Source organism: Lepisosteus oculatus, chromosome 11 (assembly GCF_040954835.1).
Source record: "Lepisosteus oculatus isolate fLepOcu1 chromosome 11, fLepOcu1.hap2, whole genome shotgun sequence".
Taxonomy (NCBI): Eukaryota; Metazoa; Chordata; class Actinopteri; order Semionotiformes; family Lepisosteidae; genus Lepisosteus; species Lepisosteus oculatus.
In genome coordinates this window covers 37,226,128-37,287,290 of record NC_090706.1, presented here as the reverse complement: position 1 = coordinate 37,287,290, position 61,163 = coordinate 37,226,128, and the positions used below count along the sequence as shown (strand labels likewise).

At 37.4% G+C, this 61,163-nt stretch overlaps 2 protein-coding genes and 1 long non-coding RNA gene across 4 annotated transcripts; all 3 read right to left on the bottom strand.

Moving 5' to 3' along the window:
• Positions 1-14,818: 14,818 nt before the first annotated feature.
• adirf (adipogenesis regulatory factor) lies at positions 14,819-19,596 on the bottom strand. Its single transcript, XM_069196168.1, has 3 exons — positions 19,167-19,596; positions 16,836-16,898; positions 14,819-15,829 (listed from the first exon to the last, which is right to left on the bottom strand). Exons 1-3 carry the CDS (start codon positions 19,243-19,245, stop codon positions 15,726-15,728), a joined length of 246 nt encoding a protein of 81 aa, XP_069052269.1. The 5' UTR covers positions 19,246-19,596; the 3' UTR covers positions 14,819-15,725.
• An 82-nt stretch (positions 19,597-19,678) lies between these two features.
• Positions 19,679-49,804, bottom strand: sncb (synuclein, beta). 2 transcript variants are annotated; one of them, XM_006631925.3, is made up of 6 exons: positions 49,549-49,804; positions 48,512-48,642; positions 32,269-32,310; positions 29,221-29,339; positions 23,745-23,834; positions 19,679-20,466 (listed from the first exon to the last, which is right to left on the bottom strand). In XM_006631925.3, the coding sequence occupies exons 2-6, from the start codon at positions 48,630-48,632 to the stop codon at positions 20,434-20,436; spliced, it is 405 nt and encodes a 134-aa protein (XP_006631988.1). In that variant the 5' UTR covers positions 48,633-48,642; positions 49,549-49,804; the 3' UTR covers positions 19,679-20,433. The 2 variants fall into 2 exon arrangements, with proteins under 2 accessions (XP_006631988.1, XP_015205533.1); XM_015350047.2 differs by having other exon boundaries at positions 48,512-48,645; positions 49,549-49,803.
• Positions 49,805-51,207: 1,403 nt separating this feature from the next.
• LOC138241702 (uncharacterized) lies at positions 51,208-52,168 on the bottom strand. The gene is made up of 3 exons (XR_011190966.1): positions 51,889-52,168; positions 51,701-51,790; positions 51,208-51,402 (listed from the first exon to the last, which is right to left on the bottom strand). It is a non-coding gene; the product is annotated as an uncharacterized lncRNA (long non-coding RNA).
• Between the last annotated feature and the right edge of the window lie 8,995 nt (positions 52,169-61,163).

Genomic DNA, 61,163 nt, shown 5'->3' with positions numbered 1-61,163 from the left:
CAACAGATGATGTAGCTGTGCCTGAGATGGATATAGCAGAGAACTAGCTTCTTGCAGCCAGAATTTTGATTTCTCTTTTGGTGGGTTTTTGTACAGTATCTTAGAATCACTGTCTTTTAACCCTTGAGGCCGTCTGAACTGGCACATAATCCAGGTTTGCATAATCCAGGTTTAATGATGCACTATACCCCTGGGCACTAACAATTATGTCTTTGGTGAGACCACTTACATTTGACCTCTTTCCCATTGGAAAGCACATTGGTTAAAAGATATGATCTGATGTTACTTTATAGTTCTTGATAATTATGGGAAGTACTGTGTGCTGGATGTTTCTTACTATTTTAGACAAGATTTGTCACTCCTAAGGAACATTCGTTTTTCTAATATTGCAGTAAAGTAGTAAACATCTGTTCAGTGAATGAATTGCATTGCATTGCTTGTTTTAAGACGCTGTATTACTCTGGCTCTGAAATTAGCATCCTTGATCCTCTGACAACCAGCTTCAAAGGCACTTTGAGCTCAATGATGAAACTCTCGTATTACATGTTCTTCCTCCACGATCGAAGAAGTTGAGTGCAAGTATTTACCGAGACCCCTTTTTAGGGGCCTGTCTGAGTTGTGGACACTTTGTATCTTATATGCTGAATGAGATCACTTGTGTTTTCCTTGGCTTATGTAGGCAGTGTAGAATAACACATTTTTGTGACGGGTACTGGAAAAGATCGGATAAATCAAACATTTTAGGTGATTTTTTTCCTTTTTAACATAGAAAGGGACTTGAGCCTGCATTCTTGTTTTAGATCCAGGGAAATAAAACTTAGTAGACATAGAGCATTAACAACTAGTATTTCACTAGTACTGACCACTGCTTGGTCATATAGTTATATTGAATTATTTGCCTGGGAATCACATTACAAGTGTTTGCACATTGTTTCTCTTGGCTTTATTTCAGAAACATCCCAAGTGATTTTATCGCAGCATGATACTTTTTTTTTGTATTTGGCAAAAAATATAAAACCCTACTTACATTAAAGTAGAAGAAATCATGGGTTTATTTCGACCAACATAATCCTTGTTCATCTGTCCGGAACAGAAAAACTCGATGACTTTCAGGAATAAGAAACACAATATTTCAGGAGGTCTGGCAGTATCTGGTGCTGTTTTTGTTCACATAACTACATCCTTTTGCGCTCTCCAGAGGGTCAACAGTAAGGTTTAGAAAGGAATAAGGTCATTTAGTGTATTTGAACTCACTGACATGTCTAGTTGACTCAAAGAGAGCACTTGGGCCTGTGTCAAAAAGATCAAAAACAAATGTCCTAAAATGGCTTACATAAAAGATTTCACTTATTGGAAAAGTTACTGCATTTCATGCCTCAGTTTTTATGCCGGAAAACTTTATTTTGAACCATCATCACCTTCATACTGGTGAAATGGTAGATCCGGACATGTGGTGTGTTTTTTATATTTTGATTTTCTCACAGTCTAAAGGGGAAATCTGCACAATCTTTGGGACTACAACAATGATCTATTGTCAAACTGAAATGTGTGAGATACTGTATTGTCTATTTTCTGTTTATATGCTGCTTTTCAGTTATTTGTCAAAAACAGTTGTCTTACTCCAGTCAGCTCTGTGTTTTTAATTATCTAATTATTAATTGGTTTATTAATTGTTACATAATGCAATTAAAGGTGGTAGAAGTTATATTCCCCAACCTTTAGATAGATTGAATTGCTAATTTGTTTGACTAATGCTATTTTACAACGCAAATTACTATGAGCCCATCTATACAGCTGGGCACTTTACTAGAGTAATTGAGCAGAAGGAGGACCTTGCTCAGAATTACAACAGCAGTGTCTCTCCTGATATTTTAACCTACATCTTTCCTGTGACACTTTAGCCCAGACCTGTGTTGTCTTAACTGCTTTTTTCCAACTCGATCTCCTCTTGTTTAATTGAATAATATTAAGCATTCTTGGAATGGTTTAAGGAGCAGGTCACTTAAAGGTAAACTACCTCAGTCCTGAAGTTTCATGTCCCTGAAAACCAGATTTACAAAACTAAGCAAGAGACAGCCCTCACAATTAATTTTTGTTTGAATACATACTCATGTGTTCTTCAAGTAAGTTCTGTAAAATATGTGTGCCATATTGATTTACTTTCGCAAGGAACGACATTCAAGAATCAGATGCTCTGTGAATGTTTGTGTATTTTAGTATAATATGTTTTGGCTTAACTCGCTTGGGTTAAGGGGTGAGGATGAGGAGGCTCACAACCCCAAAAAGAAACAAGTGAACCTTAAAACTCCAATGCAGAAATAGTGATGAAAAGACCACTAGATTCAAGCACTAGAACGCAATGATTCAAATGATTTTATGCTTATTTCAGAATTAGTTCAGATGCATGCTTCTGAAAGCCAGTCACATTTTCTTAATTAAGTGTAATTAATACATTGATATCCTGCTAAGAAGGCTGTGCCAGTTAGAAACAAGTGATGAGAAATCACTACGTGAAGAATCCAGAAATTTGTTGAATTTGAGAATGGAATTTTGTTTCCATTTGAGAACCCAAAGAAAGGCAGCGACGATGGTTGGGAATAATTCAAAAAGGGAGGTGTTGGTACTGTAGTTGGATGCCTGCTGACTGAGCCAGATGTTAGGTGCCAGACAGTCCAAGAGGGAGGAACTCAGGGCCAAATGCAGCAATTTGGCCATGTTGGACGCCAGGGACAGAGACATAAGGGAAGACAGACATTAAAAGTTGTAGGACGCCTGCTGACTGAGCCGGAGGCAGGACACCGGACAGATCTGGGGCTAAGAAGATGGCATCAAGAACAGCAGGAGCCAAGAGGGAGGAACCAAGAGACACTAAACATATTTAGTTAATTGGACACTAGGGATGTGGCAGAAGGAAAGGCAGGCATAAAAACTGTAGGACGCCTGCTGACTGAGCCTACCAGAGACCAGGGGCTGAGGAGATGGCATCAGGAGCAGCAGGAACAATTTAATCATTTTCTTTTTTCTTTTGTGTTTTTGTTATGTGGAGTCCAAGTGTTGATGAATCAATACATGCAACAAAATGTGAGAAAAAGTGTTTGCAAGACACACAGAAGAAGGTCAGAAATCATTGTGTTTTAAAACAGCTGTGTGAAATTGACTTTGTCGTCATCCTCCTGAACTCCAGTTAAGAACTTCCATTTGTTAAAACACCATGGAAATAATGAATCTACCTGTGTGTTCTATTTATTTGTAGAGATCATTGTAAAATGTTGAATATCACTCCATGTCAATGCACTTTGAATTGACAGAAACTGGTCAGGGTTGAGAAGCTCCATTTGCTTCAGTTCAGTTCAATTTTTGTTTTGTCAGTCCCATTACAAAGTCACAGCTGATTTTGACATGCCCACCACCAGAAGCACACTTGAAACTAGAAATGCAAGATTAATAAATGATGGTGACAAGATTCAAGGAAGCACTGCTGGATAAAATCCTGCACACATCATGCTTAGTGTGTAAATTATTAATCTTATTTGTAGTGAAAAGAGATGGTAATGGAATGCATTTCCATCTTTGGGTTTTGGTTGAAGAAGTTATGCACAAATGAATAACTGTCCATTGCTTCTACAAGGCCCTTAAGTGCAATTTTGTCTCATAGTTCCTTAATGTTATGTAGGAAGAAGTTCAATAGAACTACAAATACTGCCATTAAGAGTATAATTTATTTTAGCAGATACACTAGTCATCTGACATGCCATGTAATCCATTAGGAATGCTACACATATGCTGTAACATCATGTGGTTTGCCCTCTGACCATGTGCCTGTTTGACCAATACACTGCATTCAGCGAGATACAAGGTTTGTACAAGAAAAGGGATTGAAGAAAGAGCAAGCATAGCTCTGGTATCACGCAGGTTCATGTTTTGTGGAGTCAAACTTTCCTTTGAATTGACACCATGTAGTCAGTCACAGCTTACAAAAGCTTTCATTGTTATCATTCACTTCGAGGCTGTCCTCAAGGACTGACACTGTCTTAAAGCAACATGCAGGTCTGGAACCCCAGTGTTCAAAAAATGTCAGTGGACAAGTGCACCTTTTGCAGATTGTTTAGATGATGCAGTGTGCTTGCCACCACCAGCATGACGCACCCTTTAGGTGTTCAACTGCAACATTTGAACATAATTTCAGAGTGTCAGGATGTGAACCTGCACATTGTTGTACTTGGTTCTGTACACCAATTAAGGGAATCCAACTGTGCGGTGTCCTGAGTTTCCTTCTCAGTCTTGTGTTAATAAAATTAATTTGAAAAGGAATATGTTATTTTTGCATTTCAGATTATTACTCCATTAACTGAATTAATAAAATAATTTCTTCCTGTGAGGAGCTTGAATTCACTTTTACTTCATCATATTACTTTGGGGGATTAAATGAGACTTTCTAACAATTCCTAAATTAGTCTGTAATAAGCACCAAACTGTAACAAGTAAGAGAATTGTCATTATATACTTATTGTACAGCGGGTTTTACAATCTTCTTAAAAGCACTTGCTTTTTGTAGATGGTATGTTTTGCTTGGGGTATCCCTTCCTGCATGTTGTGATGAATAACTTGGTAACAAACAGTTTCTCATACATTTAAATTACTTTTTCTACCAAGTCAAAAAAGAATCTTTCACCAGAATGTCATGGATTATCCAGGAATGCCAGAAAAGCTGTTTGATCATGTGTTCTCTGCATGCTAGAATGATCTATTTGTAAATATTCATCTATTTGTTCTATAATCACCCAATGGCTGTTAATAAGCAGGAAGCAGCCAAAGAAAAATGACTAACATGGGTTTAATTCTCTTTTTATACTGAGAAAAGGGTGAAAGAAAAGCATTGTATACACATGAGGATGAGTTGTATCAGCACTGGCAAATATAAATGCTTTTTCTACGTGATATTATACTTTAACATGGTTATTAAGTGATATCTTTTCTTCTTTCCTTGGTGATAAAGATGGCTGAATAAGACACTGCTTTTCTGTGACTCAGATCAATTTTCATGAGCCACAAGTCTGACCTGAACATTCTGTTTTTGTCAGCTGTATTTTCATCATCAACACGAAGGGCCTCATCCAATCACAACTTGCTCAGAACCTGGTCTCTTAGCAACCAGGCGTATGGACTGGAGGATGTTTCCTTGTAAGAGCCTCGTGAGTAAACAGCAGTGATAAAAGTATCTAAAAATAAAGGAAAGAGAGATGTTATTCATCCTGAAAATCTCCAGCAGATGGGATTTTGTTTTCAGTTATAGTGCAGCTTTTATGAAGCTTACATGCACTGACAATTATGCAGAGAGTGGCAGAGTGGCAGCTCATAGATAATTTCCCCATGACAGGTCAATTATTTGCTATTTGTAAAATAGAAAGAAAATAAGGCTAACAGATCAAGAATGCAAAAAGTTATATTTTGGTCTGCTGTAACCATATAGACGTAAACCACACAGAAGTGTATCAATAAAATAGAGGGCACAGCAGGTGAGTACCTATTACACTAGTAGGTTAAACTTGCTATTTAAGGTCATATATGGTTAACACTGTATGAGCAAACCATGTGAGAAATCAAAACTGTGAAGATAGGGCCACTTGAAATGCATTAGCACACTATTTGTATTTATCTTGATATGCTGCTCCCATTTTTATCGCATTCTCTGAAAGCATGCAACGTATTTTGCTTCTTTTATGTCCGTGAGACTGCTTTTTGATTATGCTGGCTGGAGAGGGAGCTTGCATATTGTGCCGTGTAAAATCAAACCTTCTAAAACAACTCGTGATATAGTTTCTGCATCGGTTTTATGTTTTAATATGCCACCACTTACAAAAAATATTTTATTTGTAAACTACAATAATACTAGAATACTACAGTGTCCCACAATTTTTCCACTACAACAAGCATTAATATTGCATTTTATCACTGGCAGGAATTCCTACTGTGATGCCACCATCACACCTCCGAAAAAAAGCACACTTATGCAGCAGGGTGTTATTTAGCAGGCAGATACTAGCCAGCATGCCTCGACTTTGTTCTTACTCCCCACACTGCAAAAATGACATCACGTGGTTTCATGTCAACTGCACATTCATTTAGACATCTCTCCTGCTGGAGAGCACCATCGACACACTTCAGCGCCATTTTTACCAGCCCTTCTCATTTGAATTAAACAAAATAGGACAGTGTTAACAATTGCCTTCTAGTTTATAAAGTTTATAATGTAAGCTACCTCACAAGAAGGCTAATTCTCAGTGTAACTGGTACATCACTGAGGGCAAAAGCAGACCTGGCTAATGTGTCATTTCAGACAGCCTTAAAAATTTACAGATAGTGGTTAACAGATATAAAAACAATAACAGCAATTCAGGTTCAAGAATATACAATTTATTTCAGAAGGCCATAGTGGAGGCCCATATAGCCTAGTTTGGGCACAGTGACGTCATCGCCTTCCCTGCGCCTAGCATGGACCTCCACCGCCTAGGCTGGGGAAGGTCTCCTTTAGCTCACTCGGCTGGTTCCCTGTTGCGTTACACCGGAGACCCGGGTTCCCGCCCAGGTGTTGCGGGATGAACCGGTGGGGTGGAGCAGCGAGGGCACGAGGAAAAGAAAAACGACGGCTTTACGCTGGAGTAACAGTCCTCTCCGGGACTGTCGCTGGAAGGTTCTCCCCTTGCGGGGGTCTGCTCCTCCCTCCGGGGAGGTGCTCAGTGTGTCTTAAAGGTCCCCCATAGCTGCAGCTCGTCCTTCCTTACGCGGGACAGCTGTGGTTGCTAAGGCAACGCGTCGCCCTTAATCCAGGGCCCCGCCTCCACACTGAACACGCCCCTGCATTCTGCCACGCGTGGGAGATGCTACATTGCAGCATTTTGTTCCAATGTGCCCCTTAATTGTTATGTTTATCCTGCTGATTGTCAAATCAATATTTACACATCCGATTGAAGCAAACTCCTGCGATGGACTGGATTGGAAAGTTGGTTGGTTGAGTATCCCTCTCTCAAAACAGGGTAGGCACACAGAAGCTAGTTTCAGGGTTCATTTTGTTCATTCATTAACATGTTAGTTAAGTTTTTGTAATTCCTTTGATTTCTTTCGGTATTATATAATTTTTTCATTATGTAACTGAGATCATTATTGCTTTAGTTGGACCAATTTCTCAATTTATCTCACCTCTTCAGGTGCTTCTGCTTAAACTGACCTAAAAAACCTTAAGACACTGGCCCTTCTGGACTAAAGCTGGTCTGCTGTGCAGTTAATGCTCTCTTTTGGAATTACTGTTGGCGACAGGGTCTCATGAAGGGTTTGGAATCTATAAGTAGCTATTAATGTAATGCACACTCTGAAACAAAGTCATTAACAGTAATTACACAGGATTTTCTCAGTCGATACAATAAAGGGATAATTATCATGATTACATCGTTTCATCAGCCACCCACCCCACCTTTCTGTAGAAAAGGATTGGAACTTCATTCTGCCATGTGATGTGAGCTTTGAGTTCATTCTGATGGTTTGTGAACTCAAAATGGAGCAGCAAGCTAGAAGCAGTCCTGGAAAGGTATTCATGGAATTTAAATGGGTTTTAATTGAGTCGTCACTTTGTGAAAAAAATCGTTCTCCCCAGATGCACTCATATACTGCTGTGGGGAGTATGGTTTCAAATACTACAAATATTACTTGATTTAAGGTTGGCAAAAAACAGAAATTGCTCATCCCTCAGGACAATGTGAATGTGATGGGAATTAAACTTTCTGTTCTGATCTATAGTCACATTTCTCTATTCCTTCAGATAAGTAACTTATAACATGCACACTGCTTTATTTAAATTAGTATGGTTTATTCGGCTAAATATACAGGATTACATTATCTCAGTCACTTTTACACCTTGTTCTTTATCTCTCATGCTCCATCATGAGGTCCCTGTAGCCAATCAGAAATTATCTTTATGTTTAAACACAGTACAGAAGCATTGTTTTATTGTTTTGATTGCCCTATTTTTCTATAGTTAGATATCGCTGATTTTGACTTTTGCCTGGTAAGTCCTTGCTTGCTTGCTAAATTCTCTACAGATTTTAATTTCTGTGAAACTACCTTTTTACAGACTGAATTAATTAAACTCACTTCACGGTGTTCGAGGCCTTGTAAGGCCATTCATTTTCCAAAAATAGGAAGACAGCATCAGTTGAAGAACAGATCTACAAAGCACATTAAAAATGTATTGAAGCATAACATACCGTAAAGCTGTACTTTATTTTTTCCTTCTATCCTTTGCTATTCATTTTTGTCTCTTGTGTGTATTTGTTATGCATTATTAATCGGAAATAACAATCAGGCAGATATCATGTCCAACTTTCCTTTTCAGCTTTATTGGTCTGGCTGTCTATTAATAGTTGCCAAGCTCAGGTAGCTGAAGAGATTAAATTCTTCTTTTGTTTATTAACACAAGATTAGTCAGACTGAGACAATGCTCAGACAACACATACTGTAGAAGTAATAAAAATAATAAACTTTCTATTGTAGATTGCAGCTTAGAAAAAGCTTGTATTAAATCTACACAGCTCACTGAACCATGATGTCTAATACAGTGTTAAAAACTACTTGATTTTTGTATGCCCACATAATTGTGCACATATTAAAAAATCCTTTATATTGAATATACATCAAAGAGTTTATATAACCAGGCTAAATGGAATATGCTAAGCATTTAGCATAGGTAAAATTAAATTTGTACAGCACAGCAGATTTTGTACCCACAGACCCTGACAATTGTTAGGAGAGTGTATATTCCACAGGATCAGAGAAGATCCTAGACAGACGTCTGTGTCGTATAACTTGACCTTGAGAAACAGTGTATTGTCACATTGTTCGGGGTACAGTGACGTGTGTGAAACAACGGCCATCTTTTCCATCTTTGGTCTCATGATCAAGCAATACTTCGAACATACCACAGCCTTCCTTTACTCAGAGTGTTAAGCTATGTCTTGTTTTGAATTTTGTCATTACCAGGCGAGGCAGACAACGTCTTGGACAAATAAATATTTTTGGAAGGACTGGAATATATTTTGTACCGAACCAGTGGTAGTCAGTCACTTTTTTCCTCAGGCCTCTTCTGTACAAGACAAGGTGACCAGACGTCTCTATAGTTGGTCCTTGGATGCCTCCTGTCCATTAGAACTAATTCCTTTCTAATTTTTGCTCTTCCAAGCTACATTGAGGGGTGTAAAGATTAGACCTAGCAAAGGGAAGGTTCTTCTTTGGCTCTGTCTGCCTACCGTTTTGATTTCTTGCAACCCCTGTATGTACAGGGGTCTTACTCAGTTATCATGTGCTCTTTAATTATTCAGTAGTGGTTCTGGCAGATTAACATAAAACATGTTCATAGTTGTTCGCTATTTATTTTTTAAAGAAAATTATAACAGGCTTTGTGTTTATATTTCTGTCTTTAAGTGAAAGAGAATTACTGTTAATTACCAAGGACCACAAGGCAATTTATTTTAGAGCTTTTATCATGACATTTTAATTTCCACATGTTAATACAGAATGCAAGTAAATAAAAGTCAGTAACCTTGCAGTGACTGATTATGAAAAATAACTGAATGTTGAAAAGATCCCTGATTAGACCATCATGTCTTAAATATGCATCCTCTTTTAGCTGGTCTTTTTAAATCTAACATTTCAGACATGCCCATTGGGAACAGGACATTGTATCCTAGAAAATGCTCAATTGCAGCCAGTATAAGAGATTGGGGATTTGCTTTTTAATATGAATGGTTTTTCATTGGTCTTTGTATGAGTGATACCAGAAATTATAGTAGCAGTTCCACATATCACAAGGGCCCCTAAAGAACATTATCTTTATAATTAATATTAACCTTCCCCCACAGAAAAGCATTTAACAAAGGTAAAAGGTGTTGAATAATGAGATATTGCTGAAGTTCCATAGTATCACTGTTATAGATATTGAAACTTGTAACTAAGCCCCAAGTGGGTTATGCATCACACTGTATATTCAATTATGTATTTAGTATTTTTTTGAGAACTGAAGATACTTGTGTAACGATCAGTTCTTTCCGGACCCTATGCGGACGACACAATCCGAAGAAGCGGGGAAACACTAGGAAAACGTCATGCAGGAATACGGGGCTGAAAACAGGGGGGCGTGTCCAAACTGCGCTGGTGCACGGATGAGGTGTGGCCGAGGCAAACAATCCAAAAGAGTAATCCATAGAGGGAATTCAAAAACACAAGAGTAAGTCCATAGCCAGGAGATCCATCCAAACAGGGAATTAAAACCATGAACCGGGTCGGAACCGGCGGACTAGGAACAGGAACAGGAACAGGAACAGGAACAAGAACAGGAACAAGAACAGAGGTTAAAACCTTAACGGGACCAGGCGCTTCCAGGTCCCGGACTCGCATGGTGCGGAAACCAGATGCAGAGCCAGGATGAGTGTCAGCGCCTGGCTTTTAAGGTGGGCTGGGAATAGGGATCAGGTGCACAGACTTAAGTCTAAAGTGAAAGGGCTGGAGCACCCTTAAGGAGGGGGGGGACTATAATCGTGACAACTTGCCTGCAAGCGAGTTTATCCTTGATGAGGATAAAATAATAGTAATAAGCAATAGGCATTCCTATTTAATAGATCATGCTCAACAGCCAAAGCATGGTTCCTCCTTGCTGACGTAGTTTACTGGATGTTTGAACCCCTACAGATACCTCATTTTAAATTAATGTCCCAGTTAAAGGCAAGGTGACTTTGCTGAAAAATGTTTAGGTTATATTGAATATAACCTGTAAAATATACAGAGAAATACATTTTGGTATTTATTATTATCCTAATAATAATTCCTTGCATTTATAAAGCACCTTTTATACTGAAGGATGGACCAACAGGACTCGATCCATCACTGAAGTGCAGCTTCCTCCTGGGTGACCCCATTATACCATTACGCAGCAGCAGACCCACTACAAAGCAGATCAGCTGGAGACGTGAGAAACTGTTTCACCAGCTGAATTACAGGGAGAACTTTAAAAGGGGCCAGATAATGCAGATCCAGAGTGGAATTTCGCCTCGATTCTGAAGTTAACACTCAAAATCTTACAAATAGTGCTACGACCTTGAGTCCGGACCTTCGTTAAACTGCTCATCTGCAAGATGGCACCTCCTTCTTCACAGTGTCACAAAGCTGTGTGTCCAGTGTATCAGTGCTCCAATACTGGAGCATTGGTATGAAAATCCTGGCCCAGATGGGAGAGGACCAGCTGCTGCTTCACTAAAATATGCAACGAATTTACAGTACTTTAATTAAAAGTTTGTGAACCCCAGAGATAAATATGGAAATTTCATGACATATCCAAGATAGCTGCCTTCAATCCAAAAACAGTCTTGTAAATGCAGATGTACAGTTCGTGGTATCCATTTCCACGTCTCTTGATGTATGAGTTATACAAACAATGAGTATTTAACGTACAGGGGTTGTGAAAAAATAAGTGAACCTCTAGTTTCATGAGCTCAGTGAAGGGAATATTTAGAATCAGGGGTTTAAATAATTAGGTGGATCTTGGGGGCAGAGTTTGTAAGGCCCCACCTCCCTGTATAAAGATCAGAAACATTGTGATTTTGGTCTTCGCCATACAGGTCGGTGGAAACAATTTATGCCGTAATTTAAGGAAATCTCTGAGGACGTCCGAAAAAGAGTTGTTGATGCTCAACAGTCTGGAAAGGGTTACAAAATCATTTCAAGGGACTTGGGGCTCCATCCCTCCACTGTCAGATAGATATGAATGAAAGTTCAAGCCCACCCTCGCACGAACCCAGGAGTCATCCTACCTAGGCAGTAACACCTGTTACAAAATCTAAAGGTTCACAATCTTTGTCACACACATAAATGAATATTGAATGTTGCATCATTTGAGAAAAGTATGCACAAGCCTGCATTTGTACAGTGTCATACAACACATCACCGGAAGTTTTGTTGGCTTGTTCTGAATCGCAGAACATGGCGCTGCGCATACTTGGAAATTTTGCCTATTTTGTGATGTAAATTGGCAGTTTTGCACGTTTGCAATGTACTTTGTACATTTTACTTTCTTTGTGGTTTGAAATGCACTCATCAATGCTTTCTAACCCCGAAATATAAAAAAAGCGTTGCAGTTCCCCTTTGAATAGAGCTCTCTTCCTAAAGAGTTAACTAGCGTTTCTTTTATCTAAGATTAATAATGTGCCAAATGGGAAATACGTTTTATAAAAATATTTAAACAACGGATGATAAAACAGTAGTGGGTTATTAAAAGTTGCTCATTAACTGGAATATCAGGTCCGAAGTGAAGAGATCAGTACACATAAATAAAACAGGCGACTGGTGGCTGTTTATTAGGGTAGAATTTAATTAAATAATCAAAAGCAGTATAAATAAAACCAGATACATTGCACTTCAGCTAACGTTGTGATATATGAATTGTAATGTTAATGGCACAGGAGAATCAACAATATACAAGCGTTGGCTTACAGAATATTTAGTAACATTTACTGTTATACTGAATGTTTCCAATTCAGTAGACTGTTTTAGTAAACTGCAGGAATTATTGCATAACTATTTTACGGACTGATATGATATTAAATATATAGTTACTTGAAAGTTTTACTTAGGGAAATGCAATAATTCACCTTTCTGGCAATTATCATAGTGTTTTATTTTTAAATGTTTCTGATAAGCTTTCAGTGTGCACAAGCTGTACCTGTGAAAATATAGTGGGATGTTTTGTCATTTCGTCTCATTTGTGTGTAAGAATAAATATCTTTTTTTAGCTTTGAACCTAGAATTAATTCTGTCTATAATAAGTGTCAAAAAATTAATTGTCAGTGTATCGTTTGGTTATATGTGTGTGTTTAATAGAAATATTTACAGATTTGTCTTTTATTTCACTCTAGAATATAAAGTATAAATCTAAAAGATGACAGGCATTAAATATAAATTAGATTTTGGTTGTACTGACTTAACATGTTAGTAAAAATGTTTATCATTTTATTTTTTATATAACTCCAGCAGAGATACAATCAAGAACAATACAATATTCAAACAGTATATCAACAATTATTTGTATTGCTGCATGGTTACACAAGAGTGATAAATAAGAAATATGCACCCAACTTTGAGAGTGCATTCTCTAACTATGTATGTAGTGCATATTATATCATACGGTATACATTGTATTACATAAATATTAATGCAATGACAACCTACACAGAAAGAAGTGAAGGTTAAATAGACTCTATATGTGACCTGTTTTTTTTTTCATACAGGCCCTTTCCCTCTATCCATGACTTTATCCCTCATCAAGTGCATTTAATGGTACTGGAGTGATCAAATGATCCCATAGTCCCTGAAATACTGTGGAGATGGATACATTTTCTTGTATACTGTACCTACCAACCACAGTATTCTCCTGACTTTAAAGATGGCAGTATTTGGCAGGCATATCTGGAACAAATGTAGAAAAAAAAGTCTGTGAGAACAGGCAGATATCCGAAATTTGCCTCCCTCCAAAACAGATTTTCCTATCGCCATATACTGTATTGTGTGAAAAACGCACACTTTCACACATACTCCCACAAACAAACTCCTATGGGGAGATTTTGGGGGTTCTTTTAAAAAGCCTTCTTGTTTTTACCTGCTAATACTGTTCTGCATTGTTCTGTAGTGACGTGCACTGCTATTCATCTTCCAGGGCTTGTGTGCGTGGGGGTATGTGTGGGAGTTTCAGTTGTGTTTGTTCTCGAGTGAGTTTTACACATGAACCAAGCCATTCATGAGGGAGAAGGAGGTCTGAAAGAGTTCTTATGGAGGTACCTTTATGTCATCTCCTATATTGCTACTTTCATTCTTTTTTCACCTCCTACTTCATTCTATCCTTTGTATTAGGTATCCACTAGGATTTTCACTAGTTGTTTCTGCTTGGGAACACTGTCGGAAATTAAAACAAAACTTAGAATTCCTATCTAAAAAGACATTTTTGAGGGTTGTTTTTTTATAGAAAATCACAAGGGATTTTATTAGATTTTTTTGCTAGAGGCTTAAATGTGCAGCGCAGCAATATTGGACTCCAGTGCAATCTGCCTTCAGTTTGCTTCTCGACTGTATATGCCACAGAATCATTTTGAGAATAATTGTTAAAAAGCTTTTTTTTCAGAACAGTTTACATCCTAAATCAGAATGTAAGCTTAAGAAATAAAACAGAAGCGGGAAACATACATAAACGGACATGCAGACGAAATATCGTAAAAAGAAAACCTATTTCTGAAGTTAAAGACTTCAAATATTTTAGGTCTAACAAACAAAACAACAACATAAAACTGTGGCATTAAAACTGGGTCTCCAAACTCCAATGTTCGATTGTCCAGTTAGTTCATGATGTGAAACCAGTTTTTCTGAAATCAGTTATCCTACCTGGGCTCAGAGAGTTTTCAGTACCATTGCATTTACAAATTTGATGCCTAAAAGAGTCAGGAGTGAATGGGCAAATTTTAACCGCTCAACCCCTTTCACTGAGCGTAAAAACCTATTTTTCCCAGATTACTATTTAGGTAAATGGTTTTATTCCAAGAGGTGCAGTAAACACCACCTGTTTGTACTCAGGAAATACGAAGATTGTTTGTTGTGATCTTCTACAGTAGCATCGTGTTGGTTTTGTTTGTTAATAAAGTTTGATCTCTTGCTTGGGTACTTTAAACAAGGACTGATGTAAGTAGAATGCTCCAATGTGACGTTTGTTAACCACAAATAAAGGAAGAAACCATTACTGTTTCTTGGAACATTTTATTCTTCGAGCTTAAAGGCCACTCAATCCTAGTAGTTACAATAATTTCATAAATGTATCACCAACCAAGGTTTTTAAATTGTTTACTGTGAAACTACAAGTACAAAAACTGTTAGTCTTTATGGAGACATTTTTGAATACAGATTCTTTGTGTTCGACTGTTCCTTTTTCAAAAAGACATCGCAGCATTCGAATTTCTTCAGGTACATACAGTATATAGACTAAAGCAACATTTCCAAAATAAATAAAATGTGTAAGATTGCTTGCTTTTATGAAAAGATCCCAAGGACAGCACTATACTGTATGTCTACATTGGTATATTTGGTTTGTCTTCCTAAAGACACTAGCTTATCACAGCAGTGCCTTATCTCTAAAGAATGAGGTAAGGTGAAAATGAAAAATCACAGGCTGGGGAGATCAAGCAAACATAAAAATGTGTGAAAAAATACAAAAAAGCTCAAATTAACTGTCACAGCTTTTTTGTTGGGTGATAGACTGCTTCTAGAAATTACAGAAGGTAAAGTAACCTTTCTCATTTTAGGATTGCAGGCCTGTTTGGATTTTCATCAAGAAATGTACTAGAATTGTGAAAACGAATTTTTTTCCCCTTGCATTTCCATCCCCTAATTATGGTTACGTACTGCATAAAAAGAAAACAGATCTGTCAAGGACAAAGTGTAAGTGTTATCTAAATGCATAATCTCAATTTTACTTCTGCAGCGGAATTAGTCCCATGTCAGTATTACAAAGTCTTACTTCTTCAGCTTGTTTGCTTATTAATTAGCAAAAATATAAAATAATTTTATATATTTTTTCTAATACCAAGTCCATTTCAGTCTGTCAAGACTGCGGCATTTACATGAGATCATAGGGAATTTGTCTCTCCTCATTTTGGACCAAGTTGTTGTCCAAATTCCTTGATGGCATCTGTTGCTTTGCCTGCAGCTGTGCCTATGGCACTCTGAGTCTGCTTGGAGGCCTCATCTGCAGCTGAAAATATAAACAGAGAAGCCTTGTTTGAAGTTTGATGATATTTCAATGGGGACCCTTTTTAAAAAAAATAATGCAGAAGCAAATCTGAATTAAGCATAAGAAATATTTATTATTGCAGCTACTGATCACAAGCATACAAACCCAAAACCCGATTATTTTCTATTGTTGTGGTGATGTCATTGCAATTGTGACTCCCCTGCACTGTTACATAACCATAAGCTCCACCACTCTTTACTAAGTATACCACCTGAGTTTATGACATTGTGAGCCCCGTCAATTGCACAGGGACTTTGATTTGAAACACCACTTTGAAGAGCAGCAGCAACATAAAACTGAACGTGTGTCTGATTCCAGCTGTCCTATACTGCACATGTCTGCTGTGCAAGGCACATTGGAGAAGGCACATGAGTGAGCGTCCCTGTTAGGCCCTCTGTTCAACTAGTGAATTGGATCAGTTCATGCCTGGATGACTAAGCCATCTCGGTTTTGGTTTGGATGCCTTCCCATAACCGGGCTACACGATGTGCTGAAGCAAACCCATGGAGGTTTTCCCTCTCTAACTCAAGGGTACGACGGGGGATGGTCTATGGGATCCCTGTGGGTTCCTGGTCGAGAACCGGTCCTGTATCACGCTGCTTTGAAGGACGGATAACCTGAAAGCTCAGCTGCTGATTGCTCAGTCACTGCCCTACCACTCTGCCATGGCCTTGCACATTCAATAATAACTTAAATGTATTTAGGTAGGGTGACTTGCCCTTGACAGACCAAATGAAAAGGTAACTAGTGTAGGAAGTTTAAAAATGAAATGTACCGTATGAAACTCTCCCTACTTTCTTTAAACATCCACAAAGTGTATTTGTTAAAGGATTTAGAAATCCCTAGGGTTTGAAAAATCGGTTTGGCCATGCAGGTCAGCTATGAAGCTCGGTAAACATAACAACAGATGAATGCTGGCAGTGGCTGAGCTGGTATAATGGCAGAGCTGGTACTAGAAGAGATATACCCATTTTTGTTGTTTCTTTGGATGACTCTGCCACCTGCTGCACAGCCTCTTGTGCTGCTTGGACTGAAATGCAAACAGAGAGAAATACATTTAATTTCTTATGAAAATGCATTGATTCTATCAGTTGACCTTTTGCTTTGTGCAGTTAATTATGTCTGAATGCATTATGTCATTCCTTTTACAGCCTCTTTAAGTAGTACATTATGATTTATTCTATTCTAATTTGCAAAATTCTTCACATGTCTAATCTAGGTAAAGTCCTAGATATGCTCAGTCTAAAGGACGTGTTTTTTTCTGAAATATGAACATAATTCATTTAATTTGTATTGCACTTTATTACAAAAAGTGCCTTCATAATTTTAGTAAATGGATTTGGAGCAGTTGGACTGGCTTCAAAACACTTTAGAGCAGATAGCTGTGTTAGCATGCGAGCAACAGAGGAGCAAGTAAAGGTTAATTCCACTGTGAACAGTAAAAAGAAGACTTTTTTATGGGGAAACCATTTTTTGTGTTTTTTTTTTCAGCATAGAATTAAACTCTGAATGTTCCTTCATAAAAAACCTTTTAACAGCCAAAGTTTCTCCCAGTTTGATGAATGACATTAGACAGTTTGAAGCAAGACTACAAATGTAAATGACGAGACATGGTTGAAAAACAGTACAGCAACATTAAGCAACGCCTGAATGATTTAAAGAGTTAAAATGAATAGAACAGGCATTGAGAGCTGTCATTTGAATAAATATGTTCTTCAATTAAAAAAGCGACAATGAATGCTGTTTGTTTTTTTGTCCATCAAGGTGTGCTCCCTAGTTCCTGTCGAAGTTATTGCAATGATAAGTGAGCTGTTTGTTTCATTTTGTAGCTCAAGATCATGTATGGTGTTCCACATTACGAGGCAAGTTTTAGGTCTCTAAAAGAAGAAGGAAAGCTTTAATTCTCTTTCATTCTTTTCTCCATAGCAAACAGTAGTCTCTGTCAATTATGGTATCTTCATTTGCTTTGTACAGTATTATGTTTTGGCTATTCTTCAGATTTTGATGTTTATTTAATATGTGTATTTCTGCAGAAAGTTAAGTTTAGACTAAAGCTACATAAATTCCTTAATTCAATATCTAATGATGAAAATAAGTTATTGTTGGCTGCAGTGTAAAGTATGAATTTCAGACTGACCTTTTCCTACAAGAGGAATGTGTTACTTAATCCACTAACCTTTATTGTCATCAGTAATCTAGACAGATGCTTATATTGATTTTAAATGTGATAAAGATTATTTTAAATTGTGCCTTAGAATATTTTTTGAAGACAGGAGACTGAAAAAACAACAATATAAAAAAACTCCACTAGATTTTAAGATAACTGAGCTGTTTTAACAATGGCATGTGACTAAATATTTCCTAGTCTTGGTACTGGAGAACAAATGTGTCTTTGTTTTCATTCCATTTAGTATTTAGACTTGCTGAATCTTTAAACTATTTTTAAATATTTCCAACTCTTAAATAATTTTAGAATAGGTTAGATTAAACCCTGTGTAAAATGCTTGTTTTCAGGACCCCTCCCGATAACAAGGGTTATTGTTTAAATGACCATCTGGATTTTAACTAGTGAGTTAATAAAACTATAAATACCTGAAATGATAGTTATTGCACTTACTTTATATATATCTTTAACTGATAACTGGTCAAAGTTTGTTCAGAAAGCTAAGAGAAAGAAACAATCTCTTTGAAAATGAGATCTGAGTGCACAATATGGATAAAATCAAGCAATTGGTTACATTAACAATTCAATCATTTTTAATTAAGAGCTCTGCTGAAAAACAAAAGAGACAGTAGTATTCTAGGATCCAGAGTGGGAACAACTAACATAGGAAAGGTATACTCAAATTCCAGTTACATTTTTGAAAACATATCAATATGTGGACATATGCTGTTGTATGTTCTAGGGTTGGACAACCCCAGAGATGAACTTTTCAGAGGGTTTAATGGGTCACCCTTAAGACAGCAATTTCTACACCCCAAGAACAAATCTTAACCACTTACACTGGTGACTTATTCAATTAAGAAGCTTGGAGAACTTTTGTCATAAAAATCTAAAACGCGCACAGAGCCGACAAGAAGTCTTCAGTCTTCTTTTTTTTCCCCTGTGATCTAACGTTTTGCAGGTGACAACAGCTTAACGGTGTGATGCAACAACGAGAAGGGAACTCTTAAAAAAGGGTTCTGTGCCATGAAGTGGCCTTAACGCAGCATTTCCACATGGACGGATGTCAACATTAGACCTTAGACTGGAGTTAAGTTGAGAGATAGTGGGATTCAGCGTTAGACGTTTTCTTACCAGCAGAATCGGTGACTCCCTTAGCAGCTGCCTGCGTTGTCCCTTTGAGTCCTTCGAGAGACTTCTTCACAGAGGCCATGGCTGATAGCTGTTTGGCTGCAGGACTGCCCTGGCATCAGGAATGCCACTCACAAAATGCCCATTTAATACCCTCCCCACTGAAGCCCCTGGGGGCAGCCAGCCTGAGCCAGTACACACCGACGTGATTACGGATGAAAAACTGTGAAAAGGAAGAGATTACTGTGGCATTTCAAAAATGAGCTTATCTGGTGATGTGCTCTATTCTGTGTGCTAATGCAAGCATGTTTTTCTAAAGCTGGTACAGTGCTGGCAGAGGAGACATCCTGGAGATATTTAATCTTTGCTGATATCATTCATTTGGCACTTCATTGCACAACTAGTGACAGGCATTGGCTGTGTTCTCTTTTTTTTGTTGTTTACCTCATTACCAATCTGTTTTAATACCTTGGGAACGTCTATCAATGCAAAAATCAAACAAACACAAGCAAGAGTAAAACGCAACTTTTTTTCTTTATTCTTTTTATTTACAGAGAATGTATCTGGTTTGACACATAGGTATTTAGTGTTGATCATTCCTGCATTGTCTCTCTTTTTTTTTTTTAAAGCACATGTTGAACTGACAGGCATTTCACTCAATATTCTTTTTTAAGACACACGTACACTAACTTTGAATATTTTTGATCATCAATACATACACGCACAAATATATATATATAGATTTGTCAGTTTCTAATGAATGCCTCACTGGAATGATATCACAAGCAACTGTAAAGATACAATGTAAAAAAATCCTAATGTGAAACACCAAATAATCAAGTCATTAAATAAAAAAAGATAACTCACATACAAGCATTGTACAGCTATATAGGATTATTGTTCTTGTATATGCATCTTTGAGTTTTATTGGAAGATACAAAACATCTATACCACACGCACATACACACAAGTACACAAGTACAAAGATTCACGTACTGAGCTCAGACCTCACTTCGTTGGGAGGGAAACAAGGAAGTGAGGCCTGGCTGACAAATTATTCAATAAATATCTGAAACAAACACGTTACAGAAAACATGACGATTCAAATCAGTTATTAAAAGTTTTTTTTTTCCATTTTCTTTAAGGAAGATCCTTGGGATTTGTTTTGCACCAGGGGTGACTGTGAGGGTTAGGGAGTTGTCCTTTTATTGATAACTATTTTAACTATTGTGCTGCTGCTGGTCAGACAGGGGCAGGGAATTGGTGATGTTTACGCTTCTGGTTCATAATCCTGGTATTCCTCCTGCAAACATGAAAGACATTGAATAACTGAGATGATAAAACATCAAGTTTTCATTGTGTTTAATGTACATTTTCACTCTGGACATTGTCAGAGAACAGAAATTAGTGCCATAGTCATTTCATTCAAGCTTTTTAAGTGTCCTCGTGAGATATCCATAAATGTCACGTGAGTCTTGTACTCAAAAATGTTGAGCAAAGCAAAAGCACTATTTGAGAAAGCAGGATCTTGTTGTCTAAAGGGCAGATCAGTACAATACTTGTACAGTTAACGATTCTTAGGAGATTCTTGAATGAAATACAATTGCAAGCACATCAGTCATGTCCAAAATCTGCAATGAAACCCACAGGGTGCATGTCTTGTACCACACCTTGTCAGAAAACTAAAAAGCTATCTGATTTTGCAGCTTTACTGTCATTGACAGGTACATTTACCCAACAAAGTATCAGCACCTTGATATATGAAATAAGGTTTTTACTATTTTATTAAGACTGTTAAGGGACACATATTTCTGCTTCTAAATATATAGCTTTATACAGAAAATTCACATATGTTGCTAGGAGTTTATAATTGAACCATATTTTTTCTCTTTATTTCAATCCTTATTAGGAAGATTGAACACCTATAAATAGCTGGTGGAACAAAACTACACTACAAAAGCACTTAATTGTGACTATTGATATTATTTGGAATGACTGTGAAACAAGCCCCTGTTGATCCAGTAACTGAGGCCCTCTATAACCTTTGTATGGATATCAGTATCGTGGTGAAGATAAGGCCTTCTGGGACAGAAATTAAAAGAAAATTCACAGATATTTATAAACTCTTAACAAGACTCACAGAAGCCATGATAATTGTGCCTACAATTACACTTTCAGGACAATGATACCTACAATTATTGAACGCTCCTTCACTTTAACAGACATTAGAATTTCTTGTACGCTAATTTAAAATGTTATGATACTTACATCTACAGCTACATACTGTACATGTTTAAGAGGTAAACATTACTTCCCTGTATCTTAAATGTCTTCTAATATTTATAAGACTTTACAAATGACTGAATATAGGGTGGTACAACATAGGTCTCACGTTGTGTAATATTTTAGAAATCTATTTCTTTTATGTTTCAGCAATAACCAAGCTGTCCATTTTCTGATCTTCTCTCATTTCTGAACACAGGTGAATACTGAAGAAATAAACTTTCTTGCATTACAAACAATTATTTTGCAGATGTGTTCCTTAAGTCGATATTAACTGCTCTCTTTCTGAAATAGATTCTACTGCTTTGTGCTGCAGTGGCTTCCACCAGCCACAAGAGGACAGCCTCACCTCTACTTGGCCACAGCGAAAGCAGACTGATGCAGGAGTATTGCAAGGTTAGGGCATATTAACACTGCCTTTGAAATTATCTTGTTTATTTCTCATTTGCATACTCAGGCCACTATTGGTGGGGCAGAGATACACAAGAGGCCATTTGTTCTTGATTGTGTTCAGAAGTGCTGTGTGGATCTTGCCACAGCGTGGCATCGTTATCATGAGAGATGCTGTGCTGCTCTTAGTTTTCCTAAGGATCCTTGTTTAAAGCAATGAGGGCAGCATCCCTGGTGCTTCCCACAATGCACTACATATCTTTACATCACCACTACGCCCACGTGCTCAGTAACAGCTGGCTTGGAGAGGAAAAGGGATGGGGGAGGGAGGAGGAAGATGGAGATGAAGGGGGAGGGGAGGGAGAGATACTGGGCAATTTTCTAAGCCTTTTCAGAATTAGCACGCTCCAAGCACACTGAAGACTTTACAAGTATGGTTAAGGCTTGAGAACTTGTGCAGGCTTTGTGAAGTAAAAATAATAATGCTCTTGCATTTAACAGGAGCAATGTGAGCATTCATACTTTGTGTAAGGCACAGTAAACGCATACAACAAGAAAGCATCTACTGCAGCAGTAGAAAATAAATTCTAATTTATACTTAGGAATCAAAATATTTTTACAGATTTTCTTTTTGATTTTGTCACTAATGGTTTCCAGTTAAATTCAATGTACTGGCATCATGAATTTAAAGTTGCATTTCAACATTTTAGCATGTCTGCATTTCTGAAATGATTTTAAATAGCTGAACGCTCAAACATACACATGTAGGCAACTAGAAACCTCTGTCTCTTCTATCAAAAACATAATTTGTTTTCTGATTTTTGTCTAAAACTAGTCATAACTACACAGGAATTAATAGCATGCAATCTTGATTCATGAATAAATGGAATGTCTTTTGGACTGTGCATTTCTCTTATTGCTAGAAGCACTTCATATGAATATATTATGGCTAGGAGTGCCTCTTCCATCTTCACTGATGTGCAGCGAATGAGCTCCTTGTAGTCTTCCTTCCTCCAATTTAGAGAACAACAGCTCTACAGCAGCATTCACACTCTTATTCTAAACAAAGAGGTGTAATTCCTTCTAGGGTTTGGGTATTCACAGCAATGTGCTAGAATATATACAGCCAGGCTTATAACAATAGACTTGGCTACAGAAGATTGTGTCACAATTTAAAAAGAACAAATACAGTACATGTATAAATTCTGACGAGCCTCAACCCCCTGATTTATTTAAAGCCAGCAGCCATTTCACCTTGCAACTCATAACTGGCATCCCACTGATGCTCAGCAGGTGTGAGTCTGGTGGAAGAGGTGTTAGTGGGGCCAGTAGGGGGCGCTCACCCTGCAGTCTGTGTGGGTCCAAATGCTCTAGTACAGTGACGGGGACACTAAGCTATCAAAAAGACGCTCTCCTTTAGATGAGATGTAAAACTGAGGTCCTGTTTCTCCATGATCATTAAGAATCCCAGGCTCTTTCTCGAAAAGAGTAGGAGCATTTCCCTGGTGTCCTGGCCCAAATTCCCCCTGGCCATAAACAGCCTCCTAATAATCCCCATCTAAGAAATGGTTTGATTACTATTCTCCTCTCCATTGATAACTGGAGTGTCGGAGCATAAGCGTGCACTATGGCTGCTGTCACATCATCCAGGTGGGGCTGCACACTGGTGGTGGTGGAGGGGAGTCCCCATTACCTGTGCAGTGCTCTGAGAGGAGTGTCCAGAAAAGAGCAATATACTCTTAAGTGTAAGTATAATAATAAAAAATTGGGACAGGTAGCTACTTCTCTAACAAACTAATACTTTTTCTGTGAAATGCTGGTCTAATCCTCTGGCTAGCGCAGTAGTCCCCGAGGCCTGAGCGAGCCGGTCGGGGAGGGCTCACTCTCGGCCCCCGACAGCACACTCACCTGTGGAGCTTCTTCGTAAGTCTCCCCCTCGGGCTCGATGAGAGGCTCCCCCATCGGCTCCTCTGTGGCCTCCTGGCCCAGTTCCTCAGGCTGCGGAGACACAAGCACAGAGGGCTGATGTGAACCCGCAACGCAAACAGAGTTCCCTTTTCACATTGGAGGACAGTTTTAATCTTGGAGACCACACGAGCTGCTGTCATCCCCGTTATCAGTGGCTGACCTCTGGAGAATTTTCCTGAAATGTTTTTTTTTTTCAACTAAATTGACTATCAATACCTCTGATACAGAAAGTAGAAATATAAAACGTTGCGCTTCTCTTAATTTAATTCAACTTTAATTAAAAGATGTTCTAAAAGATGTCATACTCTTCCCGTTGTCTATACTGCCACCAGACTGTTACACTGGAATTTTAATTTGTAGTGTTTTTGTGGATTAGTTTTTACCTCATTAATTTATAAGCACAGATTAAAAATAATCACAGAACAAATAAGATAAATAAGTGCTGTCTTGACCTAAGAATATGTAAAAGACAAATATACCAAGTTTTAACACAGCAATATCTAATAGGTTGGTATTGAAATCACAGTACAGGTATAGAAGTGATACGATATGTTCAAAATTTGATAATATGACAGTTGGCTCAGTTTTTCTGCTGGAAATTAACATTTGAAAATGAGAAGGGCTGAGATTTCTGTGTAATGTTTCCAAGATTAAACAGACAAACTGAATGACTCTCAAGTTTGTCTTATAAACAAAGAGTAACAGTATTTACAGGACTCAAAAAATTACAGAAATCCCAGTTTCAAAATGAATGTTCAAAGGGCTATTAAATTAAATTGGAGCATTTTTTCCACACACACATTTTGAAAAAATGCATCTATATCTAATGAAAATGTCCAGTTTCTCTCATTTCTCTAGTAAATATGCATCTAATTTTAGACAGCTTTACAAATCATAAAGGTTACATCGCTGCAATTTCGAGTGCTTTAAAAAGTTATATATTTCACAACCCCAGGACATTCTCTGGAATATGTTTGTGGTGTTTAAAAGAAGAACAGTATATAATAACATTTATAAAAAATGGCAGAAAGATTATTCAGGGCTTAAATCCACATGATAAATGATTTTGAAGCTAGATAATGGTTCTTCCTGTTTAAAGACTAGAAAATAGTCTTTGTATTTTAAATTAAATGGGAATGGGTGTGATTAAAAGCTCAAGAGTGGTGTATAGATATATTAAGATAAAACTCCTTTATCTGGGTTTGATCTGCAGCCCCTCTTCTTTGTGTTCCGCAGGGGGATGTCTTCCTGTAAGCAGGATGTAGTGCACATGTGTGCTCAGTTCCCAGAGCTGCTGGTTCATCCACCATTTCTTGTCCCTCAGCTTGCTAATGGCAGTGTTTTCTCACCCTCTGCCTCTCTGTGTTTAATCATCTGGGAATCCTACAGTATCCTAGCTATCTTCAGATAGCTCGGCTACTTCTCCTCAGAAGAGATTGAGTTATGCATTTTTTACTTTGTAAAAATGACATGCGTTATAAATGATTGCCACAGACTGACTTTAAAACACATTCGCTCTCCAGAACAGGTGTTTTTAACTTCAGACCTCAGAGTCTGGAACAGAGCAGGTTTTCTACGTGCCTAAATCATCAGCAGCTGCTGTAAGGGTTGTAGAGAGGGGATAAATTGGTTAGGTCAAACTTTAATCAGATCAATTTAGCACTTCTCCCAAGTGAAGAGCTTTATAACTTAAGGAGACGTTGAACACTTGCTGAATTCTGGACCCCTGACAGAAACCAACGGGAGATAGTAAACTTTATTTTTTAATTTTACATTGCCTTATGAGAAAAATAACAATCCAAAATAAATTATTGTGACACAAGATACAAAGATTTAGAGTTTGAAAAAGACAAAGAGGTCATTTTTTACTTCCTTTAGCTTATGATTCATTTCACAATGTGATTAGTTTGTTGAGAAAACAATATATATTTCTGAGCTCTTGGGTTATAGATGAACAGGAGAGCTGTGCCTGAAGCAGTTTGTAATATGGTGAAGCCCTATGAAGTTTCTGACGGTATCAGAAGGGACAGTTTTCTGAAAGAAATACATTTTTAAACATTTTCTAACAAGGCTGTTATCTCTTGCTAAGTGTCTAAGACAAAACTTTTTTAACTTTTTTAAAGCATATGAGTTTCTTTTAAAATGAGACCTCATGTCTGCTATATTTTGTTACCCAAAATAATACTGTTTAATATTCTATTTCTCTACTATGAAAATTGAGTGCCTCTTTTTTCAGCATTATTCAGTTGTATTTGCAGTGCTTAATACCGCTAATACTCAATAAATGTTAAAATCTGCCAAATTCAGATATTGATTTTATTTTATTTGGGAGCCTTGAACAAGCTAGACAGTCCTGCCTTTAAAACTGCTACTCTGTCTTTTTTCAACAAACAGCTGGACGAGATCCTCAGGTTGCTGAGTCACAAGCATCCAAACAGGTTAGAGAGCTTTTTTCATCTTGTCTGCAACATTTCTTGTATTCATCCACACCACTGCACCAACACATGCAAAGCAGTACTTACAACAGTCAAACTCATACTGTACATGGATTATGTTTAGGAGCATGAAATTATGCAGAAATGTATTGTAGACGGAGAGCATGGTGAACATCCAGCATGGTCTCTAATTCTGTGAAATGTTTTCCAGAGTCATTAGTTGCAAAGATCCAGATTTTAGAATATATACACATACTGTGAGCTGTCCAATCATGTATTACTGTAGCCAGAAGTTAACATGTTTTGGAAATCCAGGAATCTGATACTCCAAGTTCTCTTAAGATTTAGGTATAATGTGATGTACCCATATGCAGGATGAGAGTAGGGTGCTATTAACCGGCAAAGGGAGCTGTGAGAAACTGTAGCCCATTACCTGGTGTTATTTTCAGTCTAGCTCTGAGAATAAAGCTAAAGTGTCCTGGGTTGCTGTATTTTTATTTTTAACCTCAGCTAATCAAGTTAATGAGGTCACCTTGATTTTCCTGTAATCCTGTATGCTACACAATCAGTCTGTGCAATTGCCAGACACACCTCTACAAGTACAGTTTTTCCTTAAGAGTACTAACATTATGACTTGGTGGTGCTTTTAATAGGATTCCAACAGCTGGTTAAGAAATATCCTCCAGAATCTCTAAAGATAGTACTGATAAGATGCAAATGTTGCACATTGAATTAGCAAAAGTGTTCAAACAAGGTTCCCTTTCTTAACTTCTGAAAGTAGACAGTTTCACATTGTGTACATGCAAGTTGTTATTTAACATTAATTATTAAATATTATTTATTTTAACAATGAACAGTTTTATAAGGATCAGCTGAACTGAATATATTATTAATATAATAAAAAAATATATAAAATGCATCCTTTTCAATTCTCTTATAATGTTCCAGAGTGCATTATTGTATTGTAATATATCTATACTGTGCCTCACTTATTTTATACCCAAAATGGTATGACAAAAATATTCTCTGGTTCAGGTTTTTCACATGCCTGTAGTAAGAGCACAATATTCATGCCTGAGATATAAAAATATACATTGCATGTTGTGAATTAATTAAAATAGGCTATTTCATAGGGATTAAGTGACAAAGAAGAGTAATGAAATGTCTCAATACAATTGCCATTAACAATTGGGCATAAGGTCTTAAATATGTACAGTAAGTAAGCTTTGTACATTGGATCCAGTGTAATTCCTGAAAATGGATCCCGTGGTCTGGTGTTGCTATTTTTGTTCAAGCAAGGACTCATCTCCCTCCGACCTCCCATTGCCTGCATGGAAGTGAAGCAGCAGGCGTGGTCAGAGAGTGCCGTCAAGTGATTTATTGGATTCAAGAGATCAGCAAAGCTTTGAGCAGGACATTAAGTGATGTCTGCCAAGGCCAGAAAGCAGATGAACAAGTCAGGGTAAACCTTGATAATTGATATCCCCAGTGAAACACAGTGAGCGAATACAGTAAATTCTCTTGGCAGGTGAAGCAAGCGCATACCCAGCAACATCGTTAAGCTCGAGTGTTTAAAGCCTGGCAGGCAAATCAAACCGCTAAATGAGGTGGAGGGCTGAGGGGCTTTCACAGGGTTGTTCTACAGTCACACGTTCTAATTTTATCTTCAGCTCTTCTATTGCACTTTTCAGGAAACTGGAAGAGCAGGTGAAAACTAAGATGTAAACTTGATGTTTTAGGACCCTGAATAAAAGAGACAGTAGTGCTAGCCACCACAACAACTTACCACTCATCAGCTACTGTATCTACGTTGATCTTACAATAGAAGATTCCAGACAGGTATTTACTATAGAACACAGAAATATCATGCTTCATATAATAAAAAATATGCATATTTAAGAATAATGTCAGTTTAACAAAGAAGCAAGCCCTACAAAGACTTGAAGCATTTACGATCAACCACTCTCCCAGGGTTGATGATATTTTCCATTTATACTTAAAGAAATGAACACTGCAACTGTAACACTGTACAGTGTAAGCTAGGAGCTCCCAAAGTTATAGACTGTTGCAATAGATTGTAAAATTGCTAATTAAAAAACGACTTCGGACACTACAGGAAAAAAGGGCTTGTTTATTAGCAACACGTGTTTGAACAAGCAACAGTGACAATGAATTACAATATCGCATAACATATGATACTGTATTTATGGACTTCCAGGAACTACATAAGGGCCAACTTTGACACATATGAAAATGAATTAGAGGTAGAAAATGTCCTCTAAAAATGAATAAAAAAGAGGGAATCTGTTAAATTGCTGAGGTAACTAGTGGTGTGCCGCAAGGATCAGCTTTAGGTCCACAGTTCTTCCTGACCTACAGTAATTACTGACATCAATGACATAAGATTATGTCATTAATTAGCTAGCCTGTGAAACCTTCATAACACTGTAGTGGTAGCATATGATGTGCAAAATAACTAATGATTAAGACCCTGGTACATGCAGATAGCAAGAATATGTGCTATAAGATTAAATGGTTGTTAATATAAGGAAGCATTCTATGAAAATGATCTATGCATTTATGATGATATGACATTGTCTTTGACAATAGATAAGAGGGAAATTGATTAAAAAGGTAAAAAGGTGTTTGGCTCTGTATTTTAATCAAGGAGAATTTAAACTAAGTGTATTATTTTTAAAACTCTAAAATATTCTACTAAGTAATCATTTTGTGTTGAGGGTGGCAAGATTTCTTCCTGGTAACTAAATCTCATTCATTTTGAAAGAGGAGATTGAAAGGTGATGGTGAACACTGTTTTGAAATACGTTTTTAGGTACATAAGACATATGAAACATAATAAGATAAATAGGGAGAATAACCTTTTGTTTTCTCTTCAATTAATAAATATGTTTTTTTAGGACCAGGGAAGGGTGAGAGGAAGAGCAATTCTCATCATTCAGAGAGGCTACATGTGATCTTACCTTCATATCCGCTGGAAACTCTTCCTTCTTTACTAGTCCTGTTGCTGCCGCAATGTTGCCAGCCCCAGAAAACACAGCGCCACCAAGCTGGGAGGCTTGTTCCTTTGTCTTCTCTGCCACTACAGAACAAGATGGTCAGATATCTGTCTTAGACAAGGCTTTTGGTACCTGATGTAACGGCACAGTTCAACAGATCAAAGTAATCACTGAAACACAGAGATTGTTCACAGAGATTGTTCTGCTCTAAAGCAAAACCATATTATTAGGCAGACGAGGTTTGTGATGTTTTAAGGCCTTCTGGTCCAGAATACAATGTGTCTTCCATTTTCTACAAAGCTACTGTAATAGTTTAACCATACTAACTTAGCAAGAGACAGTGCAGACAGTTGTGCAAAGAAATATAATTAATATTCTGCCCTTAACTGCTTTTAGAATTTTAACTGAATTGTAGTTTGTGTTGTCAAAATGAATTTGAAGATCACCTAATGTAAGACAATTTTTTTAATGTAGTTAAAAAAGGAGGCTAAAGTACTGTATGATACTTTAAAAGGACTAACCTAGCTAACTTAGATCTACACAAGTACATCACAAGCCTACTTTGGAAATGAGATTAGAATAAAAAATTTCACTTAATAAAGGGTAAATATCTGTTACATGTGTATGCCAAACACTAATGTTTCTAGTAAATAAGACACACATTGTCTTATAAGCAATGACTACATACTGTATCAGTGACAAAGAAGACATTTTCTGGAAAGTATTTTAGGCTTTGCAATGGCCAGTGTATTTTGGACTATGGCCTTGTCTGTGGAAGGGCATTCTGCAGCTTCCTACACTCATTAAAATCAAATCACAAAACTGAAAGAAGACAGATGAGTGAAACATAAATGAAAATAAAATACAAATGCATTCAGATTGGGCAAAAAGCTTTGCTTTTTTTACAATGCATTGAATGCATCTAAACCTCCCCTAGGAGGTTAAAAGATGAAATACAGGATACCACAGGAAGTGCTGAAGATCTTAGAAATACAGGAAGATGCTAGTGATTCAGATATTAAACCACTGCAAATTCTTTACCCCTGGGAAGCCTGTTCCACTTAAATGAAGACGCCAGATCACTACTAATGATTCTTATGTAATTGAGTAATTGGCATCTCTGGGGGCTTGTGTTATTCAGTTAAAAATGAAGTGTTTGGAAGTTTTAAATTCCAAAAAACCACATGCTATGAAATTAGCCAAACCCAGTCCATTTCAGTAATTATTGTTTATTTTAATATCTGAGGGAACAAATACAGTACAGACTGTACAATGTAAAAAAAAAGGTCACACTCAAAAAAGGTCCTGTTTCCCAATAGGATTGATTTCCATTGTCTGAGATATCAATAGTATACTACAGGTCAGGCCAGTGGGCTCAGGCTAATGGAATATGTAAAAGCTATTTTCTGTGGACTCGGAGAAGGAACTCTGTGTGTAATTTCACAAGTGACTGAGCGCTGACCTCATAGCCACGGACTGCGACAAAGCGAAAGATTACAAAACCCTCCTTCAGTCTCCTAAAACATCTGACTGGATGCACCACAAAATTGCATTGCCAAAAATAAAAAACAACATAATGGGCTTTTTACATAATGTTCCAAGCGGTTGGGTTTTGGAACATGTTTTAAAAAATTACTAAGTCCCCCCTCATTGATCGAACTTTGTACCCCCTTGCTGAGAAAAGCTAGTAACAAATCAAACTTTCATAAAAAGAAGAAAGCGACAGCAGTAAATTAATTTAATTGAGTGTGTTTGTGATTTTTTAAATGCTCAAATGTTTTTAGCAGTAGATTTCTCCTGATATAAACACACAGATCTCAGTGAGGAAGAGACGTACTAAATTGTTGGCACATTAATCATTTATGAATTCAGGCCTTGGTGTGCACTTTATAATATTTAATTAAGCTCAGACAGTTTCAGTTAATCAAAAATACATAGACCCATGAAACTGGCATGTAATGTTAATGAATTTGCATCAGCTCTTAATTTTCAGTTTTCAACAAAATGGATAGAATAACTGGATCATTATACACAGTAAATCTAGGGCATGCTGAAGAGCAAAACAAGAATTAATATTAACTGTACAACACTGAGTAATGATTGTTGTATGTACAAACTTAGAGAAAAGGCCCAGGTCACTGTACTTAAAATCAACAAATCCAAAATCTTACAGCATAATAACTGTTTTTAGCTGTCAAACTTTCTTTCATTTATGCAGAGAGAAAATGAGAAATTAATATGATCAATTACTTGATAAGAATATCATCATTTTCACACACAAGGCAAAGGATAAATTAAAATATGTATTTCAAACTCCATACAAATAAGGTGATTCATACAGTTGTGGTAAAAAATGTAAAGACCATTAAGTGTTGAAAAAAACATTTAATTTATATTGTTAAGTTAAAATTGACTTAGGTAATACTTCATTAATATGTCAATAATTAATTTAGGTAGTTCTGTACCTCAAAGGATCATTAATCCAGAGCTTATCCTGGTGTTAAGTGAACAGAGGGCAAAAGACTCTCCCTAGATGGGATATCAGCCTTCCTCCAGTACAAGCTGGTCCCCATTCATTCTGTTCAATGCACTGGAGCAAGCAGTTCTGCAGTGGGGACTCGAACCCATCACCCACTAATCATTTATCATGGATCCGTACCTAAGCAAGTATTTTATGAACTCTCTCTTTTTTTTGACAGTCTTGAAGAGGTGCTTCCTATAAGTCTTTAAAAGGGCCGTCAAATTCTAATGGGGGGATATTTGACCATCTCTTCGCAAGACTTCCAGATTCCCCTTGTGATCTGCTTTCTTCAGCTTGTGTTTTAAAAGGTTTACTAGGGACATTGATGAATAATCATGAGCACTCCCTGTGTCATTGAGATTTATGCAGGTATTGTATTGCTGCTGTATTGCGAGGTCCATTTGTACCCACGTAAAGTTTCCTAACAGAACACTGGCTCCCGTTACAGTATCAAAACAAAGAAGACTTTTGTCTTTTATGGATTAACTTACCAGATGTAACACCATGTACAACTCCTTCTTTAGTTTTGCTTCCTGTTAAAAAAAAAGGAATCAGGTTAGTGTGTTTTCACAGAAAAAACAGTCTGATTTCTTTTCTACATGGATCCTTAAAATATGGTAAGCCAGCTAGCCTTAAATGATAAGTCTAACTTATCTACCATACACATGTATTTTTAATCAAAGACTTCATGGACAGTAATTTAGCCCTTTGGGTTTTACCTATTCATGTGAATATATACAGCACAATCATGATGTATAACGAATAGGCTATTACAAGATGTCTGCTTTCAAAAGTTCACGAAATTAAAATGTACTTAAATAAATAGCCTGCATTATGTTTTAGATATCCACACTTCCAAACGGGTGTTTTTACATCATGCTTCTGTGTATGGCATTGACCAACAGGCTGGTAAACTTGTTCAGACGAACAAATAAAAATCCGTTATTTCCTCAGCCACTGCCCTGAACTGAGAGACCCACTTGTTACTGATATTGTTGCATTTTCATGTGCATCGTGCTAATGATGCCTAGATTTAGAGTGCAGGTAAGGTTATTTGGTTAATTAAAAAGTCTTAAAAATAAAGACAAAGAAAAGAGAGAACAGAACTGAAGAAGTGACTTAGCATGGCTCAGTTAAGACCTTTTGCACTACTGCACCAACAAAGAGCCCTACAGTAGCAGAGTCTTCTACCGTATTTACCTAAACCACACCCAGGAAAAACAAGACAGCATCCATTTCCTTCAGTACTGCCTGAAGCTGTAAAACACTTTCCAGTAAATCCAAAAGGTAACTGTCAATATACAGCAAAGTGGTGATACAAATCTGAACATCTCCCTTCTTTTTTTTCCAACAACCACTTTGGATTCAGGACTCACAAAGGTACATCAAAGGAAAGATCACTAGCAGCATCATGCTGTGTTGGTGTACATCAAGGTCTTCAATTTATCCTCTGAGATCTTTTTTACATTTCTCTCATGATTTGATGCCTTAAGATTGCACTTCAAACATGCAATTTGAGGTGGCGTCAGTAGTCATGTGACGTCATAATCCAATTTTTAGACAGAGACTGAAACAGAGGAGCTCTGGGGATAGAGCAGCAAATCATGGGGGATATTCAGACTATATTTTCACCACGTTTCAAATAAGATATTGCTGCTCTGGAATCAGACCAGAGAAGATCAGGCATGTACATTACCAGCTTTTAAAATAATGCCAGCCATTTATGGAATAATTCAAAGAACTAGCTTCTTAATGACAGAATAATCAGCCTTGGTTACACAAGTGAGGGAAACTGATCTCTAGCAGGAGAGCAGCTGCAGATTTCTTATTTTTGTGTTGTTTTCTGCTTCCTAATTGCTTTGCTTAAAATACATACAAATTCTTGAAGGCATTGACACACTCCACCCTCTGTACATCTTCAGAACCATCAGTGAAATAAAACCCAGTGGACTGCATGCTGAAGTGAGAACAGAAGGCACTTCTTTACACAAAGAGTTGTGGGAGAACATACTGTCAAAGCTGTTACCATGTAGCTACTAGTAACCAAATAAGCTACATGAACCAGATGGCCTCTTCTAATTTTTAACCCTTTTATGCATAATATTACAAAAACAACAGAAGGAGAACATAGCATAAATTGGTTGTGGATATTGATTACAATTCCACCATTTCATGAGTTGACAGTGTTTTCTTTTAAAATATTCTTCTAATTTAATATCTGTAAGGCTGTGTAAAGATGAAATGAACTACAGCACATATTCATTTGCACAATGTAATTGCAGTGATTTGTAAAAACATGAATCATTTATTCATAACAGACTTAGACTTTGGCCGCAATATATATTTTTATCCATCTGATGAATCACAGCAACAGCCTTTCTGCAACATTACGACAGCATATTGTTTTAATTTAAATGGATATTAAACCAGTCAAAAAAGTCAAAAATCCATGTGTAGTTTCCTCTAATTGTGACTAAATCATTCAGCAATATAATTATATGGTGAGATCCAGCCATCTTTCAGAAAAAAGGAAAGGCATTCGTTTTAATCACTTCAGTGTTAGTGCCATAAATGTATAATGAAATGTGCCATTTAGATGTAAACAGTTATGCATAATATAAAAGCCTATTTATAAAAACACGCATTTTCAAATTCTCATAACTGACTTGTTATGAATATTATAGAGAAATTATTGCTAGAGCCAGTTGAAAAGGGAGCAAATATATGTGGTAAATAACACAAGAAAACATACATCAGAACGAAAACCAAACACATCACCCTTTACTATTCAATATCTGTCTATATGAATAGACAGTGTATACAATTAAAAACAAATCAAGAAGACATCTCAATGTCCACTACTACAAATCACTGTCTTTGGTTGTTAGAAAGCAATTCAACAGAGAAGAAATGACACTGAATTTTTAGCCTGGTGAATGATATGGAGCTTTAAATAATTACTCAGAATTTGCCTAGTAAATTGAATTTTTTTCTTTATTTTTAAATCCTGATAATGTATTTTCTTTCATATTCACTGAGATGTCAAATAAAAAAATAGTGCTTCTTTATTTTTCTTTCTTTTGGTTTTACACCATATACGATAATGCCACTCTTTTCCAGTGAGAAGGAAACTGGGCCATATGCGTACCCATCTGTCCGAAACAAATCTGCCCTCGGAGACTGCCCACATGCACACAATCTGGAGCTTTCATCTTAGTCCAGAAACCAAAGAAAAAATGCAAAAGACACCAGAACCTCAGTGCCTGACCCAGAGGCATCCACTCATTCACCAATGTGGTCTTGAGGCAGGTAACTACTTGCTAAAGGCAACAGACAATTCTCTGTTACCCGACTGGCTCAGAGGCCACTGCCTCCTGTGATGCCTCCTCTTCTCTTCAGGTGTATTTCCTTCCACATTCACCAAGAGAGGAATGAAAGCCTTTGTTTTTTATCCCTTTGATTAATAAACTCTCTTGTTTTGTTTTTCAACATCTATTAGTCTAATTGATGCACAACTGGCAAAACCAACAAGAAGGTAATGCTTTCTTGCTATATCTTTTAATGCTATATCTTTATTTTTCATTTTTTCATGGCTTTATAACCACTCTTCCATGAATGAGTTTTATATCCATGCCACCTGGAAGATTCAGTGTGTAGTGTCAGTGGGAAAAAAAAACTGACAAGATGATGGATATTAAGGAAAATTGAATACAAATAATCTGGGGTATGAAACTTGTGAGTTTTGAATACCTAATTTATTGTATCAATGCAGAAGGTTGGTACAAATGAGAAATCAAACTAAAAGATCATTTCTTATTGTGAATGGCAGATGGTATTCAGCTCCACTGTGAATCAAGTCATGATAGTACCTGTGGTGAACACTAAATCCTGTATTAATCCTGACTGGAAATGTAGACTTATAAATTGTGGAAAAAGCCTCTAACAGAACTGCAAATAAAAAAGGTGTCTTTACATGGTTTTATTTGAGATATTGCTATGCAGATCATGTAAAACTGAATCAGTGAAAGACCAGCATCAATCAGAAGCTGTCAATATTAACCAGGATGAAACCTAGCCTGGCAAGGTACAGTACTTTAAACCTTGCAGAGGTTTCACATTTTGTGGCTTTAAACTTCCAGTCATGACACCTTGAAGTAGCAATAATATTATTTACTATGTATACAAAATCTATGCCAAAACAAAAAAATGCAAAAGAAAGAAAAATATATATAATTAATATGAAGGAAAAATGGAAAAGACATGACTGCATAAGCATTCAACCCCTTTGTAATGGTAAATCTGAAATCACTTAGGTGCACAAAATTATCTAAATAAGCCTCAAAATTAACAGAGTGACCCCTGACTGTGTGCAATAATAGTGGGCTTCATGATTTTAGAATAATTACCCCTGCTTGTATGAGGTCCCTTACTCAGGCCATGAATGTTAAGCAAAGTTACTCAATCATGAAGACTAAGGGGCTTTCAAACAAGTCAGGGATAAAGTCACTGTAAAGCACAGATCAGGAAAAGTGTAATAATATCAAAGTCTCTGAATACCCCTGTGAGCACAGTCCTCTCAGTCATCGAGAAATGGCCAAGTCTCTCCAAACTGAGGAACAGTTCAAGTAAGCACATGATGAGGGATGTCATGGTAAGATCAGGGCAACCTTTGAAAGAACAAGGGTTCAGTGGCTCAGATAGAGAAAGTGACCATGAGTCAACAATATTCTGGTCACTCCATAAAGCTGGCTTGCATAACAGTGTGGCCAACCGTTCTCAGACCCCACATATACAGTACTTTCAAACAAATCATTTAAGTGATACTGCAAACATCTGGCCAAAGGCTTTGTGGTCAGATGGGACAAAATTGGAATGTTCTGGTGTGTTAACAAATTATTACATCTGACACATATTTCACAGTACAAAAAACTGCAAGATTGGCAGGGATTTACCTATAAAAGACTAATGGTAAAACGTTTGGTAAAAATACAAAGGTGATTCCAACAAATAATGAGTTCACGGGTCTGAATACTTTTCAATTAACACATTTTTTGCTTCCACTTACTGCAACTTATTTTGCTTTTAGAAGCCTCCAGTTTAAGCATTCAGGTTTTCAATTAAATATTATTTTATAGGAAGGATCTTAATACATTTGTAAGGCACTGTATATGAGCAAATACAGCATATGCATATCAGACCATGCTAATTAACTAATTATCTATGCATTACCAAGAGAATTGCAAAAAATGCAGGGATTACAATTGCATTTACTGTCCTCAGTTTATATTTGTTATTTTATTTTATAAAATGTTTAAATTTTCTCTCGTGAAGACTTCAGTTAGTTACTGAGCTCTGTTGGAATGCATATGGAAAATATATCACTGCCATTTCTTTTTAGAGATAAGTAACAAAATTGTACAAATAAGTCTTCTTGTCTACAGATTTGTTTGTTTGGTTACACAATGTGATGTTTCTGCTGCCTGCTTGTTTATTGTTACAGAAGTGGCATTAACATGACTTTGACAAATTTAATGTGGGAAAGAAATTCAATGTATCTATTGATTTTCAGTTGGAGAATCTTAGCAGGACCCCACTCTGCAGCATAATCACAACTGGTATACTTTAAACGGTTTGAAAATGTTGTGCATTCCCATGATAGTGGACTCTCAAGGTAACAATGTGAGCAGACATAAATTTAGGTGTATAATTTTAATAGATCTGGACACATTTAGATGCTTTTTTTATGTATAAAAGCAAGAAAGTTCTACTTACTTCTGAGTTCAGTGGCAGTACAAACCTGACTTGAGTATTTATTTGGATCTGAAAAGTATTCATCAGTCAAAGTGCCATAAAAGATCTCATTACCAAAATTCTCTCCATCAAAAAACTCCATGTATGGCAAGATGCATGTTAAAATAATTAATAAATAATTTTGAGTTCACTCAACGACTTCTAGTTATGTGTTACACAAATCTTTGCAGTCTTTTCATTTTAAATTGATATTCATTGCAATGAAGAACCTTTCCACAATTACACGTGACAAGAATCTGTGAGCAGTCTTTTCTTACAGCCTTTTTAATGAATCCCTTACACTGATGTTCTAGTTTTGAGTGAAGATGGGAATTAAGTCATCAATAACTTTCCACTGGAGCTCAGCCGTGTGAAGATCCCTAATCTCACCAATGATACTCAATGGTCTAACGCTGCATTGTGGGAGAGAATCTAGCTGCTCTCATTGACATGAATCAGCACTAGTTATAAATGATCAAGAATGGGATGCATGACAGTTTCTGCACAAGTTGTTTAATTCCTCTCTGACTAATCAAATACAAAGCCTCCGTCATTGAGCTTTCAAAGGATGAACCCATCAAATAATATTTACATTTGTTTTTAGAAAATGTATTAGATCTCTTTGCATTATGTTTTCAAGATAGTCCTTCAAAGAGGATAGTCTTTCATGTTTTTCTTAGTTATCTGATGATGGCAGTATTGTGGCTGATTTCTTTGTTCCAGACTACTGAGCATAACAGCTCTCCTGCTACCTTTATTCTCAGATTTAATGAACGTTCATATCTGGATGAAATGTGCTATTTCAGCAAAACTCAATTAAAGGGTCAGAATCTTTAGAAATTGCTTTTATCTCCCAAAACAGCTTTTCTTTTCACTTAACATTCCCAAAAGTTAAAAATGTCAATTGCAATTATGCTTCATTAAGAACAACCCAAGACAGAATACAGGTAAATTTAATGCAAGTGATTCTTTATTTCAGGATTTTTTATATCAGGATTGTGGATTGACTACATTATGGGCCTATACTTTGTTATTTACACTGTTGAGCTCATACCTACAGTACAGTGCAATTCACTTAGGAAAAAATACCAGAGCTGTTGTGCTCTGAATCTGAATGATGACTTTGAGTACAAGGAGGATTCAAATAGAGCAGGTTATATTATGCATCTGCATGATATATAGTAGCCGGTAAGTAACATAACTCTCAGAAGGAAACTAGTGCCCAAAAGAGACACGTCAGGCCTAAAAATCCTCACTCTTATGGTTCAAAACCTTTTCTTATTGTCCGTTTCTCTGTTACTCAATGGAAAAGCATTAGGAAAGTCCTTGGCTAATTTGTAAATTTGTACTCAGTGAGTGTTGGGGTCTGTGAGTGAGTGCTGGCTGATCTTACTTGTAAATGAACTGAATTTGGATTGATCTCAACAGTATAAAAAGGTACAATAAATACCGCAGACTTAGTACAATGAGTTGCAGTTGCAAATGTCTGATAGAAAATACTGCTTTAATATAGTAATTAGCACTTGCCATCCACATTTACATTAAACAGCTCATCACAAAGTCTAAGCAGAACAATGCATAATAAATTACTACAACAAATCTACTGCTATGCTATAAAAGTAGCAGTTTTAAAACAAAGGATATGCCACAAGGAAATTACTGGAAGTAGCTTTGCTCAGAGTAATACATAGTAACTCAGTAGCAGAGCCTACTCTCTACAACTCTTCCTGTGCTTCTGAACTTCTAACATGGCTTTACGTAACTTGTAGTTTAGCCCTAATTCTTGAGACAGCTTTGTAGTTGACATGACAATGCAGGTCACCTCAATGTTTCACTGTAATGAAATACCAAGTTTTTGTAGTGGGGTGATGATCATGTTTGTCTCACACGCGGAAGGTCCCCGGTTCGAAATGGGACGGGGGGAGCAACTGTTTGCCAGCAGCCATCTCACCCTGCAACTCACAACTGGCAGCCCACTGGAGCTCAGCAGGTGTGAGCCTGGATGGTAGACCTCCTAGGAAAAAGTAAGGTTGCTGCTGGAAGAGGTGGGGCCAATAGGGGGCGCTCACCCTGTGGTCTGTGTGGGTCCTAATACCCCCATATAGTGATGGGGTGGATGCTGCACATTGGTGGAGGGAAGTCTCCATTACTTATAAAATACTTTGAGTGGAGTGTCCACAAAAGTGCTACATAAGTGTTAGGATTTATTATTAATTATTATTATATTTATACAAAATGAGCATTAACACCAATGCACATCTGCCTTTAAAGGCTATAAACTTAGACTAAAGGTCACAACTGGCAAGCCATTTGTGAATTCTATACTTTTGCATCGCAAGCTGGAAAGGAATCACGTCACACAGCACATAAAACAATCAAACTTATCAAAATTATTATCATTTAGATTTTTGTATTCTCCAGATAAATGAGTATTTTTTCATTTTTAACATAGTAATACTATTTCCAGATCTGCACACTCTGTCATACTGCATAGCAAATGTGAGAATTGAGAATTATATCTTTGCATCACAGTACTTAACAGTATTGCCATTTTAAGGTACTGTATAAGGTTTTACTACTAATACAGCATCATTGTGTTCATTCACTCATTGGCATTTACCCAGTTCTTATTTCTCATTCTAGTATAATAGATGTCTCCTGGTGCCTAGATAATCAGTAAATGTCTGAACTAACGTGTGACAGCACAATTTGGAGGCACCACTACACCACTACAAGCAGCACAGTGATATAGTATATGCGTAGGGTCGATACGTACAGTAATTGCTATTTAATTTAAATCCAATTTTAATTTAGATACTAAATTCAGCCTGATGGTGATGCAACACTGATGTAGCTGAGGTGGAAAGAGAATCCAAGGCTTAAAATGCCTAGCACAGTTTTTACTGTATGCACTGTACATAGATGTGCCTCATACTTTAAACTCCAGTTGTTCAATAAATCTACATTAATAAATGTAGAACCAGGAGGAAGATACAAACTTTGCATTTTAACTAATTTATTTCTTTGACAATCCTTTGATAAAGCAACAGTCCTCATTAAGCTGAAATATATGGTGAATAACTGTCTTCAGTTCTAACTTGTAATGATTATACTAAAGCACAGGCACTCTGTAAATTGAATTCTTTATCTAACCGATTAAGGAGCTACAGGAAGTGTCACGGATGTCAGAAAGGGCATGCCGTGGAGTGGCCAGGGGAGCAATAAAGACCCAATGCGTAGCGGCAAAATGGGGGTTAGCCCGGGCTCTGGAGGTCAGACGATTTTGGGATTGAAACCAATGCCCTCAGGCTATGGACATGGAGCGACCTGGTGCTAGGTGGGTCTCAAGACATCCGATGCTGAGCGAGGAGGAAAGGGCGACCTGGAAATATATAGCCCCACACAAAGACACACACACAAAACAAATGAGCTGCACAGCACTGGGGGGAGGAAAAACCTCATTTAACTGAAAGGAAACCTCCGGGAGTCCATGGCTGAGATCTACCCCCTCCTCCAGGGTAAAAACCTTTACTGAGTGGGGGGGACTGGGTGAGGCAAAAAAACAGACAAAACATGTAAAAAATCACGCATAACAAAAATAAACCTGGGAGACCAGGGCAACAAACCACACGAGAAAGACTCACAACAGATAGGAACCAAGAGTCCAGGGAAACGGGAGACAGGTAGAGCAGGGAACATGGAAACCAGGAAGTCAGGAAACCAAACACCAAGAGTAAAAAAAAAAAGTAACAAAAAAAACCCGGGAACAAAAAATAGAAAAAAAAAACACAGCACACAGGGCAAAAAATAAGTTAAACATTCTGTCACAGATTCTAGGAGTGACTTCCCATTGAAAGCCAGGTATTCATACACGGATGTCGGGAAGGCATACCACTGAATGACTTGCTCACAGGCATGGATGTCAGAAGTGGCATCCCGCAACAAGAACAGAAGAGTCAGCTCAACATTCAATCACGGATGCCGGGATTAACAAGCCGAGGAAAGCCGGGTATTCTTACACGGATGTTGGGAAGACAAAATGCTGAATGACCCGCTCACAGGCCTCACAGGCTCATAAAGGTAAAAGTGAAAATTTAAAAAGTTAAAAGATTGCCCCAATTTTAGATTCTGGGTGAATGAAAAAGAAAAAAAAATTATTTAACCCATTTCTTATTTTTAAAAAGATGGTAATAGAATTCCTGGGTGTAGGAGGGTAAAATGATTGTATTACAAATGTAAACAACACTGGAGGAAGGGGCTGCCCTATCCATTTTTGTCATATGACCACACCTGGGAAGCTGAAGCCTAACTGGTAACTTTTTCTAGTCTGGACCTAATATAGTGAAGACACCCCTTGAGTATGTGCAATAGGACTTCCCCAGGGTCTTTTCTCAGTAAGAAATAATGTGCAATGATTAACAGTACCTGTGTATAACATGAAATCTTGCAGTCTAGTGCTGCATACTGGAGAGTGAATAAACCTCTGTAAGGCTTGTTGAAGCACAGCAAACACTTGTCTACTGCCAAAGGCATAAATAATGCATTCCACGAGTTACAGTGACCTACATCTACTGTAAAGGAACATAGGCTCAAAATACATTGACTTTTCAATCACACTTCCTTTATCTAAAACTTAAACTAGATCCAAGTAGAGCAATAGCTTGCTTTATGTTTTTTTAAAGAGATCACCCTGTACTCTCTGAAAAAAGGTGATTCCTATTGCAATGTTAAAGATAAACTGTTATTACATCAGGGTTGTCACAATATATTGTATTGGTTTATTTCAAGACTAAGGCAGCTGTAATGCATAGCACGGAAAACACCATACATGAATATTGTAGCCTCCTAAACTTTACCCTTTGATCTACTCTCATACTGTACTCTTCAAAATGACACTTTTTGTGCCCATGTTCCCATTCACATGACACACAGTATACCGAGACATCTGTACTCTTCCTTAACATGCATCAGTGGCTACAGACAGAATCTGAGACCGGTTGCTTTCATCTGGTTCACTGTGCCTTGCAGGCTACTTACTGTATATATTACACTGCTCAACTGCAAATGCAGCATGACTAAAAAAGTCTCTAAAACATTTTGGATTCTTGATAGTGGAGAATCTATCGCTTGACCTGGAATGTGACAGAAATATGAAACTACAGGGAAACTTCAACAATTCTAACACATTTGGTATTTAACTGTTAAAGTGGCCAAACACAAGAGCTTGTTATCAAAAACAAAGTGGATTGTTGGCAGCCCTTGCTTGGATGTTAATCTAATTAAGAAATATAGCAGTGACTGCTCTTCTATGAGCTTTTGCCAAGAGCCTTAAAATGGTATGCCCTGATTTGAGGGTAAAACAATGAAAAAGAGATAGTGACTATATATTTTTTAAAATACAAGAAGGCGAAGGGTTAGACAATCATACCACTGCTGCAGAGAGAGCTTTGAAAACACAAAACAGCATTTAAAAGCTTTGTACTGTAAGTTAATGAGAAAATACCATTTTGACAAAACATTAAATTAATAAAATCGGAGTTAAAGTTCTGTGAATTTGCTGCAGTGTGTGGCTAAAACCCAGATGTGTCCAGAGTACTCTTGCAATATTAAGACAGCTTATTAGCTGTGTTTTATGGATACTACAAACATACTGCCCATACACTGCACATCGGTGTCAGAGGCTCTTATGAAGAATTATCTAAGCCTTTATACTGAAAGACAAAAGGGGTAAATGTGTGGCTTAAAAATGCTTCGCTAAAAAAAGGCAGAATTATTTAATTGTAGTGTAAACTGTGGTCCACAGAACAAATCCTAGACACTGAATTTTCCTTCATGAGCTCACAAAAGAAAATACACTAAATAACAAGGAACACAAGCCCTCTTCCTTTGAATACAAAGAATATTCAGTTTATAACAAAAACATATGAAAAGTACCTTAAACTGCCAATGAGAATTCTATGGAAGCTGTAAACCACATTTAACGATGCTTATTATTTAGAACATTCACAAGTCACTGATGCAAGACAAGTACATGGAGAAGATTGCAATTAAGATTAATTAAAGGTGAGTGAAGAGCTGCTTCATACTGCATAGAGCTGTACTGACTGAGAGCATATGTGCTCCTGAAACACTTATTTCCTGGGAAAACAAGCATTTTGAATATTACTGAGTACACCACATTAAACAACCTGTGAAATCATGATAAAAACATTAAATGCAGAGTATCAAAGTGTGTGATAAAGCATAACAGAAGCCATGGCAGAGCTTGGAAAAGAAAAGCCTTTGCATGTTATGAGCAGTATACAGTAGATAGATAGATGCTTTATTGATCCCAAGAGAGAAATTGCAGATTTACAATACAGACTGCAAATCTGCATTGGTAAACTTTCATTAGAGATGCATTAGAGTCATGCATGCTAAAATTAAATTCCTAGTGCAAAACAGTGCAGTTCTACAGGCTTGTGGGCAGATTAGTTTGGGGATTTCTCTTTCATAGCATGCCATTAATAAAATCCAAATTGCATAACAGAAAAATAAGGATATTCACCATTAGTCAAATAAAGAAGTGTTAGGATAATGATTTAAAAATCTCTGCAGAAGATCTATTTTTCAAACAGTGGCACAATGGAAACAAAAAACTAGCTTCAGCATACAAACTAGCATAGTGAAGTGCTGCAGTGCACTGCTAAATACTTCTCAGTCAAAGGTTTCAAAGAATGATTGTACGTTATTCAGATTTGTTCCGTTATTTTCATCAAAAGAATACATCATTCTTTTGATGAAAATTACAGAACAAAGTCTAATGTCCATGTGTCCGCAAATCAACCTTTTAGGCCAGAACTTTAGTTAAAAAGATTTCTGAGCAAGGGGACGATTTTTTCAAATGAGCCAATATTACTTGTTTTCTGGCTGTATGTCACTGTGCTCTGGCATGGTACAGTATACTTCCTAATGCCTTATTCAATGTGTTTAAAGTGCTTTGAGAAAAACGTGTTACATGAAGCACAGTCACTGTTTAAAAGACACCGATGACTTGCCTGTTCTAAAAAAAAAATAATCCACAAATGTTGCTTGTGTGACGATAAAGAGAAAGAGTATTATTACAAAAGGACAGTTTTGGACTCGAAAAGCTTGATGGACAACAAAATGCCTGCTGCTTACCTGAAATAAGCAAAGGACCTAATACATTTGGTACACAGTCTTGTCTTCCAGATAAATGAAATACTGCAGTTCTGTTGCCTGATTCCTTATTCTACATGCCATGGTACCGTCTTCAGCTAACTGCCTTCCTCTCCCCAGACTTCCAGCTGGGTCCACAGTCATGTGCAACAGCTGGTGAGTAAATGTGCCAAGAATCTGAACGCTGGACTGCTCGTCACTGCACTAACACTTTTCAGAGCAGAAGCCAGTAAATTTGCATCACTCTCTAGTGCACCACACAAGAAACCCTTAGCTAGAAACTGCTCAGTCTTTATTTAGCCTTCAGCTGAAACCCCAAATGGACCTCTGTTATGCTATGAGAGTGTGCATGTACTCCATTCCTATTGTACATTTCCCCACAAAGCAATTTAAAGCAGAAAGATTTGATTACAAACATAAATAATATACAAACATGAATAATAAACTCTTCAAAACACGTTACCAGAACTATTAACTAGAAAAAATGTGCATTTTTAAGATGGAACAGAATTGGGGAAGTGAAAGCTCTTTTTCATACTGAGAAAGTAAATCCAGACCGATTTAATTCTTTAGGCAGGGGCTTCCTATATATTCCATTTAAAGTCAATAGATAATGCACATAATGCACAGTATTTCAAAATAAGTATCTTATGTTGAAGTCAGTAATAGCTATAATTTATTTATGGCAGGTTACACAATGGAAATGTTTCCACCAGAAATGCACATGTGATCAGGCTAGACCATATGCAGACACACTCAGAGTATACATTATTATATCAAGCCTAAGGTGCAAGCAATGCACTTATACCAGCACAGTTTCCACCTCTGGGTATAGATTATGTACTTGTATTCTGAATTCTTGCCAAGTGGGTCAAATTGAGTCTTGGGCTGGAGATCTCAAACACTTTTGCCTTACGGATATTTATCTCAACGCTACAGAAGTACAACCGAGTTCTGATTAGGTGTTCGGTTTCTGTTTCTCTTTTTTCATTTGTTTTTTTTCTAAAAGTGGGTAAAAAATACAATTGAGCTTCTCCACATGAATATTCCTAAAATAAGACAGCTGTAAGTGTGAAAGAAAAGGTCCACACCCATTTCTGTCCGATACAGGGAAGACATTTGTCCTTGTAAGGCTCACAGCACCCAAGGCCTTATTGTGAAAGTGTAAGTTACTGTATAACAAGGCAGGATTGTGCGGTTTGACCTCTCCTGCCCTCAACACTAATCGATTTGGGCAGAGCGGTGGCTCTGTGGCTAAGGATCTGTGCCTGTGACTGGAAGGTTGCTGGTTCAAATCCCGCGGCTGGCAGAGGAATCCTACTCCATTGGGCCCCTGAGCAAGGCCCTTAACCCTAACTGCTCCAGGGGTGCCGTACAATGGCAGACCCTGCGCTCTGACCCCAAGCTTCTCTCCCTGTCTCTGTGTCTGTGTCTCCATGGAGAAAAGCTGGGGTATGTGAAAAGACACATTCCTAATGCAAGAAATTGTATAGGGCTAATATAGAAACATTATTATTATTACACAAGAAAAGGGACCATTTAGAATAGCCAGTCAAATGTATAGAAAGCTTTTGGGAGATGTGAGGAAACCACTAAGAGGTCTCTTTCTGGTGAAGGTATTTAATTGAAGTATTCATTTGTTCATAGATCCTGGGCAGGTTCTCATAAACGGTACTGTGAACAACCACACTAATTCAGGCACTGTCGTGTACCTGGACATACTACGCTGGATTTGTATGCTACTGTAACGCACTATTTAAATACACATCCTGTAAACTCAGGCATGAGCACAAAGAAGCCGTGCATGTCAGAGGCTACAGTATATCATCACCAAGGTGATACTTATAGTAAGAAGCCCTTGTTCAAAATAGGATTTAACATATTGAAGGTGCCAATGCGATACCAAAATACTGAGACCTCGGCAAGAGCTTAAACAAGGACAGTGCTGAAACAAAGCCTGTTAAGTTAATGACTTCCTGATTGTGGGTCACTTCATTTTCTCCTCTTCTTGACTTTTGACACTGTCGGTTATGGTATTGTCACACCCGCTGCTATTCAGAATCCTCCACACAAATGGTCGCACCCCAAATCAAGCACCAGCTGGAGGCTTTCCCTGCAAATGGCGCAGATCAGACCCGTTAACCCCTTTCTTGTGTAGCCATTTGACTTTGGTAGTACCGATAACTTTCCAAGTTCGCATCTTTTCTGACCAGCGCCCGGAACTCCGCATAGGGTCCATTACACTGCATCAGCACTGTGCGCCTTTACAGGGATTTTACTGTATTGTATGGAAATTTAGGGCTTACTGGTACTTTCCCTCATTGGCTTTGTGGATATTTAGCAATAATTAAGATATTAGACAACATAATTAAGAAGAGACAATTTGTAAATCCTGGCTGATGTCCCAATTACTAAGGGTGTTCAACAGGGTTCCGTACTGAGACCTTTTCTGGATTATATACATGTTTTAGCTCTTTGTCAGATTAGTGGCCAATAGCAAACTAACAAAATCATATACGACTCCTGTGGTTTCTGCTCTTTACAGCTGCCTGTCCCATATTACAATACGTCTTTCTTATGCTAAACTATGATATGATACGACTGCTGTTACGCTTATTGGCATGCAGCAACATCTGTGCAATGTTGGACATTTCAGTGTGATTGTTGTGTTGAAATCAAAACATTGACTGAGGTTAGAATCCTTATTTGTTATTTTTGACCTTGTAATGTCATTCAATGCTCATCTGTGTAACTGTTTGTTTGTCAGGTTAAGATCCTTACTGTATCTTATGCTGAAAAATTGATGCATGCTTTTAGTTCATCCAGATTAGACCATTATTATTAATGTAAGTAATGCCTTACTTACTAGGGTGTCCAGTAACATACTAAATATGATGTAGTATGTCCGATATTGTATAGTTCATGTGCTTACCAAATGAATCTACCACAGCATACTGTATACAATAACTCCTGTACCACACAAACTGCATTGATTCTCATATAAAATTCAAAATGGAATTTAAGATTCGCCTGCTTTCGTATAAGACAGTAAATGATCTAGGTCCAGATTACCTTAAGGATTTATAGTATGAATAATTCCAACATTTAATATGATATCTGCTAATGTAGGCCTTATGCTACAAAAGACCTTGAACACTATAAGCCATAGAGCCTTTTCTTGTACAAAGCTATGTATCTGGGACTCATTGACAAATGTCAAATGTGTTAGAGACTCTGCAGCAGTGAACAATCTAAATACTAAATTACAATATAATAATTTCTTACATTTACATAGCATATTTCATCCCACAGATCCCACAGGATCTACTGTATAATGACCAAGTGTTACTAGTTGAACAGCGCAGTGTCTCTGGTCACCATATTGGGGCAGTGGTTTGGAAATTGAAGTCCGGGGGGACGAATTTCAACAATTAATTTTTTTAATGCATATTCTGCTTGATTTATTCACTGTTCTACAGCCTATTTTTCACGAGAGCGTAGTAGAAACGAAACGAATCCCTCAATCCATTGCACCCCATCTGAACGGGGATGGGGGAGAGTGGGATGCGTTGTCTCTCTGCCGTTCAACAGAAGACACTGGCAGGGGGGTGGGGTGGTCCGAGTGGCTTTTTTTTTTCTCTGTAAAAAGCAATCCGCAATGTTATGCGTCTTCCTGCAGGTCTCGCCCCTTTGATGCGCTTAATGACTCCCTGATGGCACGAGTCGACAATTCTCAATAAGTGCGCGAATGAATTCCTTTCTTACCGACATACATGACACCTTCCTTGGTTTTTTCTGCAGCTACCGCCACCCCCTCTTTGGTTTTCTCCGCCGCTGCTGCCATTCCCTCTTTTGCCTTGGACAGTCCCTTCATAAAAACATCCATCTTGGGCTCTCTGCTGCGTAAAAGGGGCAAGAATCCATAAAACAAATTAAAATTAATGGGCTGATCTGGACCGCCAACTGTAGCTATGTGCTTGTTAAGCGGAGCAAGAAAAAATAACCTGCGTTAAATTATTCAAACGATATCTATTTTTTTTCTTTAAACGTTATTGCCACACGCATAACGTATATGTACTGATGTCACCCAAAAGCGCACGTAGGCAAGCTATCACTTTGGCGTGTCCTGCTCCAGCTGGAGGTGGACTGTACAGGACTTTCACGCTACCGAATCACTCGAGCAGAAAATGAGAAAAAAAATGCAACACAAACCAAACCTAAATACGACGGAACACACGACAACATGCAATTGTATTTTGTGATTTGTTGCTCCTCGGGAGTGCGTGCGAACGGGTCAATTATACATGCATTCCTTAATTGCACGAATCTAGGATGAGCTGGAACCCAGTTATGTTACAATCATCACCACTTTGACAGAAATCACATCTGACGGATGCCTGTACACCATTTCATTATTAATATGCATCACTCGGTTACAGCCATACACCAAGGAGATGAAGATTTAAAATGAACAGATATCACTCAGGTTATCGCCAAACATAACTAAATCAATTCAAAACGCACGGACACTTAATACTGCACATATTTCACTGTTTCAGCCAGAGGTTCACCCTTTCTCTTGCACTCTATAGAAATACATTTCAGATGGGTTGAAAGAAATGCAACATACTATTTTTTGTACCTACAAGAAAGACTGATAGCACGTTAAGGACGGCTGCACCTGCTACCTTTACAATTTCACACTACAATGACGTATATAATTGCATACCTCCTATAAATAAAATTATTATGCGTTTTATTTTCGCATTCAATTTGGCTGGGCTGCTCGATTACGTACTCACCTTTAAAGACAAATACCAGGACGTTTTCTGATTGTTCAGTCGTACTCCAGCAGATTTCAAATATCGTCAAAAGAGGAAGACAAAAACGCAGAATATGATCACTGTGTGGGCCTTTCCTCTTTTACGCTTTTCTGACCAATAGGTGTAGACTCTCTTGTGATTCAGTAAGGAGAATCACACTGATTCTGCCATTGATTTCCCTCAGATGTCAGTTTATATATAATGGGACTGTGAGGTTGTGCCTGGTTAATATTGCAATGAGCTTCCCCCCTATAGAGTGATACCCTATAACCAGCCAGGATGAGAATTTCATCATCAAATATCCTGCAATCAGACATCGACATTGTAGGTTGCAATCCACCCCTCCCGCCTCAAGAAGGGACCGTTTCGACTGGATTTTTTTTAAAATGCATCCTTTTTCGTTCCCCTATTAAATATGCAAGGCGGTCAGTCATCACGACTCTGCCATTATTTCACCCCACTTTCGCCTTATCTGGGTTCCCTCTGGTTTTCACTTTAAAAAGCAGAAATTAAAAACGTCGTGCGATATGATAATAATGCCATTGTAACCGACAAATACAAAATTGTAAATTTGTTAGCCAATTGCTGGAGCTCGGGGATTACAATATTATATAACAGGCGCACCTACTGTACAGTATTACATCACACAATTAAAAAAAACATATAAACGGACGGTGACGCATCTTTACATTTTACTCGTGGGGAAAAAAAAAGAAAATCGTATAGTAAGGTTTTTTTTTAATAAAGAGAAACTCAGGAGATATGATTCATTACTTCTGTCTTTGTGATTTGCAGCACAAATACACACCTACACAGAAACTCACGAGACACATAGGGCAAGACCTTGAGAGGGATGTGGGTCGTGTATTAATTAGGGGTGAAAAAGAAAAAAAACACTTTAAAAATAACAGAACGGATCTGGCTCTTATAAGACAGTACAAACCATCTGCATGGCGGTTTATGGCACCGGAGTTAACAAGCAAAACAAAGAGCAAATGGAAATGGAAATGTAAAAAAAAAATGGAAACAGACCTTAAAAGATACATCACGAAGACGAGATATATATACAGTATATATGTGTAGGTGAATATCACGTGACGATACAAGAAGCCACGGCAAATTGGACCTTTGTAGATCCAATCGACAGTTCCGCTTAACTCTCTTAGACACATCGCTGACCCAGTTTTATTCTTTCCCTTCACTGACAACACACACACATACTGTATATACAGTATATATGCAATGGTGCAGAGATGAACAGATCTCTTGACTTTTACGGGAATTGGCGTCAACCTCATTTTGAGACCTGTTTGATGTGCAGCGGTTTAGGGATTCTTAATTCTGTTTTATGCAATAGAGATAAATGAAGTGTGACATTGCGAATTGTACATTTGTTTAATCTGAAAGTATCAATAATTTAAGAAACCTTCATTAACGCGCAAGATAGTTCCATTTTAAACAATATTGCTGAATTATTGAATCCAGGCTTAAATACAATTTGATTTGGGGGCACCAAGCAACTGCATAAAGAGGTGCCTCCTGTTCTCGATTTTAAATACGCTGGAAACCCACATAGATTCCTTTTGTGTCAACTGGTTTGTGTTTTCTGGCTGATCCAGAAAAAGTCCACTGGGTTGATTTTGTCAGTGTCTTGGAGGATTATGAAGATATGGATCAGGTGCCCTCCTGGTCTTCTCTTTCCAAGACCGAAAAGGTTCGGTTCCTTCAGCCTGTCAGTGTAGTACGTTTCCGAAATGAATCTGGCAGCTCCTGTCTCACTGGTCTAATTCCAGAGCAACGACTTCTTTTTGTAACGTCATGATTGTAAGGGACCTAGCACAAATTTCCACAAAGGAAAGCAGATTCATAAAGATGAAAGCTTACTTTGTATTAATAATAACAACAATATGATAGTTTTCAGGATTGATTGCATACAATAGTTTTTCCATTGGACTACGATAATCAAGTTAAAAGAGGAAAACAATATTTTTTATTGCCAATATATTGATTATAAACCCACATACTGTATATGAAAAAACTCAGAACTCTTATTATAATAATTTAATCCCAGAAACAGATTGGTAAAACTGTGAATGTTACATGGGTATAAAAGCCGTTAGCACCACTTTACCTGATTAAAATCACCACATTAAAGACATCCTCAATAATAACAGCAATCCTATGTAGACAGGATTCTCTGACATTTCTTTCCAGCATTTCTCTGCAACAGAAAAGAGAGATGGGTCTAGTTTTACAATTCATGTTTCTCATTAATGACCCAGACCTTTAACATGCAAAGAATATCACATGAACACCTACCTGAATGAACGAGTATGCAACAATACAGTGTGAGCTACTCAGCTGCTGTATGTCATATACAGTAACATTTCCTCACAGCTTCTGTTTAATAACTCTCATTAAGACATATGATTGAGGTTTTAATTTAGATTTAGGCTATATTTTATATGAGCTGGCAAAAGTAAACTGATTTTCATCTGCTGTTACTGGAATCGATGTCATTAATCATTCTTTCAGAATCTCTGCATCTGATGAGTCTTGATGATGGATTAGGTTAGCAAAATGAATGTAGTCTCCACGTCTTCACAGGCAGAGTAGGAAACACCTAGGGAAACCTAGAAAGCTTTTACATGAAAAAACAGACCTAAAAACAGCCTCTTACATTCCTTTCTGAATGAAAATTGAACAACACATTTGATTTGTAGTGATCTCCTAGTTTTACTAAACAGTAAAGGCTCCATATTGAAACTTCAGCAGATCTGTCTCTCACTGGATTCACATTGGGTAACTGGCAGTAAAAATGGCAGAGCTCAACAGAGGAAATGCAACCTTGAATACCCATCAGGAATGTGTATTTCTAGTTCAGACTCCCCTCTGCCTGATACCTCTGATATCGAAATTCTTATTTAACAACTGCATTCTTCCATGGGTTTAACAGAAATTGCTTCTGTCTTTAGGAAATTGCTTCCTTTGTCAGAGGCTCCGTCAAGTCTGGTTGTATTGGCAACTGAATTAAGAAGGAAGAGAAACTAACTTCTTCCATCAAGATGTGAATTGTAGGGAAAGCTTTATAGGCAGGTCTGAACAACAAAGATTCCTTGAATCAGAATGCCAACATTGCTGACATACAGTATTGAAAGAGGTCTTTCTTAGCACACAACTGTAGTTTGGTACTCAAGAGGCACTGATTGTGTGGCTGGCAGCTGAAAAAGGCCAAGCTTAAGATTGCTGTTCTTTTTGCTCCTTTCACACTTTGCAGATCAATCCTAACAAATTCAAAGAAGGTACCTGCGATCAAGAGACGTTGTTGACATGGTTTGCATACCAGAAGCAAAGAAAAATGGGAGTCATTGTACTAGTATGGACAACACCCTTCAGAAATCAGATGATGATTTCATTTCCTTCACTGTTTTGGTATGCCGTTCAGGATTTAACAGTTTTCTGTGCTGTTTTTAGTTTGTGTTTCCATTTGCTGCAAACATTTCTATACCCATTGAGTGAGTCATGGAGCTGCTGTAGGTTTAAAATACATTAACTTAACGCCCAGAGCCTGGTTATTTCAGTTTGTGGTTTCTTAATGGCTGCTGCTCTTCTTGCTGGAGCATATTTAATGAAATTGGCTTTCATAATGCATTTGCATGAATACTGTTTTCTCAATGGATGTATAATTCCTAGAGACATTTTGACATCATACTTTACATAATATATGATATCAAATGAAATGCCAAATTCAAAGATTTTTTCATCAAAATAATAATGCTACTAGATTATAATGATCTGAGATGCGTTACATTTTTAGTTTCAAGATTACTTTATTGATCACTAAGATTGCATTTCAGTTTTCCGCTTCTGTTTGTTTTGTTTTTTTGGGGAGGTCTTGTTTGCTTGGGTTATTATTTGACAGATTTATTCATTTCAAAAGCTGAAACAAATTTTAAAAGACAGCTTTTGAGCTAAACGAGAATAAATGTCATGGGAAAAGTCCGTTTTAATTCAGAAAAGAAGGCAGGGTACAGTATATCTTAAATTTTCTTCTCCAGTGCAATTCCTGTTAAAAACATTTCAAAACCTCATTCCATTTCAACAGCACTCAAAATAGCAGTGTAAACAGTGTCATTATGATATCATAATTCATATGTTCTGAGGTTCACACTGAATTTTGGAAACAACAGGCTGCTTTTACATTTTCAAGGATACTTAATAATCTTGAAAGCCTCTGGAGTCATCACTATTTGTAGCCATTGATCACTTCCTCTTCAAAGAACTGTTTCTTTGACTGATGCTACTGTAGTTTCTTCTGTCTCTCCTTGCTGTACTGTATTGCAATCATTTACTTTTAAGACACAATTATTCACAGCTTCTCCTAAGCAGGTCTTAGCCTGAAGGATGGTATTTAACTAGAACATTCTTTGGCTGGGATCAACCACACTCCTCCTTCTCTGCTTGGGATGTACTGCAGAAACCTGATGATGTTGTGTCTTCAGTGACTAGAGGATAATTGAAGGGGGAATGTGTATTGATTGGGATGGGGGTTTTGTTCACAGTGTCTTTTTAATTTTGTATGGCTTGCTACCAGTCTAATGAAATAACGATGAAATACATTTAAATGACAAAACAACAAAAAAACATACAACAAAAGAGTGTAAAAAAGCTCTACACTTAATGAGTAGGAAATCAAGACAAATAAAAAGGTCAGCTTCTCTCCCAGAAATATGTTCTTTCAAGATAATAAAAACCTAGATCCATCTGTCAATCACAATCGTAAACATGACACTCTATGGTGGCAATTTATTTTAAAGAGGCCTTTCCTTTTACCATAATGTAATCTGCCATCAAGCAATGGGTTTGTAACACAAAGCTAGATTAATATTATAATTTAGTCTGGTCCAGGTCAGGCTCTGGCAGAAAATTGAAGTAGTGCCAAACCTGATTGCTGTCAACCATACAAAAATTGTTTTACGTACAAAATCTGGATATCTGGAGATGTTACCTTGATAATCAACTCTGAAGAGCTAAAAAAGCACAAACCAAGAAACTCACCCAAGCCTTTAAACAGGAGGAGGCACAATTTTAAAAATGGATTCTGAAGTAAAAATAAACTGCAGTGTCACGTCACTTTCAACATGTTTGCAGATCAGCTGATTGCAAAACATCTGAAATTCTCAGAACATTTTTTTCTTACCCTAAACTCAAGATGCTAGCATATAATCTTGAAAAACACACTCAATTAAAACCTACAGATTACAGGTCATAAGGAAATTGCCCATTGCAATAATACTAAGAATCCACATATTTTCACTCAGTCTGTTGGGAGTGAAAAGGAAGAGAATGATTAGGAGAAATGAGACAGTTATGCTTGAAATTGGTATCAGATGTTATTATTGATTTTTTTTTTTGTATTTGGTGTAAGTCAGCATAATGTCATTCCCTTTACAGAGAATATTTTTTTAAAGTAGGCTGGTTTATGAAGGCCTCTATTGTACAACACATTTAAATTCTAAAACCGGGGCATTATGAAAACCAAAAAGTATTTTTCTGGCCTTTGTCTGAGGCCACATTTGACTATGCCTCATACTGTATCTTTAATATGATAGTCAGCCATTAGGAATAACAAAGGAATAGAAAGTGAGACAAATTAGTGAAGTTAATTATTCAATTATTCAGAGATGTTTTGTGCTACTCTATTTATGACAGACAAGCTGCACAAATGAAAACTAGACAACTTTAGTGAGCCTCAACAAGTGGGCAACTTTGAAAAGAGCCTTGGGTATACAATTCAGCACAGACAAGTACAAGATGGACTATATTTTCAGTAACCTCACAAGGGTAATGAATTCCTTACTTTTGTTTCCTAACGGACTCCTGGCCTGTTTGTTGAGCTGAGGGAAAATAATCACATTTACATCATTAACATCCTGTTTCGAGTTCTTCTGGTAATTGAAGAAAAGAATGAATTCCCTCACTTGCAGCTTCCCTGATCTCACTCGCCTTCACCACCTCTGTTACAGTACTGATCAATACACACCCACTGGATCTGTTTAGCGTTTTTATTAAGCATGAAAGGGACCATCCAATATCAAGGGAGCCTGCAGATAAGGGCACACAGAGCCTCCCTCTGGGAAAAGAGTGAGGAGATTCGTTAATTAAATCTAAAAACAGTTGGACCTTTGACACCACAGACCAGTGGTACTTAAAAAGCAGTAGGTTTGAAGCAATATTGCTATGCGTGTTGGAAAGAAAATAGCCAATCAGTTTCTATAGTAATACTTGTCTTCAGCATTTCATACACAACCTGCTTTAAAAGCGGCAAAAAGATTGTTAAATGCAATTACAGTAGCCCAGATAGGAGGCCATAGAAACTAAGATTACAACTTTATAGTGATTAAATTTCTGGGTGTCTATAATATCTAAATGTTTGGTTTTTGGTAGTATTTGTAATGTAAATCTGTCATAAAACTGTTTTTGCCAATGTAATACAAATTCAGCTAAATGGTAAACCTTATACAGTATTTTAAGTTTAAAGATTTGTCCAAGCTGCCCGGAAACAATCAGTGGTCGAATTACCTTGCTGAGAAGTGACAAGAAAAAAATAAATACATAAATGTTTTCACTGTGGAAATGTTTCCTCCATAGGTTTGACACATTCTGTAACATAATATTGTTATAATGTCATAAAGAAAAATGAAAGCACCAGAGACCTGATTAAGCAAGGCAAAATTGTCTCAGGTGACATTCAAATCAAAACTTTTAAAAGCAATACAAATGAGTATTTTATATTAAAATACAATAATTTTCTGTGGTATCTCAAAGAGGGAGATAGACACACTGTCTTTTTATCTGCTGACCACATCCCCCATAGGACTAAACTGGCGGTAGGCTGGCCCACCCTCTTAAACTCAGCAGACTGCACCATCTTCTAATCTTTTTAACATGGAAAACCAAGGCGCATCCTCCAAGGTACCATTGCAAGACAATATATTTATATCCCTCAGTAATAACACAGAGTGTGGTGGAGAGAAGGGGCTCCAGTTCACGATGTAACCCCTCCTCGGCTCTTTTTCCTTCTACAAATGCCTTCGACCCATAAATCCCTACATACATGTTATAAACTGTAGGAATGGTGGCTTAAATAATTGATTTCTCTACCTCCTCAGTTAATTAATTTAGTCTTATTTTCTTTTTTGATCCTCCCCATTTGGAAAAGCAGTAAAAACCAGTAACACAGAATTCTGGTGTCAAGGGTGGAGTCAGCTCTGATATCGGGTTTCCTGGTGACAGCAGATTGAGAGGACCCTGCTTGGTGCCTGTTTTGGTGGATACTGGATGAACAGCCGGGTAAAGATGGCTTCCCCCAAACCAGCTGCTCTTCAAAGGCAGGGAGGTGGAAACAGGGGAGGTTAAAAGGTCGAAGTGTTTACTCATGTACACCCACCTCCCCCACTAAGATAGTGCTTTGTCATGGCCGTCAATAATGTGGGATTAAAATAAGAAATAAACAACACTGATGTTTCTCTAAAATGTATTATAAATCAATGGATGCTAATAAAGATACAGATTTCATAATCATGGAAATATACTGTATGTACCTGTTTTCTTAAATGACAATAATGCTTTAAAACCAAACATTCAATGTAAACTAGATATAATTCCTTGGAAATATATGTAGCCGTGTCTAAATCACAAAGGTTGATTAAAAGTCAAATATGCCAAGCTAAAAACGTCTGATTTACTTCTCTCTTAAATGTATTAGAGGTGTGTTATAACTCCTGTTGTATGTTAGCACCTGAATAAAATCTTCAAACGGTAAAATGGTTGTGAGGAGTCAAAACAGATTTTTTTTCTCTTTCTGGAATTTTCTAGCAGGATTGCTTAAGCATATATGTGCTTCTGTAAAGAAGTCTAGGTTAACCTACTGTACCTGCCTAAATCTCTCAGCTTTAGAGACTGTTATTAGGAGACAGCTGGGCAGTTACTGCCCTATTGCGCTCTGACATTTTAGTCAGATTTATCTAATTGTTCTAAATGTGATACCTTTTGCCAATTAAAATAAGAGGTGTCAAACCTGATGATCAGCAGTGTTGTTTTTATCTCTGGGCTGGTCAGGCGGCTTTTAGATGCCCTCTACTGTTCTGGTGCTGCAAAGAGGAACTGAAAAGCTGTGGATGTCGAGGTAAACTGCAGCTCCATTCATACAATTCTCATCTTAATTCCACAATGACCTTCACATCCACCTACACTCATCCTTTCTTTTAAGGGCTGATTCTTGATTTGGAAAATAATTCAAGATGCACCTGCACTGCAAAGGGAATATCCTGCATGGTATAGATTTGTCCATGGCTCCTTTCCCTGAGTGAAAGTCATAAATCTCACTGATCTCCAGCTTTTAAAACCATCATGGCTTTTTAAAAAGAAGGTCACCCTGGGACTACACAGTCTCTGCATTTGAACAAGGCAGATCAAACGTAAAAAATTACCCTTGTTCTGCACTGGGCTCCCAGAGGTTTTCCTGTGCTACTGTATAGCTCAGTCTGATTTTCTGTGAAAGTGCATATTTAGGCCAGATCAAAATGTTTTTTCTTCCCAAACCCTAACTCTGTTGTTTTTTTTTCTGTTCTCAATTTGGAAACTGCAGTATATGGTTACAATTTTTTACTAAAAAATTCAGCCATTTCTCTAAATATTTCAATCTGACATAAATTAATATTTTTGTACCCACTGCTTGCTCACTGCAAGAGTTCATTCTTTTTTTGCTCCCTTTTCTTCTGAGACATTCATCTCATACAATGACTTAATTCTGCTTTAGTACCAATGAAATGATTAAACATTTCAGGGAGGGGTTACATGTATCTGACACATACAGTATAGTATACAAGTAATATACTGTAGCCCACTGGTCTTCAATAAAAAATGCAGATATCTTTTGTTTTAAAATTGCAGAGCAAGGTACTTTTAGAAAGGGATATTCTTCACAGTGATATGTTACATCTTAATGGCAAAGCATTTCTTGTAAAAATATAAGTGATCCCCAATATCTTATGTGACACTACTAGCAGGATACATATTCTGTATGCATTCATCTTTTGGTGTACCATTTGGTGTACATTACAGGTATTTTTTCTGAAACTGGTATATCTCTTGATATGCTGTATTACAGATAACACATAAGTAATGCAACTACTGTAACAATAAACCATAATGCATTCAGGAGCACCACAGGTCCGTGTTCATTATATAGATCGGAACATAAAGAATTCAACACATTTTGATTTGAATCATTTTAAAATATTAATTGTTAAGGCAGTGTTTCTCCCACTGATTTTCACAGATTGATAGAGTTCTTTTTTCACATCCTCACTTTTTTCCCCAGCATTACCAGAATTGCATTTTTTTACTTTGAGGATCCTGTTCTGTGGGCTTTTTTAATGCTGGGAGATCAAAGAGCAGCAATATTGTAGGGAAAGTAAGCAACATAAATGAAGGCAAGATACTGCCACCTCTTGAGAGTTTCTGCATACATCCAGGCTAATCAATTTTTCATGTGGTTCAGATATCACTCTATATTCACTCGCTTCTTTTTTCCTCCTTCGTGCACCATGATCAAAAATAAAGTATGCCATTTAAAAAGATTGGTGACTGTGTTCATTATGCTTAACTTCATTTGGAAACACATTTTGGTAAATTAGTGCAATTCCACAAGAGAATACCTAAGATGGTGAAACACAATATTCCACTGCGTCTGCCCCCTTATTAGGCTGTTTTCTCATAGACAATTGAAAGAAAGATGGAGAATCACAGGACAGAAAGAAAGCTACACAGACCGGATACTGTCAGACCCACATACAAACACATACAGCTGAGAGTGTACAGAAGAAGAAATAATTGCATCAAGCAATTTCCCCAAACGCTTTACATGTAAAAGCAGACTGTCTTTATTCCTCACTGAAGTACAGGATCCACCCATTATGCAACAGCAGCCTCACCACACAAAAGATCAGGAGAAGTGAGAAATTGCTGCACTAATTGAAATAAGGGGTTATTTCAGGAAAGTTAGATTTTTGAAGCCAAGAGAGGAAGTTACCGAGGAAGGACAATGAGGTGAACATCCCTGTGAGCTGTTTCTTGGGATCTTTAATGGCCATAAGGCACTTAAGTAACTCTGATTCAATGTCTCATACAAAGGATGTCAACTCCTGAAGCACAGCATGCAGGGGGAATTCTGGTCCAGAGCGAAGAGCTCCATCTCCTGGTCTGCAAAAAACACAATAGGAATGTGTCTTTTCCTTAGAAATACTGATCAATACTGATCAGGCCCAGCTTTGCTTAGTGTCTGAGATCTGTCAAGAGCAGCGACAATTGTTAGCACTGCTGAATTCTGCAGTTTCTGCAGGGCTAATAGAGAATGCTTAACAATTAACATTTTACAAATGTATACACAGAGATATTTATTTTTCAAGTATCAACTCAGCAAATCAAGATGATCAGACTTCTTTGACAGATATAGTTCAGAATAAACAAAATGTATGGCTTTCATGCAATTATATCAAAGTTTGCATTTAATTAAGAAGATGATTATTGGGCAAATGTAAATAATGTATTAATTCCGTTTTTAGTGTTGCATTAACAAAATGTAATGACTACTCTTACTTTATCACAGGAAATTCAGAAGTTTAGCTCAACAGATTAGCACTCTTCAGTGTCCAAGAATGCATGAATTTAACTTCTGAGAGAGAGATTTGGGGAAAACCCTCTCTATGGACCAATAACCTTGTCGTGGTGGATTTCTGTGTGTTCCCATGAACCACAACGATTCTCAACTGGCAAACAAGTATGTGGTGAGGTCAGAGATGAAAAACCACACCCCGCCAAGATCCTCAGGATGGTTTAGCCATGAGACCCACACAGACACTCATGAGTCCTGTCCGAGCTCAGCATGAAACAGCTTCATGCAGCTAGCTTGCAGGATTACCACTTGTGAGGGGAAAGGTGTGGGTTGTGAGGGATACCAGTATGGAAGCCACTGGTTGGAATCACATTAAACTGGACCTTAGCAGTGGAGAGATGCTACTAGGATGTGAAATGTCACATCTCTGGCAGGGTAGGACACAGAGCTGGTAGAAGCTTCATTCGGCCTCAATTCCATGAATAAAGCCATACTTGTGAATGGTAGTTTCTTGCGCTAAAATGGCACCGCCTTTTCAACCTTGGATATCTGCGATAATAACTGAATTGTCCATAATGAACACCATGTTCAAACACAAGTATACCCGACTCCAAAGCACCTTGAGTCATATGTCAATGACTGATTAATGTTCATATTATTGGACCTACTATACATCCAGATTTTCTGTACCTTACGGTGAAGAGAGGGACAGAGTTCTCATAAGCTATCAAGTCAAAGAAAGAAATTAGCCATGGATTGGTCTCATGTGTCCTGATTTACAGCCACATCCTTATCCTCACATGTGGTCATGAACATTGCAGGTATCATCAGTAGAAATCATACTGTTTCTCTGGGCTGCTTTCCAGGGGACGAGGTTCAGCTGTCCAGCAGAAACTCTGAGTACAGTTTCTCTTTC

Bases quoted from the DNA above. Each gene is read 5' to 3' on its own strand.
- adirf (XM_069196168.1), bottom strand. From the start codon at position 19,245: ATGGCCTCTGTGAAGAAGTCTCTCGAAGGACTCAAAGGGACAACGCAG. The intron at 16,899-19,166 runs GTAAGAAAACGT...TTTGCATTTCAG, and splicing joins GGGAGTCACCGATTCTGCTG to TCCAAGCAGCACAAGAGGCT. The intron at 15,830-16,835 runs GTATATCTCTTC...TTATATTTTCAG, and splicing joins CAAAGAAACAACAAAAATGG to CTGCAGATGAGGCCTCCAAG.
- sncb (XM_006631925.3), bottom strand. From the start codon at position 48,632: ATGGATGTTTTTATGAAGGGACTGTCCAAGGCAAAAGAGGGAATGGCA. The intron at 32,311-48,511 runs GTAAGAAAGGAA...TTTTTTTAACAG, and splicing joins GGAAGGTGTCATGTATGTCG to GAAGCAAAACTAAAGAAGGA. The intron at 29,340-32,268 runs GTAAGTTAATCC...CTTGTTCTGTAG, and splicing joins TGTACATGGTGTTACATCTG to TGGCAGAGAAGACAAAGGAA.